The sequence below is a fragment of the Oncorhynchus tshawytscha genome, linkage group LG21, assembly GCF_018296145.1.
Source record: "Oncorhynchus tshawytscha isolate Ot180627B linkage group LG21, Otsh_v2.0, whole genome shotgun sequence".
Classification (NCBI taxonomy): Eukaryota; Metazoa; Chordata; class Actinopteri; order Salmoniformes; family Salmonidae; genus Oncorhynchus; species Oncorhynchus tshawytscha.
In genome coordinates this window covers 15,108,541-15,180,629 of record NC_056449.1, presented here as the reverse complement: position 1 = coordinate 15,180,629, position 72,089 = coordinate 15,108,541, and the positions used below count along the sequence as shown (strand labels likewise).

The 72,089-nt window shown below is 41.3% G+C and overlaps 2 protein-coding genes across 6 annotated transcripts; both read right to left on the bottom strand.

Annotated features, from left to right (window-relative positions):
• Positions 1–23,180: 23,180 nt before the first annotated feature.
• On the bottom strand, positions 23,181–45,735 carry npm1b (nucleophosmin 1b). Its single transcript, XM_024383067.2, has 11 exons — positions 45,650–45,735; positions 45,269–45,351; positions 44,400–44,519; positions 42,558–42,651; positions 42,338–42,429; positions 42,149–42,204; positions 41,954–42,032; positions 40,509–40,607; positions 26,862–26,972; positions 25,736–25,810; positions 23,181–24,526 (listed from the first exon to the last, which is right to left on the bottom strand). Exons 1-11 carry the CDS (start codon positions 45,699–45,701, stop codon positions 24,473–24,475), a joined length of 915 nt encoding a protein of 304 aa, XP_024238835.1. The 5' UTR covers positions 45,702–45,735; the 3' UTR covers positions 23,181–24,472.
• A 4,623-nt stretch (positions 45,736–50,358) lies between these two features.
• LOC112221018 (T-cell leukemia homeobox protein 1) lies at positions 50,359–61,541 on the bottom strand. 5 transcript variants are annotated; one of them, XM_024383063.2, is made up of 5 exons: positions 59,992–61,536; positions 54,299–54,517; positions 53,599–53,833; positions 51,268–51,448; positions 50,359–50,861 (listed from the first exon to the last, which is right to left on the bottom strand). In XM_024383063.2, exons 1-5 carry the CDS (start codon positions 60,455–60,457, stop codon positions 50,793–50,795), a joined length of 1,170 nt encoding a protein of 389 aa, XP_024238831.1. In that variant the 5' UTR covers positions 60,458–61,536; the 3' UTR covers positions 50,359–50,792. The 5 variants fall into 5 exon arrangements, with proteins under 5 accessions (XP_024238831.1, XP_024238830.1, XP_024238832.1 ...); XM_024383062.2 differs by having other exon boundaries at positions 53,599–53,836; positions 59,992–61,532; XM_024383064.2 differs by having other exon boundaries at positions 50,359–50,715; positions 53,599–53,836; positions 59,992–61,522.
• Positions 61,542–72,089: the final 10,548 nt, after the last annotated feature.

Here is a 72,089-nt window from a genome sequence, read left to right as displayed (position 1 = left end):
GGAGCAAGTTTTCATCAAGGATCTCTCTGTATTTTGCTTCTATCATATTTCCCTCGATCCTGACTAGTTTCCCTCTTAAAACATCCCCACAGCATGATCCTGCCACCCCCATGCTTCACCGTAGGGATGGTGCCAGGTTTCATCCAGATGTGACGCTTGGCATTCAGGCCAAAGAGTTCAATTTTGGTTTCATCAGACCAGAAAATCTTGTTTCTCAGGGTGTTTCTCTGAGAGTCGTTTAGGTGCCTTTTGGCAAACTCCAAGCAGGCTGTCACGTGCCTTTTACTGAGGAGTAGCTTCCATATGGCCACTCTACCATAAAGGACTGATTGGTGGAGTGCTGCATAGATGGTTGCCCTTCTGGAAGGTTCTCCCATCTCCACAGAGCAACTCTGGAGCTCTGTCAGAGGGACCATCAGGTTCTTAGTCACCTCCCTGACCAAGGCCTTTCTCCCTCGATTGCTCAGTTTAGCCAGGTGGCCAGCTCTAGGAAGAGATTTGGTGGTTACAAAACTTTCAGAATGCACAGTATGCTGCTGCTACTGTTTATTATCTCTCCTGTTGCCTAGTCACTTTACTCCTAGTTAAATGTACATCTACCTCAATTACCGCGTGCCCCTGCACATCGACTCAGTACAGGCACCCCGTGTGTATAGACGTGTTATCGTTACTCATTGTGAAAGTATTATTACTTTTCTATATTTTCTCAATTTCCTTTCAATCTGCATTGTAAGTAAGCATTTCACTGTTAGTCTATACCCGTTGTTTATGAAGCATGTGACACATTTGATTTGATTAGATTTTGTGAGCTAAAGCAACTGCTGTACTTCAAACAGTTCTAATGAGGTGATGTTGACACTTGGACAAGAGGAGTAAACTGCATGTCTATAACAATAAACAATATGTATTTGAACATACACAGTACATTGCGAAACAATACATAATACTATGAATATGTAGCCATTTAAATAAAAGTGTTTTCCAAACAAGATATCAGAAGAAGAATATTCAAAACACAGTACTCTACATAAATGATCAACTCAACATGTTCAGATGATTCTGCTAGTATGATGTAGGCTGTATTTTCATATTTTGCCTTGTGATGTAAACTACAGCGGTTGTGCGCTGACAGACACATGTACCTTAGACAATGTGCAGAAGCAATCACATTGGCACAAAGTGAGGCAGCAAAATATAGCACTTGTCACACACCGTTTAGCTGTAAATGGGTTCAATTCATCTTGATAAGAGCTTCCACAGCAGATACGCTTTAGCTGAAAAAAGCTCCCATCATTCTTTGAAGACTACAGGTTCCTCCATTACAGTTTAAGTGAGACAACATCTGAAGTGCTAAACTGCCTCACACCTCGAGGGCTGCAATCATTACAGATATAATCATATTTTTGGAAGTGTTTGGGGATTGACAAATTGCTTTATTCAACTCCACTGCTGTGAGTGAGACATGTTAGCCAAATGTCTGCTTAAATAACCTACAGCCCGAGCCTTGTGCTGGGGTCGGACTGCAATGGGGGGAAGCAACCTACAGCCCGAGTCTTGTGCTGGGGTCGGACTGCAATGGGGGAAGCAACCTACAGCCGAGCCTTGTGCTGGGGTCGGACTGCAATGGGGGAAGCAACCTACAGCCCAAGCCTTGTGCTGGGGTCGGACTGCAATGGGGGGAAGCAACAGGGGACTTTTATGAGGAAAATGAGGGCTCTCAATTGGAAGTCTTTTCTACATAGCATATATCACCTTTGCCTGTGTTCACTCCAGTTGGAGTTATTAGCATTTGAAAACAGTGACACTCTATGTAACCACATGCAGATTGCAGTTACAACAAAATAATATCCTCAAAAGAGCTGTTGTAGGGTACTTCTAAACACTCACAACATGATATTACTCATTATGGGTTCGCTAATAGCTTTTTTTTTTTTTTACTCTAACAATTTGCATGAATTCACAACATGACCAATAGAAGGGTCACTCATTCTAGAGCCAAAGTCTACAGAGGTGGACATGTTGGGGTGTGTCACTAACGGTGAAACTAGTCAAATGTTTTGGTCGGATAGCTCTTCAACATATTGTACTTCGGTAGGCTAGCCTAGCTAAATAGGATGACGAAAGCCAGTACAGTATGGGGAGCACAGAGATATAACGGTAGATGGCGTGGCTGGCTGACTGCTACTGCCTAAGCAGAGATGAGATGATGGCTTAAGGAATAAAACTGAATAGTCATCAACAAAAACTAGTAATATGGACAACTGAAATATTGTGTTATTTCATAGTAATTTCCTATTTTTCTATTGATGTCTACCCAATGTGTACATGACAGAGACTATGGAATATTTTGAATGTTTTGGCAATTGAATGTTCAGTATTTTTGGCTTTGGAATTTCCATTATAAACCTCTGAAATCATTTTAATGTCATCATTTCATAATAGATTTAATGTTGAAAAAAACAATTGAAACGGAAAACAAACCAACCTCAAAAAGCTCTAATCGCTCAGCACTAGAGAGAGCAGCAGGTCTGGAGCAAAAGCTGATGAAATGACAGAGGATACATGCTAAAGGTAAATGTGTCCATCACATGCACTCCTATCCAAGCTCCAAAGAGGGAGAAAAACACAAGTCAGCACAGACACTACTGAACAAGTCCACAACAAATACACATGAACTCACTATCTTGCTCTAAAGTGAGACATCTCCCAACTACTTCCTCTACTCTGTTGGTTAGAGAAAAGCCTGGGTTTGTGGGCAGAGGAATGCAGCGCACATCTTTGCCATAGCCAGCCGTGGAGGTAATGCGTCCGCGTGTTGGCGCTTGTCGAGCAAAGCGCGCCTCCCCTCGTATTAATAACCACGGCCTATTGCTGTACCCAACGCTGTATTTTACTGGACCGGGACTCTTATAGGAAGAGACTGTGAACCCCCCCCCACCCCCCACCACCACCAGACGATCTCTTCCAAACGTCTGTTTTTAGAAGTTGGATAACCCCTACTGGATAACCCCTACTCCCAAAGAACTCCCGGGTATGTAGTGTTGGCCAAGATCTAGCAGTCTAAAAGATGAACTGAGAGATCATTTGGTCTGCTTTCGGTCTATAAAGACGTTCATATCTGTGGAGGTAACAAGTATACCCAAGGAATTATTGTCAAGAGACAGTACTGTCAAAGTGGTTACTGTGAAAATACACCCCTGACAATGACAATGAGGGCTTCCTTTCTGTCTAATATAAACATACCGACATGATCACTTTTCCCCTGAGGCTAACTCATTGTTCCAGTTCCATTTTGAAAGCTCTCCATGAATGCTTGAAATGTTCCATAGATTTTCTTTCTTGTTTGTTTATTTAGCTGTATCTAGGTGATGTGCCAACCTGTCACTTACTGGAATATAGATCCTTGTTTTCTCAAAAGAAAGGTCACGTCTGAAATGAGGGTGGGAGGGAGGGACCCCACACTCAGCCCATTGGTGTGCCCTTAACTTGAGGAAACAGATATATGGTCAACAACGTACACACATTCAAATCTGTCAGTCACAAAAAGTTCAACACCTTGGCTGTATGCATGACAGGAGAGCTGTAATCCTCTATGCACTCTAACACTCCACTAACATTGTTGCAGCACTAAATATGTTGTGCAGTAGTGTTGTCAGAGCATCGTGATTATAGTCAGGGGTTCCTATCATACTTTTATGTCCAATTCAATATCAGCTGGCTGGGAAAGGAGAAGGCTACTGATAGCATGTCTCTGAGCTGGGAGAGGAGAAGGCTACTTATAACATGTTTCTGAGCTGGGAGAGGAGAAGGCTACTGATAGCATGTCTATGAGCTGGAAGAGGAGAAGGCTACTGATAGCGTGTCTCTGAGCTGGGAGAGGAGAAGGCTACTGATAGCATGTCTCTGAGCTGGGAGAGGAGAAGGCTACTGATAGCATGTCTCTGAGCTGGGAGAGGAGAAGGCTGCTGATAGCATGTCTCTGAGCTGGAAGAGGAGAACATGTCTCTGAGAGCAAGTCAGCCTGAGTGAAATATGCAGTGAAATATGTAAGCTATGTCAGTCTGCCTGGGTACAGTAGTCTCCTAAGTACGGAAATAGCAATACTTCTAAGAGAAGAAATCTCTAGTTGACCTCAGCTACTGACATAAGGCCCTCGGGTGCCGTACGTGAGCTACTGTCATAAGGCCCTCGGGTGCCGTACGTGAGCTACTGACATAAGGCCCTCGGGTGCCGTACATGAGCTACTGACATAAGGCCCTCGGGTGCCGTACGTGAGCTACTGACATAAGGCCCACGGGTGCCGTACGTGAGCTTCTGACATAAGGCCCTCGGGTGCCGTACGTGAGCTACTGTCATAAGGCCCTCGGGTGCCGTACGTGAGCTACTGACATAAGGCCCTCGGGTGCCGTACGTGGCTCTGGAGTCTGCCAGAGGTGGCTGCAAAGGGGAGGTCAATTAAATTCCAATTCAATTACAGTTTAACCAAGTGTAAGCATTTGCACTAACACACAATTCAACTAATCCAATCATTAACAAAAGCCCTTGATAGCTTGAATAAGAATCAGGTGTGTTAGTACAAGGCTGGAACTAGGCGACAGGTCCACAGGAGCAGGATGGAAGAACATATTTTGTATTTTTTTTAACCTTTATTTAACCAGGCATGTCAGTTCAGAACAAATACTTATTTACAATGACGGCCTAGGAACAGTGGGTTAACTGCCTTGTTCAGGGGCAGGACAATAGACATTTACCTTGTCAGCTCAGGGATTCGATTTAGCAACCTTTCGGTTACTGGCCCAATGCTCTAACCACTAGGCTACAATGATCTAAGGACAGATGGCTGAGGACCACTCAGTGCTCTACTGTTTTGCAGAAACGACACATCCTCTGCATCCCTACTGCATCCCTACACCCAGTCCATCCATTAGTGCAGAAAAGCACAAAGAATAGATCTCAGATATGAACAGTGATGGTCAGTGCTGGTCAGATGCCCATGGTGTCCCCTCACAGATTGTCACAAATGTGTCCAGTAATGTCACGTTCCACAACACAAGACTGCGGGATAATGTCATGTTTTCTTTTGTATCTCCAGGCTAGTATGAAGTCAAACCCTGGCATGGAATTCAAGTCAAGCACAGCAGGGGGATTTCCACGTGCCTCCAAGTCTCTCCTCGGACCATGAAGTTACACATCATCATGTTGCTTACATCCTCGAGTCTCTCACTACCTACGAGCTACAGGACAGACACACTGACTTGGGGAAATGATCCTCATAGCTCACGGATGGAAGGTTGTAGCTCCTGTACAGTTAAAGGACAATCAATTCATAGTGACGTGAAGCATGCTTTGAAGTAAGCCATGGACATTACTGCCACCAAGTGGTGACCGTTCCAAAGTGATGAATTGGAATCGTAATTGATTTATGACCCATATTTAAAATAATATGGGTCATATTTAAGCAATAAGGCCCGCGGGGTGTGGTATATGGCCAATATACCACAGCTAAGGGCTGTTCTTATGCACAAGGCAACTGGATAGAGTGCCTGGATAAATCAAATCAAATTTGTCACATGCACCGAATACAACATGTGTAGACTTTACAGTGAAATGCTTATTTACAAGCCCTTAACCAACAATGCAGTTTTTTTAAACTACCTTAAAAAAAACAATCAATAAAAGTAAGAAATAAAACAACAGCAGCAGTAAAATAACAATAGCGAGGCTATATACAGGGGGTACCGGTACAGAGTCAATGTGCGGGGGCAGAGGTTAGTCAAGGGAATTGAAATATGTACATGTAGGTAGAGTTATTAAAGTGACTATGCATAGATAATAAACAGAAAGTAGCAGCAGTGTAAAAGAGGGGGGCAATGCAAATAGTCTGGGTAGCCATTTGATTACATGTTCAAGAGTCTTATGGCTTGGGGGTAGAAGCTATTGAGAAGCCTCTTGGACCTAGACTTGGCGCTCCGGTACCGCTTGCCGTGCGGTAGCAGAGAGAACAGTGTATGACTAGGATGGCTGGAGTCTTTAACAATTTTTAGAGCCTTCCTCTGACACCACCTGGTAAAGAGGTCCTGGATGGTAGAAAGCTTGGTCCCAGTGATGTACTGGGCCGTACGCACTACCCTCTGTAGTGCCTTGCAGTCGGAGGCTGAGCAGTCGCCATACCAGGCAGTGATGCAACCAGTCAGGATGCTCTGACAGTGCAGCTGTAGAACCTTTTTAGTCTCCTGAGGAGGAATAGGATTTGTCGTGCCCTCTTCATGACTGTCTTGGTGTGCTTGGACCATGATAGTTTGTTGGTGATGTGGACGCCAAGGAACTTGAAGCTCTCAAGCTGCTGCACTACAGTCGATGAGAATGGGGGCGTGCTTGGTCCTCCTTTTCCTGTAGTCCACAATCATCTCCTTTGTCTTGATCACATTGAGGGAGAGGTTGTTGTTCTTGCACCACACAGTCAGGCTGGCTCGTCATTGTTGGTGATCAGGCCTACTACAGTTGTGTCATCAGCAAACTTAATGATGGTGTTAGAGTCGTGCCTGGCCGTGCAGTCATGAGTGAACAGAGAGTACAGGAGGGGACTGAGCATGCACCCCTAAGGGGCCCCCGTGTTGAGGATCAGCGTGGCGGATGTGTTGTTACCTACCCTTACCACCTGGGGATGGCCCGTCAGTAAGTCCAGGTTCCAGTTGCAGAGGGAGGTGTTTAGTCCCAGGGTCCTTAGCTTAGTGATGGGGGTACTATGGTGTTGAACACTGAGCTGTAGTCAATGAATAGCATTCTCACATAGGTGCTCCTTTTGTCCAGGTGGGAAAGGGGAGTGTGGAGAGCAGTAGAGATGGAATAATCTGTGGATCTGTTGGGGCGATATGCAAATTGGAGTGGGTCTAGGGTTTCTGGGATAATGGTGTTGATGTGAGCCATAACCAGCCTTTCAAAGCACTTCATGGCTACAGACGTGAGTGCTACGGGTCGGTAGTCATTTAAACAGGTTACCTTAGTGTTCTTGGGCACAGGGACTATGGTGGTTGGCTTGAAACATGTTGGTATTACAGACTCGGACAGGGAGAGTTTGAAAATGTCAGTGAAGACACTTACCAGTTGGTCAGCCCATGCTCGGAGTACACGTCCTGGTAATCCGTCTGGCCCTGCGGCCTTGTGAATGTTGACCTGTTTAAAGGTCTTACTCACATCGGCTGCGGAGAGCGTGATCACACAGTTGCCCGTAACAGCTGATGCTCTCATGTAGGTTTCAGTGTTACTTGTGTCGTGACGTTGTATTAGTTAATGTGACGACTGTTGCTCATCAAATGATTATACATTTCTAATTGCGTGATTAACTAAATCAAGCAATTATTAACTTATTAACCTGGGGCACCATGGGAAAACAAGTTCTTATTGAGTTTCTATTTCCCAAATTAACTCAAAGAATATCAGAATATCGATTTTACAACAGCCGCTAATTAACCAGTTACCTCTACAATCTCATTCCGAACGTCGTATAGTCCGTGAATCTGCACGGACCCGGGTCTCACCAATGAGTTCGTACCACACCAATCTTAGTTGAATATTTATTTACGAGAAAGCTAAAATGATGATAAAAGATACACATAGACAAAACACATTATAGGCTATTGATTCAAACTTAGTATAACGGGCCAACACGTTATGGCACGTGTTACCCAAAATGGGGATTTCAAAGAGAGAGAGGAAAAATAAAGTACACGAGAAATATACTTTGGGGTGAATTTGTCAGCTATGCTATTCTAACCCTAGCCTTGCCCCAAACTGCCGCTCTTATGGGTCAGAATATAATGATGTAATTACGTGAGGAAGATCTCAGAGGATTCTCTGCGCAGACCGTTCAGGCTGCTCGATGACCGTTCAGGCTACTCTGGCGCACCTCTCTGATCGTCCTCCCGATGTCAGTGTCCTTTTGGCTTAGGAGTCTGTTCCCTCACCCTTGCTCTGGAAGGGGTCTTCTGAGGACAGATAACTCTGTAGCTCAGAGCTCACAGCGTTGGAATTAAATAGTGTAGATGCCACGATTCGATGGGAGATGGAGGCTAGGTGGTTCAACTTGAATTCACCCGCTTAGACACAGCTACTCATCCGTAGCTTGGGTAGAAAAATATTTCTTTGTCTTCAAACTTGCGTTGCGTTTTGGGTTCGTTGACTTTTTAGACCTTGGCTGCAGCTTGGGTCACGTAGTCTTGTCTGTAAATTCTATACTCACAGGTTTTATACCCTTGGGTCAGAAGTGGGCGTAACCGCCTTTAGGGCAATTCTCTGGGCGTACCAAGTTAATGAGGCAAGGTCTAGATTTTACTCAAATCCAATTTTAGACAACTAACTTAACATTTAATCTTTACCAAAACATTCCCTTTGATTTGGACATTTTCCACACAACGTACAATGTATAAACATCAAACATATACTAGGAAAACTCTTCACGTTACAATGTTTTCGTAATGTCATCTATTAACCTTTAATAACAAAACAAAAATGACATACATTTTCATATTCCATCTATCGTCATGACCCCCATTGTGGCTGATGGAAACCATTGTTCCAAAGTCCTTTTATTTCATGTTTAATGTACTGAGGGTGGTTCTCCACAGTAACAGGACAAAGGAATTTGTCTGTGGCCTGAGATATACCAGGGGCGTGAGGGGTCATAAAACCCCCACATCTTCAGACCCCTAGATCTCTCCTCCTCTGTTGGGGTTGAGAGATAATCTGTAGGGATGTGGTCTCCTGTAACCTGACCTGGTCAGGACAGTCATGACACTTGCCTCGAAGCGAGCGTGGAAGTAATTTAGCTCATCTCGTGTCACTGGGAAGCTCTCAGCTGTGCTTCCCTTTGTAGTCTGTAATAGTTTGCAAGCCCTGCCACATCTGACGCGCGTCGGAGCCGTTGTAGTGCAATTCGATCTTAGTCCGGTCTTGACGCTTTGCCTGTTTGATGGTTTGTCGGAGGGCATAGCGGGATTTCTTATAAGCTTCCGGGTTAGAGTCCTGCTCCTTGAAAGCGGCAGCTCTACCCTTTAGCTCAGTGCGGATGTTGCCTGTAGTTTATGGCTTCTGGTTGGGGTATGTACGTACAGTCTCTGTGGGGAAGACATCATCGATGCACTTATTAATGAAGCCAGTGACTGATGTGGTGTACTCCTCAATGCCATCGGAAGAATCCCGGAACATATTCCAGTCTGTGCTAGCAAAACAGTCCTGTAGCTTAGCATCTGCTTCATCTGACCACTTTTTTATAGGCCCGAGTCACTGGTGCTTCCTGCTTTAATTGTTGCTTGTAAGCAGGAATCAGGAGGATAGAATTATGGTCAGATTTGCCAAATGGAGGGCAAGGGAGAGCTTTGTACGCGTCTCTGTGTGTGGAGTAAAGGTGGTCTAGAGTTTTTCCCCCTCTGGTTGCACATTTAACATGCTGGTAGAAATGAGGTAAAACTGATTTAAGTTTCCCTGCATTAAAGTCCCTGGCCACTAGGAGCGCTGCCTCTGGATGAGCGTTTTCCTGTTTGCTTATGGCCATATACAGCTCATTGAGTGCGGTCTTAGTGCAAGCATCGGTTTGTTGAGGTAAATAGACAGCTACGAAGAATATAGATGAAAACTCTCTAGGTAGATAGTGTGGTCTACAACTTATCATGAGAAACTCTACCTCAGGCGAGAAAAACCTTGAAACTTCCTTAGATATCGTGCACCAGCTGTTGTTTACAAATATACATACACCGCCACCCCGTATCTTACCAGAGGCTGCTGTTCTATCCTGTTGATACAGTGTATAACCCATCAGCTGTATGTTATTCAGCCCTAAGCCGTGGTATGTTGGCAATATACTGTACCACAAACACCCAAGGTGCCTTATTGCTATTATAAATTGGTTACCAACGTAATTAGAGCAGTAAAAATACATGTTTTATCATACCTGTGGTATTCGAGCCCTGAATGTCAAACAGCATTCAGGGCTTGAACCACCCAGTTCATAATTGTAGATAGATAATTGTTAAGACAGTGTCTCAGGTCAGGTGAGCTCACTTTCTGAAATTGTCCTCTATTCTAGACAAGAGTGGTCCATAAATGTTATATTTCTGTGTTAACAATGCCAAAAAAATCATTTTTAAATCACCTTCCAATAAATGGCTGCATGGCAAACGCAATGGCTATGCAACCTTGTCCCTGCAGAGCCAGACTTCTTCATTTGAAATGACTGGACTTCCCTCTGTTGGGGACTGTTGTCAGAGTTGATGTGATCCCAGCCAGCATTATATACAGTACCAGTCAAAAGTTTGGACACACCTACCTACTCATTCCAGGGTTTTTCTTTATCTTTACTATTTTCTACATTGTAGAATAGTGAAGACATCAAAACAATGCAATCATGTAGTAACCAAAAAAGTGTTAAACAAATCAAAATATATTTTATATTTCAGATTCTTCAAAGTAGCCACCCTTTGCCTTGATGAAAGCTTTGCACACTCTTGGAATTCTCTCAACCAGCTTCATGAGGTAGTTATTTCAATTAACAGGTGTGCCGTGTTAACAGTTCATTTGTGGATTTGTTTTCCTTCTTAATGTGTTTGAGCCAATCAGTTGTGTTGTGACAAGGTAGGGGTGCTTTACAGAAGATAGCCCTATTTGGTCAAATACCAAGTTCAAAGTATGGCAAGAATAGCTCAAATAAGCAAAGAGAAAGGAAGTCCATCATTACTTTAACCACTGTATGGTGTTCAGGTCTGTGGGACTCATTTTCAATGTTTACTAAAATAAAACATATTTTGGTCAACCTGAGACTCATTGGCCTTGGCTCATTTTCTGTGAAGAACATGTCAAATAACATATTTTCATTGAGTGCACCCCCCTACACATTTATACTACATTACATATGGACCTGGGGGTAATAAACATTTGGGAAAGTGTGAGTGTAGGTGAAAACAAGTCAAATGAAACAAAAAGGTTTGCCTTCACTCTGTCTTCCTCCTCCCTGGGCCTGCTGTTTCAACAGAGCACCAAGAACTTGTCTGTCTCCCTGCCTGTCTCCCGCTTCTCTCGCACTCTTTACCCTTTGTAGTGTGTGAAACTACACAACGTCTTGCGGGAACCTGCACAATGTTATTACAATACATTATTTCGATACATTGTAAAAAATATAAAAAAAAGCAGTATTTTCTACCCCATCCAGGTTAAAATTGGGGGAGGGACACAACAAATAAATAGCTTTGCTTGTGTGGCTCCGTACCACAATCAATCAGTATGGCAAAAAAAATCTCTGCTCAGGGGGCATTAGAAATCATTTTTGCAGAGAGAGAAGCTAGTGTGGAAGGAGCGTCTTCAACTTTGGAAGATTAAGAATTTTCAGAATATGAGGATCATGTCTCTGTCAATTCGGAGTCTGACAATGAGTTGGAAGAAGAGGATGAGATTGACCCTCAGCCAGCCCCAGGACCAGCCCGTCAGCAGCCAGCCCGTCAGCAGCCAGCCCGTCAGCAGCCAGCCTGTCAGCAGCCAGCCCCAAGACCAACCCGTCAGCAACCAGCTCAACAGCAGCCTGCAGGAAGAGCAATATGGATGTCAAAAATGTGTGAAATTGAATGGTCTTCATGCCCAAGGAATGAGCCGCGCCGCATGGCTGCCAATGTGACAGGGCCAACGCGGATGGCGGTTACTCATGTGCAGGACCTAAAGTGTTCTTCTGAACTGTTCATCCTAGACACCATCCAGAAAATCATTCTGCACTGCACTAATTTGGAGAGGTGTGTTTTTGGAGAGAGATGTAAGGAGATGGACCAAACTCATTTACATGCATACTTTGGGGTTCTTATCCATGCTGGTGTTTTCAGATCTAATGGGGAATCCACATAATCCCTGTGGGATGCAGAAAGTGGCAGAGAACTTTTCCGTGAAACAATGTCTCTGGAAAATGTCACATTATTTTCAGGATTATCTCCTTCGATAACCGAGACACCAGACCAGCTCAGCAGCAGAGAAACAAGCTAGCTGCAATCAGGTCAGTGTGGGACAAGTGGTTGGACCGCCTTCCCCTTTTTTACAACCCTGGGCCCAACATTATTGTTGATGAGCAGTTTATGTAATTTAGGGGCGCAGCTCTTTCAGGCAGTACATACTGTCTAAACCCTCAAAATATGGAATCAAGATCTGGGCTGCCTGTGATGCTGCTTCATCATATGCGTGGAACTTGAAAGTGTATACGGAGAAGCCAGATGGAGGAGCTCCTGAGAAGAACCAAAGATTGTGGGTTGTCCTGGACATGACACAGGGACTCCATGGCTTAAACATCACGTGCTAACTTTTTTATTTCGCACAAGCTGGGACAGGAGCTTCTCAACAGGAAGCTGATGATGGTAGGAACAGTACGGGGAAAAAAGCCATAGCTCCCACCTCAGCTGTTGAATACACGGAACAGGCCTATCAATTCCTCAAAGTTTGTGTTCACGACTGACATGTCCCTAGTAGAGGTCGACCGAATAATCAGAATGGCCGATTAATTAGGGCCGATTTCAAGTTTTCATAACAATTGGAAATCGGTATTTTTGGACACCTATTTGGCCAATTTAAAAACATTTTTTTTTACACCTTCACTTAATCTTTATTTAACTAGGCAAGTCAGTTAAGAACACATTCTTATTTTCAATGATGGCCTAGGAACGGTGGGTTAACTGCCTTGTTCAGGGGCAGAACGACAGATTTTTACCTTGTCCGCTCGGGGATTCAATCTTGCAACCTTACAGTTAACTAGTCCAACGCTCTAACCACCTGATTACATTGCACTCCATGAGGAGCCTGCCTGTTACGCGAATGCAGTAAGCCAAGGTATGTTGCTAGCTAGCATTAAACTTATCTTATAAAAAACAATCAATCAATCAATCATAATCACTAGTTAACTACACATGGTTGATGATATTACTAGTTTATCTAGCGTGTCCCGCGCTACATATAATCGATGCGGTGCATATTCGCGAAAAAGGACTGTCCTTGCTTCAATGTGTACCTAACCATAAACATCAATGCTTTTCTTAAAATAAATACACAGAAGTATATATTTTTAAACCTGCATATTTAGCTAAAAGAAATCCAGGTTAGCAGGCAATATTAACCAGGTGAAATTGTGTCACTTCTCTTGCGTTCATTGCACGCAGAGTCAGGGTACAGTGGGGCAAAAAAGTATTTAGTCAGCCACCAATTGTGCAAAAAAGATGAGAGAGGCCTGTAATTTTCATCATAGGTACACTTCAACTATGACAGACAAAATGATATTTTTTTCCCCCAGAAAATCACATTGTAGGATTTTGAATGAATTTATTTGCAAATTATGGTGGAAAATAAGTATTTGGTCAAAAACAAAAGTTTATCTCAATACTTTGTTATATACCCTTTGTTGGCAATGACAGAGGTCAAATGTTTTCTGTACGTCTTCATAAGGGTTTCACACACTGTTGCTGGTATTTTGGCCCATTCCTCCATGCAGATCTCCTCTAGAGAAGTGATGTTTTGGGGCTGTTGCTGGGCAACACGGACTTTCAACTCCCTCCAAAGATTTTCTATGGGGTTGAGATCTGGAGACTGGCTAGGCCACTCCAGGACCTTGAAATGCTTCTTACGAAGCCACTCCGTTGCCCGGGCGGTATGTTTGGGATCATTGTCATGCTGAAAGACCCAGCCACGTTTCATCTTCAATGCCCTTGCTGATGGAAGGAGGTTTTCACTCAAAATCTCACGATACATGGCCTCATTCATTCTTTCCTTTACACGGATCAGTCGTCCTGGTCCCTTTGCAGAAAAACAGCCCCAAAGCATGATGTTTACACCCCCATGCTTCACAGTAGGTATGGTGTTCTTTGGATGCAACTCAGCATTCTTTGTCCTCCAAACACGACGAGTTGAGTTTTCACAAGTTATATTTTGGTTTCATCTGACCATATGACATTCTCCCAATCTTCTTCTGGATCATCCAAATGCTCTCTAGCAAACTTCAGACGGGCCTGGACATGTACTGGCTTAAGCAGGGGGACACGTCTGGCACTGCAGGATTTGAGTCCCTGGCGGCGTAGTGTGTTACTGATGGTAGGCTTTGTTACTTTGGTCCCAGCTCTCTGCAGGTCATTCACTAGGTCCTCCTGTGTGGTTCTGGGATTTTTGCTCACCGTTCTTGTGATCATTTTGACCCCACGGGGTGAGATCTTGCGTGGAACCCCAGATCAAGGGAGATTATCAGTGGTCTTGTATGTCTTCCATTTCCTAATAATTGCTCCCACAGTTGATTTCTTCAAACCAAGCTGCTTACCTATTGCAGATTCAGTCTTCCCAGCCTGGTTCAGGTATACAATTTTGACCTCTTTGGTCTTGGCCATAGTGGAGTTTGGAGTGTGACTGTTTGAGGTTGTGGACAGGTGTCTTTTATACTGATAACAAGTTCAAACAGGTAACGAGTAGAGGACAGAGGAGCCTCTTAAAGAAGAAGTTACAGGTCTGTGAGAGCCAGAAATCTTGCTTGTTTGTTGGTGACTAAATACTTATTTTCCACCATAATTTGTAAATAAATTCATAAAAAATCCTACAATGTGATTTTCTGGATTTTTTTCTTCTCATTTTGTCTGTCATAGTTGAAGTGTACCTATGATGACAATTACAGGCCTCTCTCATCTTTTTAAGTGGGAGAACTTGCACAATTGGTGGCTGACTAAATACTTTTTTGCCCCACTGTATATGCAACAGTTTGGGCCGCCTAATTTGCCAGAATTTTACGTAATTATTACATAATATTGAAGGTTGTGCAATGTAACAGGAATATTTAGACCTATTCTTTCACTGAAAGAATAAACGTCTTGTTTTCGAGATGATAGTTTCCGGATTCGACCATATTAATGACCTAAGGCTCGTATTTCTGTGTGTTATTATGTTATAATTAAGTCTATGATTTGATAGAGCAGTCTGACTGAGCGATGGTAGGCACCAGCAGGCTCGTAAGCATTCATTCATGCGTTTTGCCAGCAGCTCTTTGCTGTGCTTCAAGCATTGCACTGTTTATGACTTCAAGCCCATCAACTCCCGAGATTAGGCTGGTGTAACCGATGTGAAATGGCTAGCTAGTTAGCGGGCGCTAATAGCATTTCAAACGTCACTCGTTCTGAGCCTTCTAGTAGTTGTTCCCCTTGCTCTGCATGGGTAACTCTGCTTTGATGGTGGCTGTTGTCGTTGTGTTCCTGGTTCGAGCCCAGGGAGGAGCGAGGAGAGGGACGGAAGCTATACTGTTACACTGGCAATACTAAAGTGCCTATAAGAATATCCAATAGTCAAAGGTTAATGAAATACAAATGGTATAGAGGGAAATAGTCCTATAATTCTTATAATAACTACAACCAAAAAACTTCTTACCTGGGAATATTGAAGACTCATATTAAAAGGAACCACCAGCTTTCATATGTTCTCATGTTCTGAGCAAGGAACTGAAACGTTAGCTTTCTAACATAGTACATATTGCACTTTTACGTTCTTCTCCAACACTTTGTTTTTGCATTATTTAAACCAAATTGAACAATGTTTCATTATTTACTTGAGGCTAAATTGATTTTATTGATGTATTATATTACGTTAAAATAGTGTTCATTCAGTATTGTTGTAATTGTCATTATTACAAATAAATAAATAAAAATCGTCCGATTAATCGCTATCGGCTTTTTTGGCCCTCCGATAATCGGTATCGGCGTTGAAAAATCATAATCGGTCGACCTCTAGCCTGAACCCTTTTACTACACAGAGCCCTGCTGATACATCATTTTTTATTTTACCTTTATTTAACTAGGCAAGTCAGTTAAGAACAAACTCTTATTTTCAATGCCGCCCTAGGAACAGTGGGTTAACTGCCTGTTCAGGGGCAGAACGACAGATTTGTACCTTGGCAGCTTGGGGATTTGAACTTGCAACCTTCCGGTTACTAGCGCTCTAACCACTAGGCTATCCTGCCGCCCCATGACTGGTCTGCCGACGTAACCGCACGAGGGGGCTACAACAGACTTCCCTCTAAGGTCCTTCTGATAGCCTGCTAGCCTCGACCCACTAGCTGTCTGAATCGCTGTGTCTCCAGCCCGCCTAACTGCTCACTGGACCCTATGATCACTCGGCTACACGTGCCTCTCCCTAATGTCAATATGCCTTGTCTATTGCTGTTTTGGTTATTGATTATTGTCTTATTTCACTGTAGAGCCTCCAGCCCTGCTCAATATGCCTTAGCTAACCCTTTCGTTCCACCTCCCACACATGCGGTGACCGCACCTGGCTTAAATGGTGCCTTTAGAGACAAAACCTCTCTCATCGTCACTCAATGCCTAGGTTTACCTCCACTGTATTCACATCCTACCATACCCTTGTCTGTACATTATGTCTTGAATCTATTATACCGCTCACTGAAACCTGCTCCTTTCACTCTCTGCTCCGAATGTACTAGACGACCAGTTCTTATAGCCTTTAGCCGTACCCTTATCCTACTCCTCCTCTGTTCCTCTGGTAACGTAGAGGTTAATCCAGGCCCTGCAGTGCCTAGCTCCACTCTGATTCCCCAGGTACTCTCATTTGTTGACTTCTATAACCGTAAAAGCCTTGGTTTCATGCATGTTAACATTAGGAGCCTCCTCCCTAAGTTTGTTATATTCACTGCTTTAGCACACTCTGCCAACCCAGATGTCCTAGTCATGTCTGATTGCTGGCTTAGGAAGGCCACCAAAAACCCAGAAATGTCCATTCCTAACTATAACATTTTCCGACAAAAGGGGGCAGAGTGGCAATCTACTGCAGAGATAGCCTGCAGAGTTCTGTCTTACTATCCAGGTCTGTGCCCAAACAATTCGAGCTTCTACTTTTAAAAATCCACCTCTCCAGAAACAAGTCTCTCACCGTTGCCTCTTGCTATAGACCACCTTTTGCCCCCAGCTGTGCCATGGACACCATATGTGAATTGATTGCCCCTCCATCCATCTTCAGAGCTTGTACTGTCAGGTGACCTAAACTGGGACATGTTTAACACCCCGGCCGTGCTACAATCTAAGCTTGATGCCCTCAATCTCACACAAATTATCAAGGAACCTACCAGGTACAACCCCAAATCCGTAAACACAGACACCCTAGATCTGATCCTAACCAACCTGCCCTCCAAATACACCTGTGCTGTCTTCAACCAGGATCTTAGCGATCACTGCCTCATTGCCTGCGTCCACAATGGGTCTGCAGTCAAACGACCACCCCTCATCACTGTCAAACGCTCCCTAAAACACTTCAGCGAGCAGGCCTTTCTAATCCACCTGGCCCGGGTAACCTGGAAGGATATTGACCTCATGCCGTCAGTAGAAGATGCTTGGTTAATCTTTAACAGTGCTTACCTCACCATCTTAAATAAGCATGCCCCATTCACAAAATGTAGAACCAGGAACAGATATAGCCCTTGGTTCACTCCAGACCTGACTGCACTTGACCAGCACAAAAACATCCTGTGGCGTATTGCATTAGCATCGAATAGAACCCGCAATATGCATCTTTTCAGGGAAATTAGGAATCAATATCATCATCCCCCTCTTCAAAGGGGGAGACACTCTAGACTCAAACTGCTACAGACCTATAACTATTCTAACCTGCCTTTCTAAGGTTTTCGAAAGTCAAGTTAACAAACAGATCACCAACCATTTCGAATCCCACCATACCTTCTCTGCAATGCAATCTGGTTTCCGAGCTGGTCATGGGTACACCTCAGCCACGCTCAAGGTCCTAAACGATATATTAACCGCAATCGATAAGAGACAAGACTGTGCAGCTGTATTAATCAACCTGGCCAAGGCTTTCGACTCTGTCAAATCACCACATTCATATCGGCAGACTCAACAGCCTTGGTTTCTCAAATTACTGCCTTGCCTGGTTCACCAACTACTTCTCAGACAAAGTTCAGTGTGTCAAATCGGAGGGCCTGTTGTCCAGACTGCTGCAGTCTCTATGGGGGTGCCACGGGGTTCAATTCTCGGGCCGACTCTTTTCTCTGCATACATCAATGATGTCGCTCTTGCTGCTGGTGATTCTCTGATCCACCTCTATGCAGACGACAACGTTCTGTACACTTCTGGCCCTTCTTTGGACACTGTGTTAACTAACCTCCAGAAGAGCTTCAATGCCATACAACTCTACTTCCGTGGCCTCCATCTGCTCTTAAATGCAAGTAAAACTAAATGCAAACTCTTCAACAGATCGCTGCCCAAACCTGCCTGTCCGTCCAGCATCACTACTTTGGACGGTTCTGACTTAGAATATGTGGACAACTACAAATACCTAGGTGACTGGTTAGACTGTAACCTCTCCTTCCAGACTCACATTAAGCATCAACAATCCAAAATGTAATCTAGAATTGGGTTCCTATTTCGCAACAAAGCATCTGTATACTTCTGACCCTTCTTTGGACACTGTGTTAACTAACCTCCAGAAGAGCTTCAATGCCATACAACTCTACTTCCGTGGCCTCCATCTGCTCATAAATGCAAGAAAAACTAAATGCATGCTCTTCAACCGATCGCTGCCCGCCCGTCCAGCATCACTACTCTGGACGGTTCGGACTTAGAATATGTGGACAACTACAAATACCTAGGTGTCTGGTTAGATTGTAAACTCTCCTTCCAGACTCACATTAACTTCTTGGATATAGGGGGCGCTCTTTTAATTTATGGATAAAAAAACGTGCCCGTTTTAAGCGCAATATTTTGTCACAAAAAGATGCTCGACTATGCATATAATTGGCAGCTTTGGAAATAAAACACTCTAAGGTTTCCAAAACTGCAAAGATATTATCTGTGAGTGCCACAGAACTCATGCTACAGGCGAAACCAAGATGAAACTTCAACCAGGAAATGGGTAGAATTTTTGAAGCTCTGTTTTCCAATGTCTCCTTATATGGCTGTGAATGCACCAGGAACGAGCCTGCGCTTTCTGTCGTTTCTTCAAGATGTCTGCAGCATTGTGACGTATTTGTAGGCATATCATTGGAAGATTGGCCATAGGAGACTACATTTTCCAGGGGTCCGCCCGGTGTCCTTTGTCTAAATTGGTGCGTAATCTTCAGTTGCGGGCATTTTCTCCTGGGATTCAGGACAGAAAGCACACTTCCACGAACGATGTATCATCGAAGAGATATGTGAAAAACACCTTGAGGATTGGTTCTTTATTTTATTTGACCTTTATTTAACCAGGTAGGCAAGTTGAGAACAAGTTCTCATTTACAATTGCGACCTGGCCAAGATAAAGCAAAGCAGTTCGACACATACAACGACACAGAGTTACACATGGAGTAAAACAAACATACAGTCAATAATACAGTATAAACAAGTCTATATACAATGTGAGCAAATGAGGTGAGAAGGGTAAAGTAAAACACTGGAATGGTAGTTTTGCAATGGAAGAATGTGCAAAGTAGAAATAAAAATAATGGGGTGCAAAGGAGCAAAATAAATAAATAAATAAAAATTAAATACAGTTGGGAAAGAGGTAGTTGTTTGGGGTAAATTATAGGTGGACTATGTACAGGTGCAGTAATCTGTGAGCTGCTCTGACAGTTGGTGCTTAAAGCTAGTGAGGGAGATAAGTGTTTCCAGTTTCAGAGATTTTTGTAGTTCGTTCCAGTCATTGGCAGCAGAGAACTGGAAGGAGAGGCGGCCAAAGAAAGAATTGGTTTTGGGGGTGACTAGAGAGATATACCTGCTGGAGCGTGTGCTACAGGTGGGAGCTGCTATGGTGACCAGCGAGCTGAGATAAGGGGGGACTTTACCTAGCAGGGTCTTGTAGATGACATGGAGCCAGTGGGTTTGGCGACGAGTATGAAGCGAGGGCCAGCCAACGAGAGCGTACAGGTCGCAATGGTGGGTAGTATATGGGGCTTTGGTGACAAAACGGATTGTTCTAAACAACGTTTGCCATGTTTCAGTCGATATTATGGAGTTAATTTGGAAAAAAGTTAGGCGTTTTTATGACTGGATTTTCGTTTTGTTTTGGTAGCCAAACGTGACGCACCAAATGGAGCGATTTCTCCTAAACAAATAACCTTTCAGGAAAAACTGAACATTTGCTATCTAACAGTCTCCTCATTGAAAACATCTGAAGTTCTTCAAAGGTAAATGATTTTATTTGAATGCTTTTCTGGTTTTTGTGAAAATGTTGCCTGCTGAATGCTAACGCTAATGCTAACGCTAAATGCTACGCTAGCTAGCTACTGTTACACAAATGATTGTTTTCCTATGGTTGAGAAGCATATTTTGAAAATCTGAGATGATAGTGTTGTTAACAAAAGGCTAAGCTTGAGAGCTAGCATATTTATTTCATTTCATTTGCGATTTTCATGAATAGTTAACGTTGCGTTATGGTAATGAGCTTGAGGCTGTATTCACGATCCCGGATCCGGGATGGCTAAGTGCAAGAGGTTTTAAGCATCTCCAATCCAAAATTAAATCTAGAGTCGGCTTCCTATTTCGCAACAAAGCATCCTTCACTCATGCTGCCAAACATACCCTCGTAAAACTGACTATCCTACCGATCATTGACTTTGGCGATGTCATTTACAAAATAGCCTCCAGCACTCTACTCAGCAAATTGGATGCAGCCTATCACAGTGCCATCCGTTTTTGTCACCAAAGCCCCATATACTACCCACCACTGCGACCTGTATGCTCTCGTTGGCTGGCCCTTGCATCATATTTGTCGCCAAACCCACTGGCTCCAGGTCATCTATAAGTCTTTGCTTGGTGAAGCCCCGCCGTCTCAGCTCACTGGTCACCATAGCAGCACCCACCCGTAGCATGCGCTCCAACAGGTATATTTCACTGGTCACCCCCAAAGCCAATTCCTCATTTGGCCGCCTTTCCTTCCAGTTCTCTGCTGCCAAAGACTGGAACGAATTGCAAAAATCACTGAAGCTGGAGACATATCTCCCTCACTAACTTTAAGCACCTGCTGTCAGAGCAGATCACTGCACCTGCACATAGCCCATCTGTAAATAGTCCATCCAACTACCTCATCCCCATACGGTTAGATATTTTTTTTCTTTTTTTTGCTCCTTTGCACCCCAGTATCTCTACTTTCACATTCATCTTCTGTACATCTATCACTCCAGTGTTTAATTGCTAAATTGTAATTATTTTGCCACTATGGCCTATTTATTGCCTTACCTCCCTTATCTTACCTCATTTGCACACACTGTATACATACCTTTTTCCTATTGTGTTATTGACTGTATGTTTGTTTATTCCATGTGTAACTGTGTTGTTTTTTGTGTCGCAATGCTTTGCTTTATCTTGGCCAGGTCGCAGTTGTAAATGAGAACTTGTTCTCAACTAGCCTACCTGGATAAATAAAGGGGAGATAAAAAGTGTTTTTTTAAATGAGTAGGTGTGTCCAAACTTTTGACTGGTACTGTATAACCAATGCTATATTCTTTGTCATGTGACACCCCGAACTGACAAGGTAAAAATCTGTCATTCTGCCCCAGAACAAGGCACTGTTCCTAGGCTGTCATTTAAAATAAGAATTTGTTCTTAACTGACTTGCCTAGTTAAATAAAGGTCAAATATATATATATTTTTAATGCACAGTTGAAGTCGGAAATTTACATACACTTAGGTTGGAGTCATTAAAACTTGTTTTTCAACCACTCCACAAATGTCTTGTTACCAAACTACAGTTATGGGAACAAATTTCTTGTTACCAACCTACAGTTTTGGCAAGTCGGTTAGGACATCTACTTTGTGCATGACACAAGTCATTTTTCCAACAATTGTTTACAGACAGACTATTTCACTTATAATTCACTGTATCACAATTCCAGTGGGTCAGAAGTTTACATACACTAAGTTGACTACATACACTAACAGCTTGGAAAATTCCAGAAAATGATGGAATTTAGAAGCTTCTGATTGGCTAATTGACATCATTTGAGTCAATTGGAAGTGTACCTGTGGATGTATTTCAAGGCCTACCTTCAAACTCAGTGCCTCTTTGCTTGACATCATGGGAAAATCAAAAGAAATCAGCCAAGACCTCACAAAGCAATTGTAGACCTCCACAAGTCTGGTTCATCCTTGGGAGAAATTTCCAAATGCCTGAAGGTACCACGTTCATCTGTACAAACAATAGTACACAAGTGTAAACACCTTGGGACCACGCAGCCGTCATACCTCTCAGGAAGGAGACGCGTTCTGTCTCCTAGAGATTAACGTACTTTGATGCAAAAAGTACAAATCAATCCCAAACAACAGCAAAGGACCTTGTGAAGATGCTGGAGGAAACAGGTACAAAAGTATCTATATCCACAGGAAAACGAGTCCTATATCGACATAACCTGAAAGGCCACTAAGCAAGGAAGAAGCCACTGCTCCAAAACCAACATAAAAAAAGCCAGACTAAGGTTTGCAACTGCACATAGGGACAAAGATTGTACTTTTTGGAGAAATGTCCTCTGGTCTGATGAAACAAAAATAGAACTGTTTGGCCATAATGACCATCGTTATGTTTGGAGGAAAAAGGGGGAGGCTTGCAGGCCGAAGAACACCATCCCAACCGTGAAGCACAGGGGTGGGAGCATCATGTTGTGAGGGTTCTTTGCTGCAGGGGGGACTGGTGCACACAAAATAGATGGCATCATAAGGGAGGAAAATTATGTGGATATATTGAAGCTCAATATATCTCAAGACATCAGTCAGTAAGTTAAAGCTTGGTCACAAATGGTTCTCAAAATGGGCAATGACCCCAAGCATACTTCCAAAGTTGTGGCAAAATGGCTTAAGACAAGAAAGTCAAGGTATTGGAAGGCTACCCGAAACGTTTGACACAAATTAAACCATTTAAAGGCAATGCTACCAAATACTAATTGAGTGTATGTAAACTTCTGACCCACTGGGAATGTGATGAAAAAAATAAAAGCTGAAATAAATCATTCTCTTTACTATTATTCTGTGGTGATCCTAACTGACCTAAAATATGGAATATTTATTCTAATTAAATGTCAGGAATTGTGAAAAACTGAGTTTAGACTACAGTATGAATTTAGTGAAAGAAGCCTAAGTGTGAAAGCCAGGTGTAGACAGCTGTCTGATTACTCTACTAAAAGTGAAGCTGTATTACAAATGCCACAGGGTTAGATTTGGTTTATTCTGGTAAAAGGTATAAAAAACAGACAGATAAAAATGGACAGATACGTTGATCTTAACAAGCCATAACTAAACAACCACTATGAACTGACATGCATCGTACGTATCAAGAATCCTTCAAATAGCAAATCAAATTACAGGTACTCTCATGAAATTGTCCAATGCCTTTCTTCCTCCTGTCGACTTTCACACCATGCAACTGAAAATCAGCCCAAATATAATAAACATGTAAGATCCAATGGCAGTTAATGGAGCATGTGGTTCATTGATCGTTTTTCTCAGTGAGTGATGAAATGTCTTTAATAAACCATTTCTATTCTCTTGACTTTTTACTCATAATTGGGTTAACAACAGTATCTTATCATTCCACAGTCAATACACTTACCAAGACATCAAATTTAAGAGGGCTCTTGACTAGCAGTATATTTTCCAGTACAGTATTAACAACTAACCTCGCTAGACCAAAACATAACGTGTTTACAGGATCAAAAAAACAATGCTAAACTAGAGAGAAATGTTCAAATGAACACGAAATACTGAAATACAGAAGCCAGAACCAGAGGAGATTGAAAAACCATAATTAAACAGATCTACATTATTCTGAAGCTGCCATCATAGCACATTTAATTGTACGGACTATTTACAAACAACAATGTCTTCAGGATTTATACAAACACAATCCTTCAAGGAACAGTTAACTAAAAATACATGATAAAAACATAATTTCCGAACTTACCTAGGCTTCCGTCTATCAACCCAGTTACTTCACAAAGCAACGGTAATGAAATCATGCACTTAATTACTACCGATCATCTTCTGGGGTGATATGGTTGCTTTGTAATGTTTATCCTAGCATTGCCACAAATGATACTAATGGACATGCTAAGAATGCTAACCAGCTCTGGTTAGCTAACTGAGCTAACCAGATGCTGGTGAAATTAACTAAATAACCCACATATGCACCTAAAACTGGGTCGACGGACAACAGCCTATGCAATTTGAAAATTATGTATGAACTATTCCTTTAATAGGCTGGGTCATATTTAACATATAAAACAGGTGGCAAAACATCACCATAGTTCAAAGGCCTATGGTATCCTGATGGGCACCAACAGTAGGCTAACAACCAGTTCTTTAGCAGGGATGACATTGTTACACGTATTCACTGATGCTCTTAGTAATGGGTTTAAACATTGCACCTTCAACGTTATTGGGGAAATAAAAGCATAGAGAAAGCAAAACGTATCTAATGTAACTGTAAGAAATACAATTACTTATTTCTTCTCTGTTTTCAATGTTTGTACAAAGTTCCAGAGGTCTCTAACCACCTGTATGACAGAGAGAGAGAGAGAGAGAGACTAATTATAATGCATCCAAATGACGTGCTGCATAGCAGAGAGTTATGAGTCCATGACTCACTTTTACTACAGAATGCCTTTAGTGGGCGCCTTGCCTTGCCTTGCCTTGCCTGGGGAACAATGAACTGAGACGGCATTTAGGGGTACAAGGGGTTGGGTGGGGGCAATAGTACATACCAGAAAGAATGACTAGGAGTCTGACACATCTCAAAGTCTTTGGCTTTGGAACCAAATCGCTTCCACAGATGTGTTCTACACACTGGGATCAAGCCTCCCCCTGACCGCACCTTGCAGTCTATAGAGTTTTCACCTGCACAAACAACTGCTGCTGCTGACAGCACAATCTTAATGGAGGCCTTAACATGTCAGGCTGTGGGATCTCAAAGGCTTCCTCATTAATAAAAGAGAACCTGGTTTGTGACCCTTCCTGGCGCACACACACACACACACTTGAATGCACACACATTCACACTCTTGCACATACACACACATTCTTGCACATACACACACAATAAACGCACACACGCATTCCCATTTAAAAGTTTTTTTTTTTTTTTGACATAAACATTCCAATTCCAATTGTTCCCAGAAACTAAACTGGGATATAATGGTGATTAGTGAATACCATCTTGGCACCATGTGGTGAAGATAAAAGGACTCTTTTACTTAAATACTCCAAGTAAACTACAACTAGGTGCTGCAATGACGTGAGTAAAAACAATCCTAAATGTACATAGAGTCCCTGCGTTACGTCAGCATTTCTAAGAACAGGTAGTACTAGAGTCCAGTAGCCCTAAATCCATCTAGAGAAATATTCCTTCACTTAGTCAAAGACCTTGAACATGTGAGAGACTGGTACCATTCGCATACCTCCGGTCCGTTCATTAGGGCTACAAAAGACACTTGGTAGAGAACTACGGCAGTAAATCAATGGGGAAGACTTTGCCTCAGCAGGTCTACTCCCATTCTATCCCTTAAGAGACCGCAGACCCAACATGAACATATTTCACTGCAACAAAAATATCTGAAATAACTGGTGGGCAAAACATTTTGTTTTTAAGCTAGGTGTTATATATTTAAAAAATGTATTCAGCAATTAATGGCAATCGTTATCTAAACAACTGCAATGCTGCTGCTACAAAAAAACTCTTTCACTACCAAGACAAGAAAAATACTTACTTTTCTGTCTGACATTCTGAAAGCACTTTTGGCATAGTTTTCAAACTTCTGCTCGGTCTTTGGAAAAGGTTTTCCCTGATGGAAAAGAGACAGTAAATATGTTTAATCTGGGTGAGACATTAAATTAAACTGGAGGGAAAACAACTTTATTACCAATATTACATAACATGTATAGCCTACAATTCTGTATCATTCACACGAGGCAAATATGAGGTGGCGGTGTAAAGCTGACAAGTGTGGTCCATCCAGTCTGAAGTGGCTGTAAGAGAAGAAGACAATAAGCTAATCCCTCTGTATGACGTCATGGCTGTGTGAGCGCCAGTGGTCAGTACCCCACAACAGACCTGGTGGCCATTGGCAAGGTCAGAGGTTATTGGCACACACTCTGGAGGAGGTGCATCATGTGTTCCACTAAAGCTTCACTGCAGCCTCAGAGGGGAAAAAACAGGACATCCGTTTTCCCTAAATTGGTACTGCTGAATTGTCTTCAGAGAATACTTTTGTTACCAAGACAACTACGGCGTTTATGGCATGTTATGTCTGCAACCATGCAGAGGGAGGAATAACCACTATTAAAGATAACCCGTGGACTTTTGCTAATAGGCCCAGTGCAGTCAAAATTCTGTTTTTCCTGTGTTTTGTATAATATAGTACAACAGCTGATGAAATGAACACTGTAAAACGATGAAAATATGTGATTAGAGTTATTTCCGGATAGTTGCTGGTTGGAAATACAATTTACACAGGACTTTCTAATCGGCATCTTTTACATTGGTGGGGTTTTGGCTTGCCTGGTGACATCACCAAGCGGTATAAATTAATAGACCAATAACAAAGAGCGTTCTAAAAATGTCTGCCAATAGGTTTTCAGGTTACATATCCCTCCCATTAGGCCCCTCTTATAAGTGCTCACTCAGACCACTCCCAGACAGTCCTAGCAAAATTATTGCTCAAGAATAGTTTTTTGTTTTTGTTGCATTTGAACTGAAAAACAATTACACTAAGGTACTTAATTGTTACCCATAAATGATTTGATATCGTGATAATCTGTTGCATTGGGCCTTTAAGATACGGAGCAGCATTTTCTCAAAGCTCTATGTTGGAAGCATGAAAGCAACTGTGTTACCTCTTTGGCTGCCGACACTAGCTTGCTCTTGATTTCGGGCACGGTGAGAACATTGGATGGGCCAGCTCCAGACTTTTCCTTCTGCCTTTTTTCTTTTCCTCCCACTGGTGTCTGCAAGTCAAACAAGATCAACATCATTCACAGTATCATTCAGTGGTGTGCTTGTTCCAGTAACTAACCAGCTTAACTGAAAGGTTGACACTTAGGCCATGTCTAGATGGCTGTCAATAAGCACTAGTCTCAATGTAGGCTACATAGGTTTTTAGTGTATTCCTCCGCCCTATATGAAAACCACTGTCCATTGGCCAAAACCCTCCAAGTACATCCCGTCAATGTATCTATGAGTGACATCTAGGCCATTTGCACGATCCCAACGAGAGATGGGCATGGTTATTTGAAAATTAAAGCGGACGTTAGTATTCGATTACTTGGGAGAGTATTCATTTTTTAGCTGGAAAAAAATATGGGCCTATTTTTAACAATGAAAAGAGGCTTTGTTTAAAAATTGCTACATAACCTACAACGATAGACCATTACATTCACATTTTTTTATAAAACAAGAGTTTTATGACAGTTTGTATGAGTGCACCCCATAACGAAGACCCACCGGTAGCCTACACACATTTCACACGTGTAGCGTTTTGTTACTCTCCAATCACAGCGGCACTACAGTCAGAGGCCATGTGTAGCAAGTGAAGTGGGAGATTTCTAATCAATGCGAAATGGAATTAAAATTAGGGAATTAAGTTGGCTAAATGAGAAGGAGTAAACAAAAATGATCAACCAACGTAGCCTCAATTAGCCTTGCTACTTTACCTAGCCTGTTAAACTCTGACTCCCATTTCATAGACAACGCATAATATTGTATATTATCCTCATAAAGTACACTTCAGTCTTAGAGAGGTACGAACTGTGGGATTCAGATAAATGTATCAGAAACAAATGTGACTCCTACAGAGCCTGAGATAGAGCAGACCAAAAAAACCTGAAATGTAGTTTAATTAAGAATTGGGGGGTCCCCAATTGTCCCCGTGGAATAAGAAATTTGAAGGTCTTAGGTTTGAGATAAAATATGTCAACCATGTCTGTTCCAAAAGGATTTTTAAAAATACATTTAAAAAATGTGACCTTTTACCTAATGGGCTTGTGCAATGTCGTAAAGGAATGATTTACATATATGAGGAGGAAGCTGAAGTCTCTACCTATCCATTGATGTAAATATATCACCTGTCTGGCAGTAAGATTTGAGTTTGATTTCCAAAAAGACAAGACCTGTAACTTTCAAATGATATGTCACTTTCTATTATCTGTTGAACATTTTCTCACCGGGCTCTGAACAGGGCCCAAAACGACCACTCAGAGTTTAACAGGCTAGCTAGCTGGCTAACTAACTGGGTACTGTAGCTAGCTAGTTTCTTTACAACGATTTGATGCAGTCAAGACAGGTACTAACAGATGGGATAACCTATTACAGCAACAAGTTTGTCTAACTACTAGCGCAAGTCAGTTTGGCTGCTTTCACTAGCTCTCTTCCTCCGTGCCACACAGACTGTCACACACCGGCCACTGCTCCTCTCTCGCCCTTCCCCCAGCCTTCTGCTGAAACAAGCAGAGCGCAGTGCGCTGGCTCTCTATCTCGTCATGCAAGCAAGTCTCCAATTAAGTTTTTTTTTTTTAAATTTAAATACAAAATTTCGACAACACGGATTTCAGGAAAAATATCATTATTTGAATAGTGAAATAATTTAAAATGCCCATCCCTATTCCCAACTGGCATCAAGTCATTGGTTGTAGCTTATGAATTGGCCAGCCCAGGCTGTGCTCAGTGCGCTGGTTCCAGCCCCTTTCCTGACCTATTTACTGTGAGTGAGAAAGGTTCCTCTATTGGGGTGAGAGCAACCAGCTGGAAGGGGATTAAAGCAAACACACACCACATTCTACCCTAATTACACCACCTTTTGACAAATATGGTGGGTACAAATTATCCTTTTATTGCTTCCAAGCAGTCGAGGGCAAGCCCAGACTTTAGCGTTGAGCAACAGAGCTCTGGGGAGGGTTGTTTGCCAAGAGGAGCAGAAAAAAGATTTGTTTTTCAGTGGCAGGTTAACTCCCCCAGACTGACACTGTGAAACGGGTCACTATCTCATGAGAAAAGCAGCGACCGCTTGCTCGCGTTTCGCAAAATGTTTTTGCGCTATGGCTTAGTGTGAAAAGCAACCAACGAAACACTTCTCATGAACTTTTTTTGTACGGGAAGAGAAGTAATATTGAGTAATATTACGAACTCAGAGGCCCTATATAGTGGTGAGAGACTTTATCCTTTCATAGCAATTATGTAAGCTGACATTTGATTGTCATAAATGTCACTAGTTTCCTTTTTTAGTTTGTATGTGTGTGTGCATACAGCGTGTGTGAGCCTCACAGAGCTCTCCGCCAACATAGCATTAACAGGGCTACAGGTGTGTCCAGAGCCGGGCGGACTTGGCCCCAGAGGTCCTCAATTAGGAGTGTGTGAGTGTGACACACTTTGACACGCCATACGCCGCGGCTGCATGTTACACAAGCAGGGAGCCTGTTCCTACATGCCGGACCGGCTGCAATCCACTGTGATTGCAGGGTTTCATTGACGGCTGGAGCTGTGTTTGAAACTAGGGGAGAGGGACCTTGTTGGAGAGGCTTTCTGTCAGGCGACTGAAGAAATAACTAAAAGAAAGAGTGCTTTTTATTATGACCATTTTCTAACATTTTTGATCCTTCAGTTGCCTTAAAACACGTTTTACCCGCACCAGCACTGTAGTACAGTGAAAATAATGACCGGCACCCGACCCAAACCCTCCTATCAGGGTTTTGTGAAGAGCATCATATTACCTCTCCAGTTGTGCGTATTAGCGTCTTGACGTTACAGTGGTTTCCCTTTACACTTGTACGGGTTGAAAATGGCAGATTTGGGCACTGATCAGAATCACCTTTAATTTACACATACGCCTAAATTGGAATGCAGTGGCTCTACATTAAAATGCTATACATTACATCACAGCTCTGGCTCTGTGCTTCACAGCGCTGTATGGGTTTTGACTGACAGCCGTTCTGAACTTCAGCACCGCAAGTGATAAAAAGTTGCCCCCATCCCTCCTGCTAATTGGGCAACTTTTGCACATTTTTATTGTCTGAGTGAGGGAAATGCTGTAAATTAAGAGGATTATAATAAATAACGTTTTGATGTCTTACAAGCAAGCCAAACACCCGTTTGTCCAAATGTGCACTTACATTACCATATCATAAAACTCGTGTCACATACAGTCACTTTGGGAAGTATTCAGACCACTTGACTTTTGCCACATTTTGTTACGTTACAGCCTTATTCTAAAATGGTTTAAATTGTTTCCCAACTCATTAATCTACACACAATACTACATAATGACAAAACAAAAACAGGTTTGTAATTTTTGGGGGTAAATTATAGAAAATAAAAAAGATTTACATAAGTATTCAGACACTTTACTCAGTACTATCTTGAAGCACCTTTGGCAATGATTACAGCATCGAGTCTTCTTGGGTATGACGCTACAAGCTTGGCACACCTGTATTTGGGGAGTTTCTCACATTCTTCTATGCAGATCCTCTCAAGCTCTGTCGGGTTGGATAGGGAGCATCGCTGCACAGCTATTTTCAGGTCTCTCCAGAGATGTTCGATTGGGTTCAAGTCCAGGCTCTGGCTAGGCCACTCAAGGACATTCAGAGACTTGTCCTGAAGCCACTCCTGCGATGTCTTGGCTGTGTGCTTAGGGTCATTGTCCTGTTGGAAGGTGAACCTTCACCCCAGTCTGAGGACCTGAGTGCTCTGGAGCAGGTTATCATCAAGGATATCTCTGTACTTTGCTCCATTCATCTTTGCCTTGATCCTAACTAGTCTCCCAGTACCTGCCACTGAAAAACATCCCCACAGCATGATGCTGACACCACCATGCATCCCCATAGGGATGCTGCCAAGATTCCTCTAGACGTGATGCATGGCAATCAGGTCAAAGAGTACAATCTTGGTTTCATCAGACTGGAGAATCTTGTTTCTCATGGTCTGAGAGTCTTTAGGTGCCTTTTGGCAAACTCCAAGAGGGCTGTCATGTGCCTTTTACTGAGGAGTGGCTTCCGCCGGGCCACTCTACCATAAAGACCTGATTGGTGGAGTGCTAGAGAGTGTTGTCCTTCTGGAAGGTTCTCCCATCTCCACAGAGGAACACTAGAGCTCTGTCAGAGTGGCCATCAGGTTCTTGCTCACCTCCCTGTTTTTTTCTCTGACATGCACTTTCAACTGTGGGACCTTATATAGACAGGTGTGTGCCTTTCCAAACCATGTTCAATCAATTGAATTTTCCACAGGTGGACTACAATCAAGTTGTAGAAACATCTCAAGGATGATCAATGGAAACAGGATGCACCTGAGCTCAATTCCGAGTCTCATAGCAAAGGAGCTGAATACTTAGGTGAATAAGGTATTTCAGTTTTTTATTTTAATAAATCAGCAAAAATGTCTAAAAACCTGTTTCGCTTTGTCATTATGGGGTAATTCTGTGTAGATTACTGAGGATGTTTATTTATTTATACATTTTGGAATAAGTCTGTAACGTAAAACAAAATGTGGAAAAAGTCAAGAGGTCTGAATACTTTCCGAAGGCACTGTACAGTGTCAATGTTCATGATCACTATGTTTGATGTACAGTTACAAGATGACATGGCATCATGCCCTGGGTTGTTCTGAATAGAATGAACCTGTGTTGGTCTATGTTGCATCTACTCCACATTTTCCAGGAATATTCTAATCATGTTACTGAATGTATCCAGAATACTTTCAGAATTTGTTATCAACAAATGAGATGAAAATTACAGTAAATGTAAAATTCACATAAAATCAACAGTGTAACAGTGTGTTTGGATTCAGTCTTGTCAGGTGAACTGTTGTGTCCTCAACTTTGGTCTAATAATTTCCCCATGATCTCCAAGCTGTTCTCTTTCAATTGCTACGATGGTCATGCATATGCTTTTCATATTTTCTCTGTTAGAAACATTTCAACTTAGCCCTATCCATATAGGCCAATTCAAACAAGTGTAAAAGGATAATGAGTACGTTTACATGGAGACTAATAATTCGATATAAAATTGATTATGGCAGTAGGCCGAGTATGGCAATAGTCAAGTAAACACCTTACTCTGCTTATCTTAAATCGGTCATAATCAAAGTAAGCATACACCGATTAAAACACCTGGTTCTGAGCAATCCCTCTAATGATTAGGACATGTAAACAGCTTAAATCGATGTTCCAGCGGTGCATTTGATCTGCACATGTGCCAGCACCAGTAGCGCAAACGTCCCCCTCTGATGCACGAGTGAAGTGAGTTCGGAAAAACTGAAAGCACACATCTTAGAAAGAGCTTTCACATACAAACTCCATATGTCAGAACTGAGAATCAAAACGGTATCGCAAAAATAACATGGCCACCGCGGTAGAGGCGATTTTCTGCATTTATCAAAAGTCCCATCAGTAGCCTGATTTGAGATTTTTCACGTGAAAAGGATTCTTATGGAAATCTTTCTTCATGCAAAGCATGTAAAGGTTTTAAACAAACTATTAAATCAATCCGGCTGCGCACAATAATCATATCATTGTGTACATGTAACCGTGCTCAAGGCCGTCATTGAAAATAAGAATTTGTTCTTAACTGACTTGCCTAGTTAAATAAAGGTAAAATATATATTTTTTTAAATCAATAAATGATGGTGCATGATTTCAAAAGGTTTTGAAAAGATCTTTGTTGTTTTGAATGTTCGATATAAACATACAGTTGAAGTCGCAAGTTTACATACACTTAGGTTGGAGTCATTAAAACTCGTTTTTCAACCACTCCACAAATTTCTTATTAACAAACTACAGTTTTGGCAAGTCGGTTAGGACATCTGCTTTGTACATGACAAGTCATTTTCCCAACAATTGTTTACAGACAGATTATTTCACTTATAATTCACTGTATCACAATTCCAGTGGGACAGAAGTTTACAGACACTAAGTTGACTGTGCCTTTAAACAGCTTGGAAAATTCAAAATTCATTATGTCATGGCTTTTGTAGGCTAATTGACATATTTTAAGTCAATTGGAGGTGTACCTGTGGATGTATTTCAAGGCCTACCTTCAAACTCAGTGCCTCTTTGCTTGACATCATGGGATAATCAAAAGAAATCAGCCAAGACCTCAGAAAATTGTAGACCTTCACAAGTCTGGTTCATCCTTGGGAGCAATTTCCAAACGCCTGAAGGTACCACGTTCATCTGTACAAACTAGTATGCAAGTATAAACACCATGGAAACACGTAGCCGTCATACCGCTCAGGAAGGTGTCTCTTAGAGATGAACATACTTTTGTGCGAAAAGTGCAAATCAATCCCAGAACAACAGCAAAGGACCTTGTGAAGATGCTGGAGAAAACAGGTACAAAAGTATCCACAGTAAAACGAGTCCTATATCGACATAACCTGAAAGGCCGCTTAGCAAGGAAGAAGCCACTACTCCAAAACTGCCATTAAAAAGCCAGACTACGGATTGCAACTGCACATGGGGACAAAGATCGTACTTTTTTGAGAAATGTCCTCTGGTCTGATGAAACAAAAATAGAACTCTTTGGCCATAATGACCATCGTTATGTTTGGAGGAAAAAGGGGAAGCTTGCAAGCCGAAGAACACCTTCCCAACAGTGAAGCACGGGGGTGGCAGCATCATGTTGTGGGGGTTCTTTGCTGCAGGAGGGACTGGTGCACTTCACAAAATAGATGACATTATGAGGTAGGAAAAGTATGTGGATATATTGAAGCAACATCTCAAGACATCAGTCAGGAAGTTAAGGCTTGGTCGCGAATGGATCTCCAAATGGACAATGACCCCAAGCACACTTCCAAAGTTGTGGCAAAATGGCTTAAGGACAACAAAGTCAAGGTATTAGAGTAGCCATCACAAAGCCCTGACCTCAATCCTATAGAAAATTTGTGGGCAGAACTGAAAAAGCGTCTGCGAGCAAGGAGGCCTACAAACCTGACTCAGTTACACCAGCTCTGTCAGGAGGAATGGGCCAAAATTCACCCAACTTATTGTGGGAAGCTTGTGGAAGGCTACCTGAAACGTTTGACCCAAGATAAACAATTTAAAGGCAATACTACCAAATACTAATTGAGTGTATTTAAACTTCTGACCCACTGGGAATGTGATGAAAGAAATAAAATCTGAAATAAATCATTCTCTCTACTATTATTCTGACATTTCACATTCTTAAAATAAAGTGGTGATACTAACTGACCTAAGACAGGGAATTTTTACTAGGATTAAATGTCAGGAATTGTGAAGAACTGAGTTTAGACATATTTGGCTAATCTGTATGTAAACTTCCTACTTCAACTGTACAATAACTGATGTGAAGATAGCAGCTAAAGAGGTGATGGGAGCCAATGACGATAGTATATTCAAAGTTAACACGTTCGAATTATATGTCACCCAGAATCACCACGGCAACATCAGTTTGTGTGCGTCCACAACAAGTGTGTGGATCCGGACAGTGACAAGAGGCTTGTTGCTAATTCAAACCATTGTATTTGAAGCATATTGAAAGTAATGTGTAAACACGGATCATTACCTGAAATAATAACAGAGACTAGATACAGTATCTTGATTGTGGGATGAATAAAGAAACCTCTTTACAGAAGTAGACATGGGTTTAAGAAGTAGATTGAACCGAAAGGTTAAAAAACAAGACTATGGTTCTTTTTTTCTTCCCTTTGGAGAATGCAATAATTTTCTCTTTCCTCCGCAGAAATCGGCATTCATCTCACAGATCAAAGGTATCAAATTAGAGGACAAAAGAAACGCACAAATACACACACACACCCTCACACCTCCGACTCTAAAAAAAAACAAATGCCACTGGCTCCCGGCCAAGAAAGGTCTGGCGTATTTATTATTTGGGGGCGGCTCTCCACTTCCAAAGGACAGCTGTGGACCTGAAACAGCTGATAGATAAACAGAGCATGCTGTTTAATCTGCGCCAGACACTGATTACAGATGGGACATGTGACTTAATCACTTGCACGCTAGCATTTCAGGTAATCGCTTGCCTCCGATTCAAACACATGGTCATGATGACACTTCTGCCGTGAGTCTGAGTGAGGTAGTAATTGTCCCTTTGGTGTCTTGTAGGAGGGCTTTGGAGCCTGGGTAAGGAGACAAAAGACGGTTCACTGAGAAACTTCAGACTCCCAAGACTAAAAAAACTTTTCTGGAAAATTTGAGATGTGATTAAAATAATCGTTAACAGGTTGGCAAGACACAAGATGCAAATTGAACTGGGTGTCCATCAGTTGCCAAAACTGACGATGTAGGTCTTCTCAGGAGAACACCAGGCAGAGCATCTTACAGTTTTATGACTGTGGCGTCTGCTCGGAGGCATCATCACAGAGCAGGCAGCCTGCTTCAACTTCCATCAATCAAAAGCACTAACACACCATAGATGACTCAACTTTAGACCAACAAACTCAAATGACAGTCATATCGACCCATTTTCCTGGAACCAAAAAGTGTGGACAACGGGACAAAGAGTTAATAAATATGGTGAGAAAGGTACTGGCAAAGGATCTGACGAGCCACCCTAATGACCAGTCACCTGCACTAAGAAAACGCCTGCTTCCTCTGGGAGAAACCTGCCTGCTGCCCCTGACATCAAACACTCATAATGAGAGCAATTGGGAGAAGGTGTGTCCAGGAAGCGAGGGGTGTGAGGAGGCTGTGGAGAGGGGTGGCTGAGGGAAGGGGGTCGGGGTTAGGTAGGGTGGGACTGGGGGGTTAAACTGGCAGGAGGCCAGGGTTTTCCCTAAGCCTAGTTAGTTTCCATAAACTAACTAGGCTTCTTTTCATTTAAAATATTCAATTCGCTTGTCAGAAAAGTTTATATAGCCTTTTCCCGCTAGAATGAACGATATGCACGTTCTAGAGAGCTACTGACAGGACAGGTGTCAGTCACAAAGCGAGCGATGATAGGGGAACACTGCTGGTTTGTCAGTCTGCTGTCTGTCCTGCCTCTCGGTACTGGTTAATTTTGTGCACTGGGGTTGCAGTCAAATTTATTTTTACAGAGGAGGGAGAGCATGATGCTTCTTCATTGTCTACTGTGAGTGAATTTACACGTCCCATGTAATGTAAATGTGTACGATGAGTTGAAATCTACCTAATTATTGTTTTTTGAAACAATTTATTTTAGTTTGCGTGTTTCATATAGCCAGCCATGGAGTCGGGGTGCATAGGCTATTTACTGTGCTTTGACTGACGACCGAACAGCAAGTGTTGGCTAGTTCATAAAAGGTGTCGATCTGACTGAATAAAGTAAATCTCCTATGTCTCTTTGATATTCATAAATCATACAACGTAGTTATATGTCCATAGCTTCTCATCGGGACAATAAACCACAGATCTTGTTTTTTATTTTCCTAGGAGTCGAAGCCCATGTCAAGACATGCCAATGACTCATCGGTGATCTCTAAAGTGACTCGTCAGTGATCTCCAAAGTGACTCGTCAGTGATCTCCAGAGTGACTCGTCAGTGATCTCCAGAGTGACTCGTCAGTGATCTCCAGAGTGACTCGTCAGTGATCTCTACAGTGACTCGTCAGTGATCTCTACAGTGACTCGTCAGTGATCTCTACAGTGACTCGTCAGTGATCTCTACAGTGACTCGTCAGTGATCTCTACAGTGACTCGTCAGTGATCTCTACAGTGACTCGTCAGTGATCTCTACAGTGACTCGTCAGTGATCTCTACAGTGACTCGTCAGTGATCTCTACAGTGACTCGTCAGTGATCTCTACAGTGACTCGTCAGTGATCTCTACAGTGACTCGTCAGTGCTCTCTACAGTGACTCGTCAGTGCTCTCTACAGTGACTCTACAGTGACTCGTCAGTGATCTCTACAGTGACTCGTCAGTGATCTCTACAGTGACTCGTCAGTGATCTCTACAGTGACTCGTCAGTGATCTCTACAGTGACTCGTCAGTGATCTCTACAGTGACTCGTCAGTGATCTCTACAGTGACTCGTCAGTGATCTCTACAGTGACTCGTCAGTGATCTCTACAGTGACTCGTCAGTGATCTCTACAGTGACTCGTCAGTGATCTCTACAGTGACTCGTCAGTGATCTCTACAGTGACTCGTCAGTGATCTCTACAGTGACTCGTCAGTGATCTCTACAGTGACTCGTCAGTGATCTCTACAGTGACTTGTCAGTGTAGCCTAGTGATGGGTTGTTTGCAAACGAATGCCTCTTTTTGAACAGGTCTTCAAAGTGAACGCCGGGAACTGAATCGCTACCATTGTTTTTTTTCCTGCAGATAAATTGTGAAAAAATGTGATGAAGATGTTCAATCATCACTGCAAGAACAATTGGCAGTGGAGAAAGCCTCAATCTTCTCCAAAAAAATGATAAAAGTAAAAAGACTGAAGGTTATAAAAGCTAATGATACTAACTCTTCAACCATACCCACTCAGCCCCTACACAGGAGGCCATGCGTCATCTTCGGCCCTACTCTCCTCCCTTTCAGCCTCTAACTCCCACTGTCCCCTTTCCTCGACCCTCCCCTCCTGCTCTGTAGCAGAGTGACTCTGCGTGCTCACTGAACAGGGCTGCGGGCAGCTGAGCGGAAATGGAGGAAAACTAAACCCCCCCCATCCCAGAACTCCCTGGCTGGCTATTTTTTTTATTTGTCTGGTTACTCCATGTACTTAGGGAAAACACTGCGGAGGTTTCGGAGGTTAGCCTGTTGGTTAATCCCCACTAGCATTTTAACAACGGCTGTCATGACGTGGTGAACAGCGGCCATTACAGAATTAGCTAGATTAGCAAGCGTTTGCTCTACCATACCGCACGCTGCCCCGAGGGCTACGCAACACCCCGGGTGATTAGCATAGCAAGTCTCACCTCACCTCATTAGTGTCTGACATCACGTACAAAGGGTACAGTTTTCAGTCCGAAACAATGTGCTGTGAGGATTTTGATAATTTCTTGTCATGACAGGAAGTGTTGAAGGCGTCTTTCCTGACATATTGTTAAGAGAGAAAATGAGATTGAATTTGAGACACTGCTATGAAGTTTTTAATATCTAAATGAGAGGTTCACATACATTAATTTAAGTACATTTGTAATTTGATTAAGGCAAAAACAACCTGTAGCTGTTTGAGTCTAGTCTACTTTATGTCAACACAAGAGAGAAATGACTGTGACAAAAGGTCACTGCTACTGTTTCAAGTTAAGCTAGACTCATTTGGGGGACTACGTGGGTGGGTGGAGGGGCTGATTAGGGCATTCTTAAGGAGGGGTGGAAAATGAGAAGGTTGCAAAGGTGGGAGGGAGGGGTGTTATGGCTTCAAAGGTGGTCTGCAACTCAAAATGGTAGGTCAGGCCGAGAGGTCGTGGTCTTAAACCCCATCCTGGGAAACGTGTTCAGGGGTCAGATGTGTTTGTTTAACACAGAGAGAGTTCAATCCTCGGGTTTGTAAGGCCGCTGTCCAAGAAATTCCACCTGAGTAATTAAGCACCAGTCTTGAGCTAATTGCTACTTGGATTAATCACATTCTTTTGCAGTTCTTTAATTAAATGCAGCTTGCTGAAGGTTTGGCAAGTACTTCTGGAACAGTGGTCTTATGAGCAGACACCTCTTACATAATAAGCATGTGTCTTATTGTGAACATTCAAATGTGACTGTGTAACTACTACGGAAATACATAGGTATTAATAAGATTTATTTACAGAAAATGTAGTCTCTTGTGACAAACTTAACATATATGTGGCTATGGCATGCAGGATTTTCTATACTGTCCCCCATGAACAGCAATTTCATGGAACAAACAGCTGATGTGTATGCTCTATGCTCTATGCGCATCACAACTCCTATATGCTGCACCTGTACATAGCCCACCTATAATTTAGCCCAAACAACTACCTCTTTCCCAACTGTATTTAATTTATTTATTTTATTTTGCTCCTTTGCACCCCATTATTTTTATTTCTACTTTGCACATTCTTCCATTGCAAAACTACCATTCCAGTGTTTTACTTGCTATATTGTATTTACTTTGCCACCATGGCCTTTTTTACCTTTACCTCCCTTCTCACCTCATTTGCTCACATTGTATATAGACTTGTTTATACTGTATTATTGACTGTATGTTTGTTTTACTCCATGTGTAACTCTGTGTCGTTGTATCTGTCGAACTGCTTTGCTTTATCTTGGCCAGGTCGCAATTGTAAATGAGAACTTGATCTCAACTTGCCTACCTGGTTAAATAAAGGTAAAATAAAATAAAATAAATAAAAAGATATCTTCCATTTTTCATGTTCAACAGCATAACACTGTTATTAAGATTCTTCTCTCTAAACTAGCTGGCAGAGAACATGTGTTTTCCATTAGTTTATTTTGAAGCCTAGACCACAAATGCACCTTTAAACTGTCTGCTTTTGGACTGCCCCTTTAAACTGTCTGCTTTGGAACTGCCTAACCACAAACAACTCTTTGGAATCTCTCCTTGCCTCCTCAGCTCCAGGCCTATTTTGGAATCACATGATCTTATCCAATAGTAGGCTGGACAATAGAACGAGTCAAAATTCACTCAAGGCTGAAAAATGTCAAAAGAGCGTTGGCTAAGCTGGAACACTAGTGCGCGCCCATAGCAAATGAATGGAATCGAACGATGGCAGTGCCTGTTTTGACTGGAGTGAACCTTAGAATTCCATTTAGCCTAAATGGCACCAAAAAATGTATCCCTTTTTATTTTACCACTACAATCTGTTCGTAGGACGAAACTGAAAAATAACAACCTGTGTAGAAAGTAAACATCCGTACCTCGAAGGTGCCAAGTGCGCTTATGTCTGCATAACAAGGAAGTAGGAAAAAATTGTAACTTCTGACTATTTTTGGTGTAGCGTTTGATGACAATGGAATACACTGCCCAGCCTTACATAATTAGAAAGATGAGATTCTCATGATTAAAATGGTGTCCAATTTATTTTTAAAAAGGAAAATATACACATTGCGAGATATTTGGCGAAATAGGTAGACATACCTATATTTCCCCCATAGAAAACAATGGGACAACCTCAGAATTCCATGAGTAATTTTTAGTTGTTGTTTATATTTGAACTACCAGCAATGTGGGCAGGTCTCATTGCCAACAATAGCAAAGAAGCCATTGTGACGTAGAACAATAAGCTGGAAATAGAACGTTCGGAAAGCGAGTTGGTGCTCAATAGAACTAATAGGAGCTGGCAGGGTGAAAAATGCCCTAAAATAAGGCCTGTTATTCCGTGATTACTTAAAAACTACGGCAAGCAGCTGGGACATATGGTAATATTATGAAACTGGGCTCCACGGCACAATGCAATGAACTAGTTTTTATCAGAAAAAAAACATTGTTAAAAATGTCAGGTGTCCAGCCTACCCATAGATTGAAAACTCTACGATTTACCAGCCAAATGAAAAGACCACTTTTGGGAGCAGACACCAGTGCTTCATTTGGATGCGAGTAATTACTCTGGTTTCATGTTGGTCTAAACAGGTGTAAGAGTTGACCTACCTTGGTTTGAGGTTTAGCTGATGGTCCCCATTGTTTCCCTGGAGAGCCATTCTGCGCCCATGTCACACTTTTCGGCTTCTTCCCCAAAGGCTCCGGGCTCTGAGAAACAACGGAACTAGTTAGGACACATGCAGGAAGCACCATACAAAATAGAAAACCCAATTTCCACTAATCTTTTAATTTGGGATGACGACATGTTGACAGCAAAAACGTGTTGCCATTGTCAAAATAGACTGCCTGCCTGTCTATATAAAATACTTCAGTCAGATCTTCAAAAGGAGGGAAATGGGAAATTAGTAAAATAGTGTATTGGGGGAACAGTAATTAGTATGCTCGCCATCCTCTCAGTGTTTCAACCCAGGAAGCGTATTAATACCCATGCTGTCACTGCTCATCACTATAATGCAGTATGAGCATGACAAAGAGTTAAGAGAGCAAAGAAAAGAAGAGGAAGTAGAATAAAGATGTGTGTCTGTAGAGGGGATAGCAGAATAAATCAACAGGTGACAGAAAGGCTCAGCTGTCATCTGGCCCTGGGGCTACAATCAGTGCTCACATCAGGTATGTGCATCTGCCTCGCTTTCATCTCTCTCGGCCTGGCACAGTTCAAATCACAAACACACACAACGATACACAGCCACACAAACTGTTCTAAGACAAAGGCCAGGTGCGATGAGAAACTGTTGGACAAGAGAAGGGGGGCGGTGTGTGAGAATAAAGTGAGGAATGAAAGCGAAAGATAGACAGCAGGAGGACAGAGGGACAGGACATGTAGACCTAGGTAAGTTATCGAGGAGAGGGGGCAGGGGCGGGGGGTTAAGGAAATGGGAATTCCCAAGCCTAGACGTGTGGGCTGTGTTAATCAAGTTGTCTTTACTGCGTCTCGCTCTGCACGGTGCTGGTGAAACAGTGAGTGTTCAGGTAGATTACAGAGGAGAAATCCGATCATTATACCCGCAGACCCTGTGTTTTAGTCTCGAAAAACCAGATGGGTACTAGAGGGAACAAGATGAAAAAGTTTCCCCCGCTTCGTCTCCAGCAAAATGGCCACCGGTCAGTGAGTGCAAATCAGAGCACTAAAAACATGTCTAGTTTACCAGACTTGCAATAATAACAAGAATTTGACAAAATGGTCTTTGACACTGATACGCAATACAACAAATGAGACTTGATGTAAGACAATAAAATATGCCTAAAACATTTTACATTATGTTGTGAAACATCTTATCCTGTGTCTATTCCAAGGTCTGGTGTTATGTGTCACAATCCTAGCTATCTAAGATGACATAATACTACTTGTTGGATCTCCTATTGGCGCTAGGCTACATGGACAAGTCTTTGTCTAACATGACACCTAGTGGACATATCAGGTACATCTATACCCAGTGTCATTAGTCAAGGTCTTGTGGTCGCTACGTTTGTAAACAGAGAATAACAGGGCTTACTTTCTTTATGGTTGGTTTGGCTGGAACTTTCTGTACCTTCACCTCACTCTCATCTTCATCACTATCGTCGTCATCATCACTACAATGAATAGAACAAGAACATCTATTTGTCAGGCTATCTAATGGTGGCCCATCAAAAGCACATGACGCAAGACACACCAAACAACCAAAAATACAAAATGAGAACATTCATACTCGTCGTCATTTTCATCGCTATCATCATCATCATCTGACTCCATTTTCAGTTTCTTCTGCAAAGGGAAATAAACACAATGTATGTAAAACTGTTGTTAACAAGGCCTGATGTATGTAGTTGAATACAATACAATATATTTCTCCCATTATGTGCCTGTTGCATGAGTTAACACAGCAGGAGGAACATACCGGAGCAGGACGCTTCCCTGAGGTCATGCTTGACAGCCTCTTCACAGGTGATGTGTTGTTTTCCTCCTCTTCCTCATCAGAGTCCTTCACACCTACAAGTTGAGATTAGGTTACGCATTCAGCGCTGATGTCTTGTACTGTCAAAATGTCACCTTATATCAAGCCCGAAGAGAGTACGCAAACAACTAAACCAGCAGACTGCAAATAAAGAGTCACTCACTGACAAAATGCTGTCCACTGATGTACACTGGTCCACAGCCAGACTGGAGACGGAAGGTTACTGGAGGGGTGATCTCAAACCCTCCTAAACTCACCTGCCAAACAGGGGAGAGCATTAAAATGTGGAACAAAAGGATCAATATTTTGAATTGTTTCACATTTATGAGCAGCTGAAACTATCAAACGTAGAAGTACGTCACAAATGACATCAGAGAATGTAAATTAAACTAGCTTTTTCCCCATGGGGAAGGAATCCCATGGATCTGCTAGCAAAAGGGTCTTATCAAATGCTCTATTAATGTGTTACCATATTAAAATCAAAACATCTATTCACTTGTATCTGCTTGTTAAATATAAATGTTGTGGGTGCAGCCGGTTGTGAATGTGAATTCCTAAGTGCCAGGCCATTGTTCTGGTGGTGATGGTAACCAAACAAAACACAGGTGTAGGTATTAGAGTAACTACTGTTGAAGTGTTCAGGTAGTGATAACTTCCATAAAGTAACGCAATTATTATTAGTAACACAGCTAGTGTTTTCAAGCCTGAATCAGAACCAAAACACACACAAGCCCAGCAGCAGCCAACAAGCCAAGCATGTTACAACAATAGAAGTCAGAAACGGCGACAGTGTTCTCTGGACCTCTGGATCAGGGCGGCAGTCAGATTTTTTCCATTTAATATGCAGAAACTACTTTAGGACAGGGATGGGCGACTAGCGGCCTTTTTTTAGGATCGTGAATCAACCCCCCCCCAAAAAACAAAATGTTTTGGGGGAATTCAGTCAGGGTCTCAACTTACTGCTGAGAGTTAGAATATTAGAGTACAAAAGCTGCAATTTTGAAATGTGGTTGTGCATCACTTTTTTATCTTGTGTCAGTCACAGAGCACTTTTTATTTATTGGTAAGTTAGTCTAGCTGGGGGCCCCCCATTGATTTTGTTAGTCACTCTCACTCAGATATCATTTTAAAAACTGCATAGATTTCTCTCCACCCTATGGCAAAATGTGTAGAATTGCAGGAAATTAGCTGTAAAACTGCACATTTTTCTCTCCACTCCATGGACAAATTTGTAGAATTGTATGAAGTTAATTATAAAATAGCTTTTTCTCCGCCCTATGCTAAAATGTGTAGAATTATAGAAAATTATTATTATTATTTAAAACGGCAATATTTTATTATTATAAATTGTTTTGGTGGGCTCCCCCCCAAAAAATGTCACTTAGGTCCCCAAAAGGCTAGGGCTGGCTCTGACTGCATGTGTGGGTATAGATGTGGGTGCATAGACCCCCAAGCCACTGCGGCCCCACATGAGTTCAGATTTTTTTGTGGCCCCCACCCCCATCAAAGTTGCCCATCTTTGCTTTAGGAGAAACCAGGCTGACATCATGGAGAATTAGCCATCACTGGCATGGCCTTGTCATAATCCAATCAAATTGTATTTGTCACATGCGCCGAAGACCTTACCGTGAAATGATTAAGCCCTTAACCAACAATCCAGTTCAAGAAATAGAGTTAAGAAAATATTTACTAAATAAGAAGCGTAGGTCGCCATCTCTATAGCCACAAATGTAGCGTGAGGAAAGATAGTAATAGGTTGTGCGGTTCATTGAATCCAGCCCAGTGTTGTGACTTGGGTCATGGCCAAAAATACCTGTAGCATCTGTGTAGAAACACTGTAATTACTACAGTAACAACACGTTATTTGAGTAATTGCATGGTAATGGAGTGGAGTGTTTTTCGCTATTACAAAAGTGGAATAAGGGACAGGGTTAAAAGAACATTCCTAAAGCTTAAGGTGAGTAAGAGCACGAACTAGGGCGATTCATCATTCTAAAACACTCACAGAGGGCAGCACGGACGGCTTCAGCACAGCCAGTGGAATTTTGGTGGTCTTTCCGTCGTATGTGACGCCCTCGATCTCCACCGTATGAAACTTATCCTCGGCCTCCGCACCCAGGCACACCTGCAACACCAACAGCTGTTTCACAGATATGATATTGTATGTTTTTCCATGTTGGAACACGCCAACACCCTCCAGTCTCCCTCATTTGTCTGTCAATCACCATCTTTGCTTGGTGGCAAATAGGGAGAGTGACTGAAAGAATGTTACAATGAGGATATCTATTTAGAGGAGAGGAACGGGGTCATTTGCAAAGGTAGGGAAAGGAGCAGAAAACAATGAAAAACATTGTCTGTTGATGAATATGTTATTCCTTTAAATACACATCAAAGAACTGTGACTAGTAGAAATCTCTACTCATTATGTTGACAAAGGTGAACTTGGTATTGTGTTGTACTGGTACTAGGGGATTTCTGTTATTTTCCAAAAGTAATGAAACAAAAGGGAAACAGGTGAAATAGACTAGATATTCCATTACATAAAATACAAGTTTCCATTGTATTTGTCAAAAGAAATTCTTTAACGGGTGCCAGTCTGCACAGGTGCAAAGACAAATATACTGCAGAAAGTGTCAAAATAAATGGACTTGATGAAGAATATTTAAGAACATACAGCTAGCTGAATTATTCAAATTAAATTACCTCACAGTAATGTTAGTTGTAGCATAGTGAAATGCATCAGTTGTCACGACCTAATACATTATTATTGTTTTAAAACGCCATGATGAAATGTTGGCCAAGTAGCTAGCTAGCTACAATATTATGATATTCTGTAATGGAAACTCGATCTCAGAACTGGCATTATAATCTTACTGCTTTGAGTGACAGCTGATGATCCGCATCATCGTCCTCCACCTCGACTTTGAACTCCTTTTTGTCCGATTTGAGTGCACAACCTGATGTTCACAACACACAGGTTAGCACACTCTAAGCAAATAGCTGTAGACATTCTACATTGAAAACAGAAATGTAACAGTATCATTGATAACAAATTAAGCTAGCTAGCCTGCTAGCTTGCTAGCTAGCTTGCAAACAAAAGAGGGTATTGCTGAATTGGCGCGAGAAGCTCATATGCATTGCTAGCTTAATATAGACATTTGGTGTGTTTGGGAGAGTTATCGCTATGTAAAGTACAAATGTCTGCTATTACTAACTGTGCACTGAAATTTATCGTGGCAGTACAGACGTGCTCACCAAATAAATACATTTGAGGTCTGGTTAAATCTGGGACGCTATCCTCCGCCATTTTCCCCCTGAATGTTATTGTTCTGTTCCGTAAAGGCAATTGACAGCTCAGGTACCCAATGGGATAGCTAAAAGGAAGTTGTGGAAATCATATTCGTCCAATCGAATCAAAGCCTGGGTGGGACAAAAAGGGGGAACCCCACTGTGGTTTATGTCCAGCAGATGGAGACATTGCAAAGGAACTATAAATAATCCTGTGATACTTGAGATTTGAAAATCTACTGTAGTATATGATATTGCTGTTTTGTAATGGTGAAACACTTGCCATTAATATTGGGTATACTGGGTATACTTTTATACCTGTGTAGTAATACTGTACATCTGTAGCCCTGAAGTGTTTTGAAAGGCTGGTCATGGTTTACACCAACACCATCATCCCAGAAACCCTAGACACACTCCAATTCGCATACCGCCCCACATATGACGTAATCTCCATTGCACTCCACACTGCCCTTTCCTACCTGGACAAAAAGAACACCTACGTGATAATGCTAGTGATTGACTACAGCTCAGCGTTCAACACCATAGTGCCCTCAAAGCTCATAACTAAGCTAAGGATCCTGGGACTAAACACACCACCTCTGCAACTGGATCATGGACTTCCTGACGGGCCGCCCCCAGGTGGTAAGGGTAAGCAAAAACACATCTGCCATGCTGATCGTCAACATGGGGGTCCCTCAGGGGGGCTTAGTCCCCTCCTGCACTCCCTGTTCACCCATGACTGTGTGGTTTAGCACGACTCCAACACCATCATTATGTTTGCAGACGACACAACAGTGGTAGGCCTGATCACTGACAATGATGAGACAGCCTATAGAGAGGAGCTGTCCCTCAACTTGAGCACGACAAATGAGCTGATCGTAGCCTACAGGAAAAGGAGGGCTGAGCACTCCCCGAATCACATCGACGGGGCTGTAGTGGAGCAGGTCGAGAGCTTCAAGTTCCTAGGTGTCCCCATCAAAAACGAACTATCATGGTCCAAACACACCAAGACAGTTGTGAAGAGGGCACGACAATGCCTATTCTCCCTCAGGAGACTGAAAAGATTTGGCATGGGTCCCCAGATCCTCCAAAGATTTTACAGCTGCACCATCGAGAGGATCCTGACTGGTTGCATCACCGCCTGGTATGGCAGCAGCTCGGTATCCAACCACAAGGTGCTACAGGGGGTAGTGCGTACGGCCCAGTACATCACTGGGGCCAAGCTTCCTGCCATCCAGGACCTCTAAACCAGGTGGTGTCAGAGGAAAGCTCTAAAAATTATCAAAAACTCCAGCCACCCAAGTCATAGACGGTTCTCTCTGCTACCACACGGCAAGCGGTACCGGAGCGCCACGTCTAGGTCCAAAAGGCTTCTTAACAGCTTCAAAATCCAAGCCAGAAGACTGCTGAACAGTTGACGCTGCTGCTACTCGCTGTTTATTATCTATGCATAGTCAATTTACCCCTACCTACATGTACATATGACCTCAATTACCTTGACTAACCCATACCCCTGCATATTGACTCGGTACCGGTAGCCCCAGTATATAGCCTCATTATTGTTATCTTATTGTGTAACTTTTTTTTGCTTAGTTTATTTAGCAAATATTTTCTTAACTCTTTCTTGAACTGCATTGTTGGTTAAGGGCTTGTAAGTACGCATTTCACGGTAACAACACCTGTTGTGTTCGGTGCATGTGACAAATACAATTTTATTTGATGTACTACAATAATATTGCTACTTTTGTCAGTGCACAGTATTGGAGTAGTGTTTGACATAAGGAACTGTCCCTATTTCTCCAATTACATAAACCACTTGCTGTGCAAAAACAAAAATACTATCTACAACATGTTAATTCAGCGTTGTGTAAAAAAAACTGTCTCTACTAGGTACAAGACCAACCTAACTTAAAGTGTTGCAATGGGTCAAAAGAACAGGAGCAATTTTGGGGCGTCACATTATTTTAATGTATCTTCATTCCTATTAAGGATTTTGAAATGCTTGTGTCTTCTACATCAATTAAGTGTTTATTGTTGGTTCGTCAGCTGTCCTGTTTTAAAAGAGATTTAGTGTCGCAACCTCATGCAGGTTCAAGGTGAAAAGCATTTATGCTACGACTCAATAGAAACAGAGCACACATTAAAGGTGACTGACCCATATCACATATATAGCTTAACTCAAAGAGATGCCTGTATCATACATCCAGAAGGAATGGCGGTGTTTCATGCATGTGTGAAAGAGCCTAAGGTTTGAAGTTTCGTTTTGTGTAGCGAAGTCTGCTCTGGCTTGTCTCAGGAGCCCTTTGTGCAGGTGATACATGGCCCCATGCACTCAATCAACACTTTTCTTCCAGGCGCCCTGTGAATCATAAGAGGGAGCACTCTCATGTCACCACGATCAGGTAGCTCTGGACTGATGCCACAAAGACTACTGTCATTACGACAAGGCGACTCCGCCACTCCACAGGTCAGGTTCCACTTGAAGTGAAATATCATACTATACTAGCTTGTCATTGTGTGTTAAAACACTGAAAGTTAATGCTATTTATTTCTCCAAGCAGAATGTCTCTGGTTTGGTGACAACAACACGCTTACTGTACACATGCCCTTAGTAGCTACACATACCTTTAGGACGACCCCAACTTGTAATATTAAATCAATTTTGTTTAATAAAAATACATTTTTAATTCAGTGAGTGAGAACTAAATTGCGTGGCTGTTCTTAATAATTTAGTTAAGGACAAGATAAAAACATATTTTGCAGATTATATCTATTTAACAGGAAAACAACAAAGATCCCAATCTCCTGTGAGACCTATGGACTGGGTTTATTTAATCAGCAGCAGCATTTTGCTTATCTTTGACGTGTGTTGACTTCTTCCCACCAAAGCGAATCTTCAGTACAAAACATCCGTGCTTCATTCAGAAGTATTCATTCAGAAGTATTCATTCAGAAGTATTCATTCAGAAGTATTTTGGAGTCATACACATGCTACTAAAGATGCCAGACCCCACTGAGGGTTGAGGAAGAGGGCAAAAAAACAAAAACCTTTTTGTTTTCTCACACTCTCAATAGATTGAGTGTTGGAACCAATTGGAAAATGTAGAGGTCTTCGATACTTCTCTTTGAGTGTGAACCACTTGTTTATGTATTTAACTCGTCACAGGTTTCATTCACACAAAGGCAGCTGAAGAGGTTGGGTGAATGCTGGTATATCCAAAGGAGGTATTTTATATAGGCTTTTTGACTGTAAATGGATCCAAAATCACAACTGACCATATAGTTTTTTTGCTTTCGATACACTTTAAGAAACTGGAAAAGGGGAATCTTTATTAATAGAAAAGGGTAGTAGCAGTTCTAACATATGATGTGTAGTAGTGTTTTGGTGCCCTGATTGAAAAACAGAGTACCTGATAGGAATCCTGATGTACTTTGAACCTCTTGTTCTAGTGTGGTGACATTTTATTGGATACGGGTAAGGCGCTTTAGTGGAAAGGGTAAAAAAAACATACTCAGCTTTAGAAAAAAAAGTTTTTAAGCACCTGTAGCAAAACACAATGCACGATTTTGAAAACAGTAAGGATGAGGTATTTTTGTAAAATGGGCCAAGTCACGTCTTAATGGCATCTGAGACAGCAGGATGAAAGAGGCCCATGGTCTGGGCAGAGGAAATGGGGGTTGAGTAGGCGTCACCTGGACAACTGCCTGCAATTGACAGGATCTCAACCAGGCGAGACACCCTCTAAACCGACAAAACACGCAGTCTCCGTGCAGAAAGGGTGGCAGACAATTGTTTTGAACTATGGAGATCCTACAACTTGGGTATACTGATGCTGTTGATATCACCAGAAAATGGATGTGGTTGAACGTGAGATTTTGCCAGGATTCTAACGTTGAGTTCCAGGGGGTGTTTTCTGGGCTTTTTGTAAACAGTACAACAAGGGAACACTACACAATGGAATAGTACTACTTCCTGGTGTAGGCAACCATCTGTGATCTACGCGAAGTGGAGAGAGTGAAGCCTCATTTACAAACAAGAAAACTGCAGTTATAAAATGCCCCACCCTAGAGATCGATCTAGATTAGCAGTGTGTTGTACTTCCAGATAGGACATTTTTGTTTTGACTTGACATGGATGATAATGGAAGTTGACAACTGTCCAATGTCTCTAGGTAGACATGGATATTTGTGGATCACAGACCCCCAAGGTCTAGGGTTTTAGAACAAACTGTTCAGAAGACATCCCTCCTGGGCCTCATTTCCCAGAGAATTCGCTGCGTTGGGTTAATTGTTGGATTCGGACTTCATGTGCATCACTAGCATCCAAGCAGTCTCACAGAAAAACATTGTTGTAATAAAACTTATATATTGTACCTCTCACTTTACTGATAAGAGCACTCTATGCAAAACGTTTAACCTTTTCTGGTGTTATGTGAAACATGGCCTGCTGGTTTGGCTGTGGAGATGAAGTTGTCATAAGGATGGAATATTGGAATGAATGAGAAACACTGAAAGATTCCAATAAGTGTGGCATCGTCAACAACATCATGTTGATAGATTAGAGGACACTTACTTTAGGAGGTATGAAAATGTGTGAAACTGTGTGATTGCGTGAAATGTTGCAGTTATCCTTTCTGGTGAAATAACAACAACAAAAGAGAGGCTTCCAATGTTGATAATCTTTTCAAAAAGTCATGATATCATTTAATATAAAACACCTTAAAAGGTGTAAAACACCTTATGAGTAATCCTCGAACAGATACCACTTGCAAACTGCAGTCAGGGAAAGGATCCACCTGGAAGGCTGGTGACTGCAACGGCAATTCCAAGTGCACACAGAAATATTTGAAACATGCATTACTACATTGTACAAAGTCAAAAGCAAAGGAATGGGATCCAGTTTTGTTGCCGTATGGCTGAGAGTCAGTGCTCCCTGTTGGCAACAGGACAGTCTTGATGGTAGGCATCTACCGATGTGTCTGTTAGTGGTCTGGTAGTGAGGATTTCGCTTCGTCCTCTGTTTAGACAGACAGCTGAAGGGAGAGTGAAAATCTAGTGTAAGGTAGGAAAATGACTTGACAGAATCAGGTCTGAAAAAAACTTAGTAGACTCATTGATCATAGTCCATTTCAGTGGAACTAAACGTATATCTGTCCATGCCAAGAAGTCCACATATGATCTATAAAAGAGAATACGTGGTTTGTAAAGAAATACATAGACAAAACGTCATATCCTATAGGTTTGTCCTTGTCCTTAATGGCAGTTGGTATGCAGATTAAATAAGGATATAATGTCAATTTTAATCATCCAAAACATATTACTGTACAATCCCACAATGCAACAGTCTTTACATAAAATACATTTGAATGCTAAGGCCTCAGGCTCCTCATATGCATCCATCTAGATATGAGTGGTCACTCCCCAACAAATGGCCCACCCACATTTTCCCTTAGAAAAATCAGCAATATTACTATTATATTCTTATTATGAATTACACACACACACGCACACACACGCACCCCCCCCCAAACACACACACACACGATCATTCAGACCACAGATGCCAGGGAGGTGACGGAGGTCACCTTGTTGTCCTCCGCCCAGGGCTGTAGGTTCTGTAAGGCGTACAAGGAGGAGTTGTGCAGACAGAGGGGGTCCTGCTGCAGGGGCTGGCTCAGGGTCTTCTGAAAGGCCTCCTGTTGGAGCTGCAGCATCAGACGGTTGGCCTGCTGTCTCTCTGCCTCGCGCTCCTCGGCTGTCTGTCTCCTGGTTCCACAGTGGGGAAAAGGGCAATTTCAAAACAGTGCCTAAATATTCATACAGTATGTCACCATAAATACTACTTTCAAATGCAAAAAGCCAAATACTTCCTGAAATACAAGTATTCAGTCCACGCCAAAGTGATAATGTATTGTTAAAAATAACTACATTAAAAAAATGGATAACCTGATTATTTTACTTCTTTTTGACCCTTATTTCCTTTGGATTACCATTATTTAATTTTCATGAAAACAATGATGTATGTCATTCTCACATGGATATTATACTGTATGTATTTACATGTGATTGTTAGGCCTGCATGTGCAACAGGGTCAGAAAAACACCTCTAAAATGCTGTTTCATACACACCATCCTCCTTTCATTAGCCACACGTTATTGCTAACTACATTATCCTAATCCGATTTCGTTGCTGTTCATTTGATCATATGCTTGTTACTAGCGTAGCCGTCCCACAAATACATCCTTCATGCACATCCTATCTACACACTATGGGGAAATAGCATAAATCACACCAAAACTAGCTCAGAAATCAGGAAAGTGAGTTAGCCAATCCCCTGGTTATTCATGATATGCCATCCAGTCGTTCTGTTTTTCATCTGTGTTTTGAATTTCAGAATTCAACAGAGATGCAACTGATCACTAAAATACAAACTGTACCATTACATTGAATTGTCCTTCAAACAGATCTTGATGTTTTCTATAGAAAACATGGCCCTGTGTCGACACCTTGCATACAAATACCTATTGAAATAAGATCTCAGGCTTTACTCTTACACCTGGTATTAAAATGTGTCGTGTGCCAGCTTTTCCCATATCAGGTGAAGGTCCACCAGATCGGATTACAGGACACATTTTAATGCAAGGTGTGCCAGAGCCTATTAGTCAAGATGACTCAGATAAACAGGAACTACTTCTACCTTCATTCCCTTTAGGTCCTTGTTTGACATCAAGGTTAAATAAAGGCAAGGTATTATCATTTGATAGTCCACTCATTTATTTCATATGACCATAAAAAAACAGTTTGAGTGAATTAGGGGAAGAGTTTCTGCCATGGACAATGCACTCAACTATTCAGACTAGTGGGTCAGTATTGCTTTTTTTCCCTTTATTTAACTAGGCAAGTCAGTTAATTAAGAACAAATTACTATTTTCAATGACAGCCTAGGAACAATTGCCTTGTTCAGGGGTAGAACAACAGATTTGTACCTTCTCAGCTCAGGGATTCAATGTTGCAACCTTTCAGTTACTAGTCCAACACTCTAACCACTAGGCTACGCTGCCATCTTTGGACAGCACCATTCCAGAAAGCCTTTTAAGAACAGGGCTAATTGTGCTTGGTCAAGGGAATTGGCTTCTAAAAACAAGTAGGAGCTAAGCTAAGCAAAAAAAGGTGTTTCACTGTCACAACAAAAAAAATGGGCCAGGCACAATATCAACCACAGGAATATAGTATATTCATATAACACATCACAAAGGTTGCTCACCGCAAGCAAAGCAATTCACATACCATATTTAAATGGATGCACAGTTACTTTGTGTCACTTCCCGCATCAGTCTAATGTATCATAATGCTTCAGTCTAATGTATCATAATGCTTCAGTCTAATGTATTATAATGCTTCAGTCTAATGTATCATAATGCTTCAGTCTAATGTATCATAATGCTTCAGTCTAATGTATTATAATGCTTCAGTCTAATGTATCATAATGCTTCAGTCTAATGTATCATAATGCTTCAGTCTAATTTATCATAATACTTCAGTCTAATGTATCATAATGCTTCAGTCTAATGTATTATAATGCTTCAGTCTAATGTATCATAATACTTCAGTCTAATGCATCATAATGCTTAAATCATAATGCAGCAAGTACAATGGACAGCAGTTTTGATAAAGAATATCTCCTTTCTTGAAATAATGAATGTCATAAAAGGAACCATTAAAAATGCTTTACCACTGAAAGTGTTGAAGAACGTCTAGAAGTTTGTTGCTGTAATGTGTTGCTGTAATGTGTTGCTGTAATGTGTTGCTGTAATGTGTTGCTATAATGTGTTGCTGTAATGGGTTGCTGTAATGGGTTGCTGTAATGTGTTGCTGTAATGTGTTGCTGTAATGTGTTGCTGTAATGGGCCCCTACCTCCATTTTGTCCTCCTGTTCTGGAACCAGGTTTTGACCTGTGCGTCCGTCATCTTCAGGGCCTTGGCCAGGGTGGCGCGCTCCGCTGATGCCAGGTATTTCTGCCGGTGAAAGCGTTTCTCCAGCTCGCAGATCTGCACTCGGCTGAACGAGGTACGGGGCTTTTTTCTCTTGGGTGGTGTCCGGTTCTGATAGGGGTGGCCGATGCGCCGGGTCACGGAGAAGGGCGAAAGGGCTGCTGAGAGAGAGAGAGAGAGAGAGAGAGAGAGAGAGAGAGAGAGACTATGTTCATTTTTCAGAGACAAACCGTGGTCAAGCAAGAACCTTCTCTGACATATTATACCTTTGCCATAGATTTAGTATGCATGATCACCTGTGTATATTTTATGGGGGATTTTGTTGTCCTTCCCTAATTCAACGCAATATTCCAGCATGTATCTTTTTTTTTACCAGGAATTAGCCAACATTTAATGGTTCATCACAGGCTATTACCCGTTGTAATATGATTACAAGGTTTTAAAAAAAGGTCCTATATTCATGTTTTCCTCATATCTAACGCACATAGTACAAACGGTACACAGAGTTTTGTCCTATGGACCTAAGCATTTTGGTATTTTAACAACCCTGATGGAAACCAGGAGAAAACCAACCAGGCCAAGATGAAAGGCACATTTTAAAGAAGACCAGGGGAGTGACTCACCTGGACAAGTACCCTTTCGAAAGGGATAGTCTGCAAGTGGGCCAGTGTCTCGCAGGTGAGCGAGTTCAGGGTAATAGTGTTTGGCTAATGTCTCCATAGAGCTCCAGGTAGGGACCCTGCCAATGTCCCCCTTGGGGAGAGGGCAGAGGCCTGGCAGGGCCGGGGGGGCTCCTGGCCTCCCACTGGGGTCTCCTGCTTGTCTGTCCTCTGCCTGCTCCGCTAAAGAAAGGGAGACACAGTCAGGGACCCATGTGGAGCTGTGAGGGGCAGGTGGGGATACTCAGGAAGTACCCTCTCATTGCTTTTATCTCAGATGGGGATTGTCATTTAGTACAATAAGTGCCTTCAGCTGATTGGTTAGGCCAAAAGTATCACATTTGGTTTGATGCCAGTTCATTGATGCCAGGCTATCTAACCTATCCAGTTCTACATAGTAACTTAGGTGATCTGTACAAGCTACATTTGTTTACTTTTTTACTCATTAAAACTTAATACAAAAGAAAAGTACCAATCTCAAGCATTTTATGGTAAAATATTTATACCATATTGTCTATTGTGTCAGGCATGAGTAAACAGAACATTCACAAATGTAATATAATATGTTGGATATAGAGCCCTTTTCAAGTCCTATACCCATCTACATCCATAACATGTAAAACAGACGTTTCTGTCGAAGGGAATCAGGAGCAGGCTTCCTTGTTCCTCACAAGCTGTTTGCCTGGTTGTCTTACAGTATGTTTATTGGTCTAGTTCTGTCTGAGAGCTCACCAGCAGCCAAACTGCATATAAAACATCTCCATAGGTGCCCTGGGGGACCATTGCTACTGTGTCGAGAATGTAGTAACCTGGATTCAGTGTGAACAATCTAAATTCATTTTCCACTGAGGCACTTTGGAGATGAGATGAAACACTAATGAAACACAAGCCACATAATGCACTCAACAATCATTTCAAATCACTCTCAACCTCTCTGATTGGTTATAAACATCAATGGCAAACAACAAATGATTCACACATGATTCAAAAATATATATATTTCAAAATGTAAATTGGGTACATTTGTAATTGAATTGTAAACACTGACTGCAAGTACTTTTGAAAAGGTATTTTTAATCTAGAGAGGGTCCAACCCTTCTTTGCCTGAGGATAGAGATGAATAGGTCACACATTTGGAGTAAGCATGTCTGCTCCAGGCTCAACATGCAGGTCTGGGTACAGATAATACCACATTAGACTTCTATTTCAGGCCATCTGTGGACCAGCTAATGGACCAGGCACATACAAGCACGTTCACATGCAACCGAAGAGTAACACGCAAACAGACTGCCACCCAGTCAAACTTGCTAAAGGGCACCTTCAACCTAACTTGAATTCTGACATAAGATTTTCTGAATAAACAATTAAACCATATGAAATGTAACAATATTCCTATGGATGATGATTGACTGATTCATGTCACAGTAGAACAAAATACATCATGCCATAGGTTTTTATTTGAGTTTGTCTGTGATGTCCCTATTTATGACCAGCTTCCAAATAAAGAACCGAGTGTGTGGTAGTATCCCACTAAATGCAGCAGTGTGCCAAGAGCCCAGAACACACCTGTCTGTCATCAAAACCTGCAGCCCTTTATGGAACAAGGTAGTTAGTTCAATTTAGCCCTCAGCCTCTTTGCAGTAATAGTCGTTATAATGTGATGTGATTGCGTTTAATAATCAGCCCATATTACAAAAGACATCAATAAGTTGTTGTCCGAATGTTTATGCATGCACAGACAATTACCACAATAATGTTATTCATTGAAGATATACTGTAATTTCCCATAACTGGGCAAGACCAAATATGGAGAGAGTGGTAGACCAGATTTCCCTCAAAATCTCAAGGTCACTGAATTTCACAAACCAGAGAAATCTTGTTATGTATTTCACTTCATTCAATAATTGTATTTCATTTTCACTTGAATGTTGCATAGAACATTTTCAAGAACACATTGCAGGAATTGTTCTGATGTATTTTGCTCTAAGGGATGACGACGGAAATGGTGGAGAATACTACATCTGATGCCTGGGTAATATGATTTAGCATAAGCTATAAAAAAAATAATTCTACCTTAGAGAATATGGGCCCATAATAAAACCACTTATACCTAATAACACATTTCTGTGACAGCGCCTCTCTTCCCCACTGCGGATATTACCTGTGTAGCAATCTAATAAATATATAAAGGATTCTAACGGAGATATTGAAATATAACATGAACATATTGCTATTTATTACACTATGAGGCAAAACAGAGCCACTTGCCCATGCAACACTGGCTGAGAATTGAAGCAACTTCCCGAGAAAACTGTCCAGCTTTCCCCATCAACACCACCATTACTGCCGCCATCTTTAAATAAATGTATTTGCGGGGAAGATCATTATTTCTGACAAAGATAAAGCACTGTTATATTAATGCAATGAGGTGTATAGGCATAGTCTTACCTCAATGTCTATTATGGGACATTACAAATGTACAGCAAGCAGGTGCAATGTAATCAATTCGTATTATAAATTGTACATACAACGGTAGTAGTATCTGTTAGTGGTTGTGTAATTACATGGCATTAATGTATTTTATGGGAGGCTATATAATGTTTTTACTATATAGACACTAATCAGTGTCCTAATGCTAAATTCTCCAAATACATTGATTATTGCCGGTATGGATGCCATTCATTAAATTACAGTTACCTTACTTTAAGATTATAGTGTGTATTTTACAATATTTTACCAGTTTTTATGGCAATACATGCAGATATTGTAAAAATGAAAATACCTCTGGGCCTACATTTCGATTTGAAGTATCCTAGATGCCCATTTTTCCAGAACTTAGAGCCATATGAACAACTTTGTTTATTGACTTGAGGGGAAAAATCAGTTTATGCACTTCTCTGCTTCATTAACCTGAAAACTGCCAAGAAGTCAATCAACATAGAAACATGTGTTATTCCCTTTCAGCGCCTTCCAATATGTTCAGATACAGTATGTCCGGTCTGTTGTGAATATCACATCTCCAAACGTAGGCCTGTTCGCTGTTTCACTTGCTTTGACACTTGCGTGAAATTCAGCGCTGCAATCAAATATGAGAGGGAATTATTTAAAAAAGGAGAGGTCTATTTCAAGCATCCAAAGAAACGCTTTACTGTTTCAGATATGAATTTAGGTTAAGCCAACTGAACAGACAAGTGCTGACTGCTGAGCTAAGTCCATCCAGCAACTAAGAGTTACATTTTATACCATATTTATTACAATGTTTATTATTTTTAAACGTCGAAATACAATTTGCCCCTTATGCTACAATAAAAAAAGTATTAACTCAAATGAAAATCGATGGGAGTGGGATTTAAAAAATAAATGTCTCAAACAATGTTGACAAATGGCTACACTGTAATATCCTACTTTAAGCACTTTCAATAAATCTCAAAACATAGGCATTTGTCTCAAATGGTGATCACCAATGATAACAAAAAGTGATCACTTAAAAGGAATGTCTTGGTGGATGGTTGACGATGAGGCTATAACCAACACCAAAGATAAACCAAATGAAACAACTGGCCCGTTGTGACTATGAATACAATTGATAAGCATATTTACATAAGATATTTTACAGTTGACATATCGTTCTCCGGTTTAAATAATTCATTAGGAAAGAACATCATTGTTAATATTTAATGCGAGCCAATACATAATGGTCTTCATTTCCATCTTCATGGTGGTGACGTCATGCCAGGAAAACTAATTTCTCGGCCGCGTGGGGCTGAGGTTATGGTCATCGTAGCCTAAAATATACAGGCCATCGAACTGCCAGCCCGTCGAATTAAGTTTTCATTTGCACGGCAGTTAAGTTACTACTAGCCCTTTCTATAATACTAAAATGAATAGGCCTATCATGGCCCATGCAACCCTTAGTGTTGTGCCTTTTTCTATTGGCTAATCGAAAACACCAGAGCCTATGTGAAAAAGGATTATGACATAAGCATAACATATTTTGATCTGTCGTGCTTTTGCTAGGCCTAATATTTGAGAAATTGGCACTTTTCCAATATCCTAAAACGCGAGAAAAACGTTGGTCAAATGATTCCGGACCTGCAGACCTATACAGTAGGTCCTATATTCACAATCACAGCCACCATACTTGGATTACTTCTTCTTCTTTTTGTAAATGATATAGATTACACCTGCCAATGTCATAGAGATATAGAAGCGTTTACAAATTGACGTGAAGCATTTGAAATATTATCCAATTTACCTTGACAAGTCAATTCAATGGTTTATGGGCGAAATAAACTGTCCGACCGTACGCTAAATGTTTAGATGTCATACTTCAAAGTTTGTTAAGAATTTGTCACAATTCTTTTCCCTTTTTTTGTTTTCTTTCAGTTAGGCTGGACGTAAGACAGGATAATTGTTCTACACTGTGTTGAAGATAGTTCTCTTAAAATAAGACAGTGTTTATTCAATAGACCTAGGACACGAATTGCGTTGATGCTTTGCATTTATTGGCATGATATTCAACGCGGAAAGGGAAATATCAAATAACCCCGTGTATGCTAAACACAAAAAAATAGCATGCTTGTCAGGTGTTGATAGTGACGGTGTTGCTATCTTCTCTCTATTTAGTTGGGTGTATACACAACTATAGGCCTATAAATAGCCCAGTAGAGTCCAGACAAAATTATTTAGGTAGCCCACCTGCAGGACTGCTTCCTCAAAGACTTGCCGTAGAATGAATCGCTACATTTAGATCCTATTATTGGACGAGGCTATAGGCCTATTTGCCGCAATGACTAAGACAGAGCTACTATGCCTCAAAAAGTAAACGTAATAATGATAACACTACGCTAGAAAATTGTTGGTTTTAATTGTTTTTAATATAGTAAATTGTTATATTGTTATTAGACTGTTACAATAAGCAATAATAATAGCCTATAAACAACAACAATACTCACAGACATAACAGTTAATCTATTATGTTTTATTATAACCTATTGACACTGATGTTGCTATTATTAAACCACATGGTGTTGAATGGTACATTTTATATTCAGAAATAAATCAGGTGTTCTGCATTTGGAAAAACAGTCATCTCTTCAAATCATGTCATCCATTTTGTATGGTGAGCTATTCATTTGATTAGGATGACGAGGGGATTTATCAACGTTATCCCCTCCATGCATATGGATTGAAAGCCGCAATCTTAACGGTTGACATTATACCCATATAATTATACAAATGTACATAACATAAACTATTAACAATATCTGCAAGTATTCACTTGCCTTTTAAATGAACTAATATGATATAGACAGGACTTGATGTAGAATCGAATTCCTCATGCCATATGCCCAGTCGCACATATGGTTTGATAAATGAGTCTGTCACAGAATTGGCTACCATGCCTTTTTAACTGACAAAGTCAATATGCTAAAAACAAAATCCTAGGCATATGCCATACTTTTAAGGATGTGGGTTAAACTGTCAAACAACAATTAAATGTGACCTTTTTATGAATTCCATTTAAGTTTGGACCTCCTTTCCACTGGAAAATATTTAATATGTCTATGGAGAAATCCATGAAGCAATAGTCCCATTTTGTGACAGAATTGTAGTCTAAATAAACATAAATGCTCAGAAATGTAGGTGAATCTTACCAGTGAGTCTGTCTTTTGCGAATCTTCTACTGCTCTCCATCCACGGGAAGGTGAAGTTGGCCGCATTTCCCATACTTGGCATTGAAGTCACTGAGGGGATGCAAGCCGCGAGGCAAGGCGGATGGCTTGGAGGTGGCGGATTCGGTGGCATGGGTCTGTGAGCTGGTACCCTGATAACACCACCGGCGTTCCCTCCGTTTACGTTAACGTTCATGTTCATGCTCACATTCATGTTCATATTCACGTTATAGGAACCAGCGAGCCCAGCCGCCATGGAGCAGGCCGGGTTATAGACGCTGTTATAGCCATTGGTGTAAACGTTCGTGTAATCCGTGTCGCTGGTTCGGTTGGGCAGCATGCAGCTGCTGGACGGGTCAGTGCTGTTCAGTATCTGGTCTATTCCAAAACTGATGGGCTCGTGTTGCTGGTGTGTCTGGTTAACCTCTTCAATCCCAGTGTTCTCCATTGCCGTATTGATATTAGCGTCTCAAAACGACTCATATGTTGATTTTTTTTAAAGTATGCTCTGTATTTGTTTTCCGTGTTGTCGCAGTATCAGGCGCATAAATGATACCCACGTCTGTGTTCAGGTTTTTTAGCCTAAAGATACTTCCTTGAGCAGTGCGCGACCCACACCAAACGAAGCGTTGCCATTATCTGTCCCGAAGACATAGATACGGAGTAGGCTAAAATGCAATGTTAATAATCCATCGGGATAGATTGGGAGTCTTAAAATGCATATCCATCACATTGTAGTATGCCCTTTAACATATTTGCTTGCACATATCACAGTAATCGATATAGATTAATAGCCTATTGGTCATGTAAAATAGTTAGCCAGACTACTTACAGCCAAATCCGCAATTTGAGAAATTCCCAAGTTCCTTTGAAGAGGATACTGGTGCCCTGTTCTGGCATTATTATTACGACATGTCCAAAAGCAGAGGTCATTTGCGACTCAACCTCTTCGTATCAAAAGATTCAGCAAAATGAAGTGTTAACTGTGCTAAACATGAGTATTAATTGGAAAAGATTGCTCTGTTACAGTGCGTCTTGAAGTGATTTCAACAGCTGAGACACCCCTTCTGCCTAAATCGTGCCATTCGGTCATCCATTGGCCCCCGCATTTCCAGTTAGACAATGTTTTGTAGCCTGCTCCCTTCTCTTAAAGAACCCGCAGCCAATTTCCAGTAGCAGTCCAAGTTTTTCTGTGCTGTATGACATATAGATTACAGTCTATCAAATGTATAAATGCGTTTAATTAGGCTGCGTAGGCTATCACCAACCTTAATCCCACTATAAAAAGATGACATGAACAACTGCCTAATAGATATGGACTGTCATGCATGATGGAACTATGTTTAATTGCTATGTAACTATGGGTTTTACATCCCTGTTTATTGCCCTTTCATTGTATGCCTGATAGCAGTCAAATAGCCTAACTCAGAATTTCAACTAATTTACCATTAGGCCTATGGAAATCGCCTTATTACACACCATTAACACTGTACATCAAGAAGACAACCGTTAGATGGGTGGGAAGTTGGAGTATAGGGCAGGCTGTTTAATCATGATTATGACAAGATTGTCTTCTTCCATCAGCGTCATGCAAGTAGAAAAACATATTTCGGACAGAAAACTGGGAATCTTGCACTTGTCCACTTGTGCATGAACAACTCAGAAAGACATAAACATGGTCCCGCAATAAGGCCTATTCAATGGAACGTTTCATAAAATAAATGAAGATAGACTAGTGCATGGATATTAGGCCAACATTATGCCAATAAGATCCATTATAGAATACTGGCTTGCCTTTGATAATGCAAAACACAGTGTTGATTGGCACAAATGATTTAACCTTTCTCTGCCCGAAACAAGAGGACGGATTGCCCAGTCTAAATTTAATAAACATGAAAAATGACTCATAATAAAACTGCAACACCGGGAAAACGAATTTATTATATGATCGTTTTATTACGGACTTATTTCAGCTTCCGTGCGAATGAAGATATTTCTCAACTGCTCAAACTGGCTAAAGGGAATCATAAAAATCAATTGTATGAATTTAAAGCTATATTAATAATGGACGATGACACGTGAAGCGACAATAATGGGGGTAGTGTAAACCTTTGTTTGTTTTTAAATGTGATCGAATAAAATAAAGAGGGGACGAATATTTTGGAGAGCCATCATTGGAAGCGCGTTAAATTGAACGATATTGCTGTTAAACTGCCTAACTGTTGATATCACCTTGGCGACGACAGGCTATGCCACTGGACATGTGGGCGATGGATGCGTCATTATGGCTAAATGAATGTGTAAAACGTCCATGATGTATCACACAACATATCCAATTGGTGACATAATGGTTATTGGAGAGGCTCTCTCTTTCGTTCTTCACAATGAAACCTCGAGAGCAAAAGGAGGATGTCTCGCTGTATCTGCGCGAGCCCTAAGGTCATAGTAAGGTGGCATTTTACCCCGCGACAGTTAAATCTACCCACATGCAGCATAGTGTGAATTAACGGAATGAGCGTAATGCAGGTCTATGATAAACCTTGACAACGATTTTGATTGACTAAAATAGGCTAATTGTATGGGAATGGGACACGTCATTGCCTTATAGGCTAATTGATCATGCCAATAATTGATGTAGTCTTGGCTCATATGTATTGTAACAGAACACTGTAGTCTGATTGATTTATCTCAATTATAGATTCATCTGTTACATTCTACCCTCCTGGACGCGTTTATTATCGAGGAGGGACTCATTGAGAAGAGTATGTGAAAAGCATTCATAACTGCATCATTTCTTTGCCCTGTTATTGACTTCAATTAAATTATCTTTCAAAGAGCCTAACGGTGTTCATTGACGGTCCAGTTTCTTATCTATAGGCCAGCGAGTTATAGTCACTAATGAAGGCTGCGTTTACACAGGCAGCCTAATTCTGATCTTTTCACATCTTGTCTTTTGACCAATCAGATCAGCTCTTTTGTCAATAATTGGCGAACATATCAGAATAGGGCAGCGTTTTCTAAACTCGGTCCTCGGGACCTCAACGGGTGCACGTTTTGGTTTTTGTCCTAGCACTACACAGCTGGGGTGGGGGGGGGGCGTGCACACCTTGGGGTCTCGGGGACCGAGTTTGGGAAACGCTGGAATAAGGCTACTTGTGTAAACACAGCCCTGTTAAATACAAAACAAATTCGAATGAGGCAACATAATATAGCCTTTAATTATGTCTAGTTTATCATATGTTCTAATTATTTTGAACCTAAGAAGCTCTCTCGTTATTGAACCTGACAACGTGAGCCTACCTAACTGGTGTTTCATTTCATTACGTTCATTACCAGCTCATACTGAAATGAAACTAATCAGGCAGGCAAAACATAGTTAAACCTGTATTTTCTAACACAATCGAATAATCCACAAATAAGACCAAACAAAATGACAGTTTCGAAAAAATCGAATAAAACTCAAAGCCAACATTTTTGATCAAGATATATAAACAATAGGCCTAAACCGTAAGTGAATTAAGGTACATTAAAAAACGTGAAACTGTGGATGAAGCATTTGCCTTCAGAAAAAAATCACTGATATTTCTGTTAAACTTGGACAAGGATTGCATCATATTAAGATTTAAACCAATTTAATCAACCTCTCCCTCAAATGTGTGTGTGTCCCCGCCCTCCTCCTTCGCAAGCTGCTCTCTGCGTGCAATCCCCTTCTCAAATGGCAATATGAAGGCCCTTAGCTGGTTGCCCAGAGGCGATGTCTATGGCGGCTTCCATGCAGCCCTTGATGAATCGTTATCTCCAGGCAGTGTTGCTCGTCTGGGTAATAAAGTACCAGCAAAGCACAAACAAAAGGAATTTGTCACAGTTGGTTCCCCGATATATTATAGTGACCCCCCAACCTCTGTCGTGTGCAACGTTTCTGAAAAAGGCTTCAAGAGATTTGCAAACAACTGCGATAGTTTGCACAAAAAGGAGCCATATAGAAAGTTAGTCCTCTAAGAAAATGTCAAATTATGATGTAAATGCTGCAGTGAAAGGGCAATAAAACAATATTGTGAAAAAAATCGTCAAGTTGGAACAAAAACAGGCTTTGTGATCATTGTAAGGGCACAGGCACTTACTTGTCTGCTCGTTTTAAGCTAAAGGTATATATTCTGTGCTGTGCACCAGTCACTGATGGCTGCTGATGCCGTATATGAAGTCTATATTCTATGATATTGGTTATTCATACCTTGACTCATTGCATTTGTAATAATCATCATAAAGCAGACAACATATTCATAATTAGTACAAAGGTTTATCTTTAGGTTCTATTAACATAATAATCGGCCAATAACAGCCTGCACAGACTGTATAATAATAATAGCCTAATAATAATAATGTATATGGCCTATCACTCAATAACTATGTTGTTATATAGTTATTATTATCACTTTGCTGTTACGTCTATTCTTATAGCCTTTATTTTCGATAATCACAAGAAAATAGAGAATATGATGTTGTTTAGCTTTGTTATGGCGAAGGAAAATGGAAGAAAAGCTCCTCCTGTCACTCAGGCAGGCTCGCTCTATTTGATGCGTCTGTTCCAAAGCTCTCCACTCGAGGATGTCGTGCATTACGCTGATGAGCCTGCATGTCATCCCGAACCATTTGCATTCGCTAGGCTCTCTGCCTGTTTTGCTTTCTGCTGTAATTAGGTTGAATTCAGACCAGATAGAATTACATTATTCTGCATTTCGAGCTACAGTCCTTGACTCCCAGCTCCCCGGGGATAACCTGGCGCCTCCTGCCCAGATCAGACAACTGTAACCGGACTTAGTCGACGGACCACTCTGGGAAAAAAAGAAAAATGCTGAGATGCAGGCTCTTCAGGAGTATTGAGAGACCGTAGGCTACAAGAAGCAGCATGGCTCAAGAATCTTGAATAACGTAAATTGACAAGGCCCTGGAAAAGGTGACTTTTGCTTCACTAATTAGAAGAGGATAATTATGGCCTATTGTTACCGTCTCCACAGCAATATTGGGATGTAGGATTTTCTTTGTGCAAATTATTTTCACTCGTCAAATTGCATGAAGACTGCTGTAGGATCTGTAGTGGTTATATTGTTTTAACATTTCATGCTTTAATTAAAAAAGTATTCAATTATTATTATTATTATATAAATGTATGTATTCATATTATTACTAGGCATATTTGTATTATTAAGCTATCGTTGATATTAATAATAGCCTATTATTATTGCTACTGATGTTTTTTAATACAGCTACCAACATTGTTTTCCTCATCAGAACAGTTCATCATTGTAAAGTAAATAATTTCCCACTTTTGCATCTTTCATTAAAAGTAAATAAAGATCTTATAAATTGAATTGCAGATGCTGGTCATTTAAGTGTTTTTGTTCTGAAACCTGGAACCATTTATTACATTTGGCAAAATGCATGAAATGTTAGCATTTCAGCACTGTTTCTGAAATATTGACCTTTAGTATCGATTAGATATCAGTTGCACTCCCAACCTCAACTTTTTTGTTTCAAAGTGAATTCTAGAGACCTGGGAACGTTTGGTTATTTAAGTAGGCAAGTCAATTAAGAACAAATTATTACTTACAATGACAGCCTACCCTGGGCAAACCCGGACGACGCTGGGCCAATTGTGCACCGCCCAATTGAACTCCCAATCACAGCCGGATGTGATGCAGCCTGGATTCGAACAAGCGACTACAGTGACGCCTTTTGCGCTGCGATGGAGAGCCTTAGACCGCTGTGCCACTCGGGAGTCCACGATATTTAGATACATATAATTTACCCATGATATAATCAATCAATTTTAACTTACTTGGTGTTTGTCAAATAGATTATTGACAAAGAAGTTGGAGCTGGGTGATTGACTAATAAGTGTGCAGATACATGATACATATTCTCCATCCTACTTACTTACTGTCTGAGTGGTGGTAAGCAATTCACCTCATTTAGACTTGATCAAATGATTATTTTGTATATGAAAAAGGTTATGACTTCAACTAAAATAATATTACCTCAATGAAGAATGCGATGATTTCATTGTAAAATCTTAAAGGTCCAATGTAGCCGTTTTTATATCAATATCAAATAATTTGGGTAACAATTAAGTACCTTACTGTAATTGGTTTTCGATAAAAATAAAAATAATAATAATTACGACAACAAAAAATAGCTTCTTAGCAAAGAGCCATTTCTCAAGCAAGAATATTGCTAGGACTGTGTGGGAGTGGACTGAGTGGGGAGGGAAAAACTGAAAACTAGCTGTTATTGGCAGAGAGGTTTGGAACTCTCTTTCTTATTGGTCTATTAACAAATTTACCACATGGTGATGTCACCATGCAGACCATAACTCCATCCCACCAAAACAGGCTGAAATTCCAGGCAGTCTTTTCAAACAGCTCTTACACTAAAACGGCATTATCATAATTTTCACAATTTCACAGTATTATTCCAACCTCATGGTGTGGAAATATACTGTATATAAAACACAGGAAATCATGTTTTTGACCGAACTGGGCCTTTAATTAATGAACAAAAAGATATTTGTAAATTTCTGGTCAGATATACAGAAACAAAGAAAACGGCAGAAAAGTATTAGCAATGAATGATCAGCTTTACTGTAGCCAAATAGGCATTGTAATAATGATGCAATACAGGTCAGAAATTAATTGCAGATCGTTTTGGGGGTTTATTCTATAACAAACACTACAACAAGGACTTGATGAGAATGTATGTTGTGGCTCAATAACCTAAATAACAGTGGGCTGTTATCCATATTTTTGTGAGAGGAAAAAAAACATTTTGTGTAGCAGAAACATAATTCCACACAGACTACAGGTATCATTTGCCAGAAAAGTGAGTGTTTTAGTTTTTAGAGCATGTTGACATATCCCTTTTTCATTAATTGTATCCCACACTTTTTGTGTTTGTTGAGCTGTGGCTGCTATGCTGCCTGTTGGGTTCAGGGCAGTCCATGGTTGTACACATGCGTTGCATTGAAGTGTAATTGGGCGTATCATTGGCTTTGTGTTGTTTACAAACTGAGCTGCATGAGCAGTAATTTAATTCCCTCCGCTGCAATGAGGAGCCACCGGCCGGCCGGCTGTCAGCTCGCCACCCCAGGCTCTGTTGAAGCAGTGTGGCCTGGAGGCATGCTGGAGAGAGGGACCTTGTGTTAGCAACTGGTAGTTATAATACTCAATACCCCAAACCCTATGAAAACCTATTAAATTAGGGACCATGTCTGGAGAACATAGCGGACCGAGGTTTAGGCCTATACAGATCTGATGAAGGGCGGCAGGTAGCCTACAGGTTAAGAGCGTTGGGCCTGTAACCGAAAGGTGGAAATCCCGAGCTGCTAAATTACATAAATGTAATTAACATGCAATACATAATAGGATTTCAACCAAGTAGAATAGCGCTTTAGGACGAGGGGTGGCTGAATGCAACAATGACCATTCAAGCTGAGTAAAATCAAAACGGTTTGAGTCATCAACGTGTGTAGGCTAGTGGTTTGGAAAATTCAATGGACGATTTGGTTAGAACCTTGTACAGTGTGTTTCTCCATTCAGAGAGAGAAGGAAAGTGGGCGGGATAGAGCAGAGTGATAGACATCATAGCCACAGAGGCCCGAGAAAACATCATTATTACAAAACCTGCATGGCTCCTCTCTCTCGATCTCTCTCCTTATAAAGAAGTCCCTATTTAAAAAAGATAAGTATGTATTTCAACCAGGCCGAAACAACAGAATGGAAAGACGGGGATGTCATTTAGAGTCACGGGGCAGGCGTATGCTCAGCATCGAGTTTAAATAAATGTGCTATATTACCCAGACTTAAGCCGAGTCAAACAATTGATTGATTGCTTATGTTTTCCTTACCCTGTCTATGATGATGAGCATGGAGAGTGATTGATGACTGCTCAACGTCTTCCCCATCAGTTAATAGCAGGAGTTGTTAACCAAAACACTAGTGGTGATTAGTTGTGCACTTCTAATGATAAGTAATCATGTTGTTCATGTGGTGTTTTGTATTTTGCCACCCAGTGATCTCAAATACTCATTAGTATTATAAAATCATTATAAAAAATAACATGTAGCCTTCCAAGCACAGCATTTTTCCTAAAATGTGTCACTAAAAGGTGGAATGCCAGGTAGACCAAATTAAGCCAAAACATTGAGGTACTGTGCTATATAACATGGTGTAGCCAAATCAAACAGTGTATGCATGCCTACCCTCCCTCGCCTTTTAAAGTTCAGCTGGATCATACAACAGGGTGCAGTCATTTTTCATAAAGAACATTCTGAGGCTGGATCGATGATAACAGTATGTTTGGCTGGAAAAAGGAGGGGAAAATAAAAGGCATAAAGGAGCAGGGTCTTGTGAGTCAGTGTGAGTGTGACCATTGCTGCCATGGGGATATTGCCCTGACTACATTTATCATTAATAATATCAATTTCACAGGTGCCTGACGCAGGTGCACCAACAGACAGATGAAAACGCACTCTGCCTCCATTTCTCTCTCAGTCTCTTTCTCCCTCCCAACCTCAATGCCCTCTGTCACATCAGGGCCGTTTCCGCCGCCGTCGTTCATAAAAAGCGGAAGGACCTCTGTTGCACAACAATATTTATTTGCTCAATAGAGCTTTTAATAAAAGCTCAAGGCGGGAGAGGAAATCTGAAATAAGTCGGATTTTGCTGTCAAGAAACAGAATGCATTACCCGTACACTTCATACGGTGGATGCTGGCTCGTTGATCTCTGTTATAGCTGCCTGGCTGTTTTAACATGAGAGCTCAGCCAAGCCGAGGCCCTTAGCGCCAACCAGTCCGGCTAATTACGTTTTCCTTCTCGACAAGAAGAGCTGAGGATCCTTCCGATGTTATTAATCATAATGAAGCCAATGCAATAACCACCATGCATCATGCCTCTGTCAGTCCGATAGTTTGCCATTTGCAAGCACCAGTATTATTTTTTGTATTTTAATGGCTTTAGTTTATACCAAATTAACGTACTCTGTATTCTCACTGCTCCATTGCGACAATCATGTATGGATGAGTTGACCCTTTTAGCGACATCCACCTTTACGTTTTTTCAGAGCGATTTTGTCAGGTGTCCCTTTAAAGCAATTCCATAATTTAAAAAATAACAAAGTGTTACCAATGTGTTTTAGTAAAAAGCTGAGGGATGGGCCTGCAGAAATGTAATCACTCTCAATTTCATAGACAGAGCTATGGATGCAAAGACTGACCGTTCATGATACCAAAAATGATAGTTTTAACCATGTTTTGAGGCTAACGTGTTTGTTTACTTATTTACAACCATTGGAGTAAAACCAGCTTGTATGTGGGTTCTGATGGGGTATGACAGTTGAACTTAGCTCGTGAGACATAAGTTATCCACTTCAAGAATCAATGGGTGTATATTATTAATTTATAAGTCCTAAAATGTATATAGCAACTAAGGAGTCAAGCTTTAACGGGAATACTGTGTGTAGCCTTTAACTGTCAAAATATTGAGAGAATGCTAATGTACATGAGGTGTTTTTCATACCAGAAACAGGCACATGCTATGCAATATTGGTCTAAAAATCGACCACAAGTCTCTTTGACAAATAAAACACATGAATCATGACATGACCTCTGGTGGTAGTTCATTGGAAGAGTATAGAGCCATGTTCTGTGATTTGATGTTGTGACTATGTTGTGACTTGAGACAAGCCTTGTCTCGAAGTGTTGATGGCCAGCTATAGCTTGTGTCATCCGGTCTGGCCTCTCTACAGAGCCTTGAGTGACCGACCAGAGAAAAGCTTCTACATCCGCATTGCTTGCTGTTTGGGGTTTTAGGCTTGGTTTCTGTATAAACACTTTGTGACAACTGCTGACGTAAAAAGGGCTTTAAAAATACATTTGCCTCTACAGGAGCAGTGGGTCCCATGCGGGACGGTTGAGCTAACGTAGGCTAATGCGATTAGCATGAGGTTGTAAGTAACAAGAACATTTCCCAAGACATAGACATGTCTGATATTGTCAGAAAGCTTAAATTCTTGTTAATCAACTGCATTGTCCAATTTACAGTAGCTATTACAGTGAAAGAATACCATGCTATTGTTTGAGGAGAGTACACAGTTATGAACTTGAAAAGTTATTCATAAACAAATTAGGCACATTTGGGCAGTCTTGATACAACATTTTTAACAGAAATATAATGGTTCATTGGATCATTCTAAAACTTTGCACATACACTGCTGCCACTTAGTGGCCCAAATCTAAATTGCGCCTGCGTTGGAATAATACATTATGGCCTTTCTCTTGCTTTTCAAAGGTGATGGTACAATTTTTTTTAAATGTATTTTTATTATCTTTTACCATATCTAATGTGCTATATTATCCTACATTCCTTTGACATTTCCACAAACTTTAAAGTGTTTCCTTTCAAATGGTATCAAGAATATGTATATCCTTGCTTCAGGTCCTGAGCTACAGGCTGAAAATATAACAACAAAATATATACAACATTTTGGTTAATCGCTCAGCACTACAACTTACTATTGAGAGTAAGAATAGTAGAATTAACCAGGTGGAATTTCAACATTTGGTTGTGCATCAGCAGTTTTTCTCTTGTTATGTCAGTCACTTACAGTCACTCAATTAGCCATGTCAGCTAACAATTTTTAGATTGGTATTTAGCCGATCCAGCTATCTAATCACACAAGGCACATGAGGGGCCCTGACTTCCAGGGGGCCCCATTCATTTTGATAGTCATTCTCACTTCGATCATGGCATAAGGCATTACAATTGTGTAGAATTGCAAGAAATTAGCTTTAAAATGGTCAAAATCTATGTTGACTCCATGACAGAATAGGTAGAATTGCAGAAAACTTGCTTTAAAACTGCAATATGTTCTCTACGCACTGTGGCAAAATGTGCAGAATTGCAGAGAATTAACTTTAAAATGTAAATGTTTCTCTCTGCTATCAAGAGGGGGGCCACAAAAATGTTTTGCCGTGAGGTGGGGGGCCCTCCAACCAAATCTCGCTTAGGGCCCACAAAAGGCTAGAACCGTCCCTGATGGTAGACCTCTGTGAGTTTCATCTTTGTGTTTAATAACACAGAGAAAAATGAAAAGATCCTGAAGGAAACCGTGCTACCAAATGTTGTTATCCGGAGAGACACTGCCATAGATGTAATTTATTGTGGTTCAGTCTATCACCTCAGGCTTCCTTTAATAAATCCCCAAACTAACAAACAGGTGAAGAACATTTCTCCTCATCATCTTTCCTTTCTGTGGTTCAACAAAAAGACCCAATATAATGACTTCATTACAAGATGATGAAATAGGGTCAAATTGATCTGGTCAGTCTTTTACTAACTTCATCAATCTTGGAAATACAATCGCACACTGTCCACCCCTAAGTTATTTTCGCCCTTTAGGAGTTGGTGATAGAGATTCATTTTCTAAGAAGGGAACCCATTCTCCCATGTGTAATTAAGAGTATCCAAATAAACTAGATGTTAGCCCTGAAGACGAACACTTGGAAACAAATAAAGGACTAATGAAGAAATGATTGCACTTTCAGTATAGGGAAGACATGAATCTTAAGGCAGTAGAACGCGTAAGCACATCACTGTTTTTCTCATTGATTCAAATCATCTGTGGGTGATGAACAAATCTCAACATACGGTAAACATTTCACGTCATATGAGGCTTGAAAACACGTGCAGAATGTCATTGTTGAGTATCAGTGTGTTAAGAGCTTCACCGTTGAAGCATATAAAAAAAGATGACAGACCACACACATACATTTTCATGACTTGCCTTTACAAACAGATTGAAGAAGGACACAACAGCTCATTTGTGGCATGCGTACATCCTGACCTGAGAGGTACACTCATTCATTCTACAGGCGAGTATCTACAGCAGATTTGAGATCAACGGCTGTTAATTATAACAAGATGAAATCTGTATTAATAGAGAGAGTTTGCTTCATTACTCCTTTCTTAACCTATAGTGCCTTTTGTAGTCACATTCATAATGGGTGTCTTCTCTCGGATCTCCTCA

Bases quoted from the DNA above. Each gene is read 5' to 3' on its own strand.
- npm1b (XM_024383067.2), bottom strand. From the start codon at position 45,701: ATGGCGGAGGATAGCGTCCCAGATTTAACCAGACCTCAAATGTATTTA. The intron at 45,352-45,649 runs GTGAGCACGTCT...TGTGAACATCAG, and splicing joins ACCTCAAATGTATTTATTTG to GTTGTGCACTCAAATCGGAC. The intron at 40,608-41,953 runs GTAAGCCCTGTT...GTTGTTTCTCAG, and splicing joins CCAAACCAACCATAAAGAAA to AGCCCGGAGCCTTTGGGGAA.
- LOC112221018 (XM_024383062.2), bottom strand. From the start codon at position 60,457: ATGGAGAACACTGGGATTGAAGAGGTTAACCAGACACACCAGCAACAC. The intron at 54,518-59,991 runs GTAAGATTCACC...CCCTTTCTTTAG, and splicing joins CGCAAAAGACAGACTCACTG to CGGAGCAGGCAGAGGACAGA. The intron at 53,837-54,298 runs GTGAGTCACTCC...TCTCTCTCTCAG, and splicing joins TCGAAAGGGTACTTGTCCAG to CAGCCCTTTCGCCCTTCTCC.